At 39.9% G+C, this 63546-nt stretch overlaps 1 protein-coding gene across 1 annotated transcript; it reads right to left on the bottom strand.

The window, feature by feature from the left end:
- Positions 1 to 9037: 9037 nt before the first annotated feature.
- Positions 9038 to 47894, bottom strand: LOC132826620 (troponin I, slow skeletal muscle-like). Its single transcript, XM_060842576.1, has 9 exons — positions 47886 to 47894; positions 47673 to 47691; positions 45531 to 45550; positions 27620 to 27664; positions 22181 to 22312; positions 15730 to 15819; positions 15458 to 15631; positions 14351 to 14458; positions 9038 to 9784 (listed from the first exon to the last, which is right to left on the bottom strand). The coding sequence occupies exons 1-8, from the start codon at positions 47892 to 47894 to the stop codon at positions 14354 to 14356; spliced, it is 594 nt and encodes a 197-aa protein (XP_060698559.1). The 3' UTR covers positions 9038 to 9784; positions 14351 to 14353.
- Positions 47895 to 63546: the final 15652 nt, after the last annotated feature.

Genomic DNA, 63546 nt, shown 5'->3' with positions numbered 1-63546 from the left:
GGGGACGAAACGTTTGCAACAAAAACTCCCAGCTCGGCGAACAGAACCACAACAATGAGCACCCGAGCTACAAATCTTACCCCAAACTTTGAACTGATTTGTTAGTTGTGATTTCACTTAGCTCTGGGTATCACTTGCTGCTTCTACTGTTTGGCATGTAGCTGGTCTTGTTTTGTAACGTCATTGGGTTGACACCTCATTTTTAGATATTCCTGGTGCTCCTTTTGTCATATCCTTCTGCATTCTTCGTTGAAACTGGGTTGATCCCTGACTTGATGGTAATAATAGAGTGGGAATTATGTCTGGCCATAAGTAGATTATATCAAACTACAATGTGGCTGATGCTGATGGTACACAATCTCACATGGTGTCAAGTCTTGAGTTGCTATATTTACGCAAACTCTATCCCCTTGAGCACAGCGTTAATGCCACACAAAATGATGCAGGGTATTCTCAATGTGAAGATGGGACTTTGGGGTGATCACTTTTACTGATACTGTCATTCATAGATGCAGTAAGCAGATTGGTGAGAATGGTGTGAAGTATATTTTTCCATTTTGGCTCCCTCGCCACCTGCTGTGGACCCATCTACAGAGCCACTTTTGGTTGTGAGCATTGTAGTCCCCACTACCATTCAGAAGCACAAGAGCAGCAGAATCATGGAAACATCACCACATGAAAGTTCTCCAAGTCAAACACCATCCACACTTAGAAATATATTGTCATTCTTCCAGTGCTACTGTATCAAAATCCTGAACCTGCCTCCTTAATGGCATTGAGGAGAAAGTGAGGACTGCCTTAATGGCATTGTTAGTCTACCTACACCAAAATGGACTACAGCTGTTCAAGAAAGGAAATCACCACTAGCTTCACAATGGCCATTGGAGATGGGCAATAAATGCCAGTCCAACCAGTGATGCCTGTGTCCCATGCATGAATTAAAAAAAAGACTCAACAGCTCTGGCAGCATCTGAGGAGAGAAAGAGAGTCTGCAGCAGATTGGTTTTTGATTGCAGTGGCCATTTTTCCATTAGAATTCCCTCTCTTAAACACCTTCTTTCAGAAGCCTGTTTAAACCTATACTTCTGAACAAATGATTGAGTCATTTATAGTTTCTCGTGCTTTAATCTCAGATTTTATTTTGTAATATTCCAGTGCCTTGGGATACCTAACTATGATAAAGGCATTGCAGAAGTCCAAGTTACTGTTATTATTGATAAGTGAACAGTTCAAAGTTCACTGCTGTACTTGAGTACTAATCAATGCTGCTAACCGGTTATGATACTGAGATAATGTGCTGTCGAAGTTGAATTTTTCAGATGAGATTTTAATCAGAGGTGCTGTATGCTTTCTCAGGTTGATGTAACAGATACTATTGCATTATTTTGAAGACATTATCCCTGATGTCTTGGCCATTACTTTTTAGTCAATATCACAAAAAAAGATTGTCTGCTGAGTATTGAATTGCTGTATGTGGTATTTTGCTTGGCATAGATTGTTTCAGGAATTCCTGAAGAAGGGCTCATGCCCGAAACGTCGACTCTCCTGCTCCTTGGATGCTGCCTGACCTGCTGCATTTTTCCATCAACACATTTTCATCTCTGATCTCAGGCATCTGCGGTCCTCACTTTCTCCCATCGATTGTTTACTGAACCTACTACACTACAAAACAGACACTATTTCAAGAAGTTGATGTCACAGGAGAGCTGTGATTTGATTAGCTATAAGGGGTCTGCTAAATTTGAACCTGTGGTAAATTGAATCTTGTTAATTTATTAGTTACAACTTACTTTTTGTTACAACTTCCATAAGCTGAGAAACAGAAACAGTTAAAAATAAAAAAAATCAAAACTAATAAAATAAGGACAGAGGTTCAGATGATGTGTTCTTTTTGCATGATGCAGGAGCTGGTGGACTCCATTGTGGGTCCCAGTCACCATGTCTGTAGTAAATATTGGTTGCTGGAAGAACTCTGACTCTGAGTCAATGACCTGAAAACATTGCGACACATCAGGGAGGGGGAGGGTTACCTAGGTGCTGTATTTTAGGAGACAGTCATACCCCTTAGACTAACTAACTTGAATTCAGCCAGTGGTCAGGGACAGGAGGATGTGGCTGCAGTTACAGGGATCCAGGAGGTAGAGTTGCAGAAGCCTCAGCCCTGTCCAGGTTCAAGAGTTCTGCTCCCTGTGTGGATGGGACTGGGGACTGCAGAGCGGATGAGTCAACTGACTGCAGCACTGTGTGGCAGGGAGCCATTCAAGTTGTGGGAGACAAGGGAAATGTTGTAATTGGGGATAGTATAGTTAGAGGCAGAGACACGTTCTCTGTGACCAAGATCGAGAGTCCCGAAGGTTGTGTTACCTGGTGCTTAGGTTCTGAATATGTCATCTGGGCTGCAGAGGAACTTGCAGTGGGAGGGTAAAGATCCAGTGTTTGTGTAGGTAGCAACAACATAGATAAAACTAGGGCAGAGGTTCTGCTAAGGGAGGGTGAACAACTAGGAGCTAAATTGAAAAGCAGAACCAAAAAAGGTAATAATCTCTGGATTACTACCTGAGCCACAAGCTATTTGGCACAGGGTCAATAAGATTAAGCAGGTAAATGTGTGGCTCAAAGATTGGTGTGAGAGAAATGGATTTGAATACATAATGTATTGGCAGCAGCACTGGACAGAACGGATCTTTTCCGATGGGACAGTCTTCATCTGAACCGTACTGGGATCAGAGTCCTAGCAAATCACATAACTAAGGCTGTAGACAGGGCTTTAAACTAAATTAGCTGGTTTGACATAGTGGGAATCACAGAGACATGGCCGCAAGGGGATCAGGATTGGGAGCTGAATATTCATGGAGAGACACCCTATCAAAAAGATAGGCAGGGGAGTGGGGTTGCCTGAGTAGTAAGAAATGAAATTAAATCAATAGTAAGAAACTAAGTAGGGTCAGATGGTATAAAATCTGTGTGGATAGAATTGAGGAACCTCAAAGGTGAAAAAACATAGTTAGAATTATGTACAGGCTTCCAAATAGTCGTGAGGAGCTGGGGTGCAAGGTACACCAGGAGATCGAAAAGATGTGTAGGAAAGGCAAAGTTACAGTGGTCATGGGTGATTTCAATATGCAGATGAATAGAGAAAATCAGTTTGGTCGTGGATTGCAAGAGAAGAAATTTGTGGAATGTCTACGAAATGGCTTTTTGGAGCAGCTTGTGTTCGGGCTTACTAGGGAACAGGCAATACTGGATTTCCTGTTGTGCAATGAGGCAGACTTACTATGGGGGCTGAAGGTGAAGGAGGCAGTGATTATAATATGATCGAATTTACTCCGTAATTTGAGAGGGAAAAGAGAATCAGAGGTAATGGTATTCCTCTGAGTGCTCTGGTTTCCTCTACAATGCAAAAGATGTGCAGGTGAGGTAAATTGGCCAAGCTAAATTGCCCATAGTGATAGGTACATTAATCATAGATAAAAGTGGGGGAATGGGTCTGGCTGGGTTACTCTTTGGAGGATCATTGTGGACTTGTTGGGCCTAAGGGCCTGTTTCCGTTCTGTAGGGAATCTGATCTAATGGAATCTAATCTATTACAGCTGAATAAAGGCAACTACAGAGGTATGTAGGAGGAGCTGGGTATAATTGACTGGGAGAGGAGCCTTGCAGGAAAGACAGTGGAACAGCAATGGCAGGTATTTCTGGGAGTAATACAGGAGACACAGCAGAGATTCATCCGGAGGGGAAAAAAAATGTGGTACATGGAGGATGAAGCAATCATGGCTGATTAGGGAAGTTAGGGATAGCATAAAAGCAAAAGAGAAAGCATGCGATGTGGTGAAGAGCAGTGGGAAACTAGAGGATTGGAAAACTTATAAAGACCAACAGAGGGCAACAAAAAAAATAAGGAGGGAGAAGATTAAATATGAGGGTAAGCTAGTGAGTAATGTAAAGGAAGCCTGTAAGAGTTTATTTAGATATATAAAGAGCAAAAGAGAAGCAAAAGTGAACATTGGGCCTCTGGAAAATGATGCTGGAGAGATAGTGGTGGGGAACACAGAAATTGCTGAGGAACTGAATAATTACTTCATGTCAGTCTTCACAGTGGAAGACACAAGTAATATCCAAACATTTAAGAGAGTGTGTGGTCAAAGCTGAATATGGTGACCAACACCAACGATAAGATGCTAGAGAAGCTGAATGGCCTGAAGGCAGATAAAAAAATGGACCAGATGGACTACACCCCAGAGTTCTAAAGGAGATAGCTGAAGAGATGGTGATCTTTCAGGAATTGCTAGAATCAGGGAGGGTCCCAGAGGACTGGAAAATCACTAATGTGACTCCCGAGTTTAAAAAGGCAAAAGACAGAAAATTACAGATCGATTAGGCTAACCTCAGCCATGGGTAAGATCCTGGAAACCATTGTGAAGGATGAGATTTCTGAACGCTTGGAAGTGTATGGTAAAATAGGGCAAAATCACTGTGGTTTGATCAAGGGTAGATCATGCCTGACAAATCTTCTAGAATTCTTTGAGGAAGTAATGAGCAGGTTAGACCAAGGAGAGTCAATGGTTGTGATCTACCTGTATCTCAAGAAGGCCTTTGAGAAGGTACCACACAGAAGGCTACTGAGTAAGATAGGGGCCCATGGTGTTAGAGGCAAGATGCTAGCATGTATAGAAGCTTAGCTGTCTGGCAGAAAGCAGAGAGTGTGGATAAAAGTGTTGTTCTCAGAATGGCAGCTGGAGACAAGTGGTGTTCTGCAAGGCTCTGTGGTGCGACCAAAATTTTTCACTTTATGCATTAATAATATCAATGAAGGAACTGAGGGCACTCTGGCTAAGTTTGCAGACGATACAAAGATAGGTAGAGGGACAGGTAGCATGGAGAAGCCGGGTAGGCTACAGAAGGATTTTAACAAGTTAGGAGAGTAGGCAAAGAAATGTCAGATGGAGTGCAATGTGGGAAAGTGTGAAGTTTGGTAGGAAGAGTAGAAGCCTGAACTATTTTCTAAATGGGGAGAAAATTCAGAAGTCTGAAATGCAGAGAGACTTGAAAGTTCTCGTCCAGGATTCTCTTAAAGTAAACTTGCAGGTTGAGTCAGTAGTTAGGACGGCAAATGCAATGATGGCATTTATTTTGAGAGGATTTGAGTGTATTTAAGATTGAAATGGATAAGAACTTGAGGAGCAAGGGTTATGGAGAAAATGGGGTTGAAAAACTTATCAGTCACGATTGAATGACGGAGCAGATTCGATGGGTTGAATGGCCTAATTTCTGTTCCTATATCTTATGGTCTAAGTGGTTGGAAGGTGCTTTGAGACATCTCAGATTCATGGGAAGTGCAATATGAATATAACTTGCTTTGTTTCTCTTTTGTTCCCCCCCCCCCCTTCTCTGCCACTATTCTTTCTTAAAAGCTGTTGCATCTCTATTTCCAGTTGCAACAAAAGGCTATATCACGAAGAGCTACCTTTTTTATTATTCTAGCTAGTCTAAAATTGTTGTGCTCCCTAAGTTTGCCTTTGCAAGGTGGTGAAATGCCTTTTCGAATTGTATCCATCTATCTGATGTAGGTACATCCGCAGAGCAGTTTAGAAAGGAACAGCATGAAAGATACAGTGAAGGAGAGATGATGGTGGTGAGGCTATACTTCATCAGCATCCTTGTGTCATGTGATTTTTTTTTGGATGATGTTAGTAAACTGGAAAATAAGATAGACAAAAATAGATCCCTGGAGTACTTCAGAAGTGATATTGCAGGAGAGATAAGAACAGCTAATGCAGGGATTCTCTGGCTAAGTATGGATAGGTAGGAAGGGAACCAATTAACCACAGTCCCGCTGAAGTGGATGAGAGATGACAGGCATTGGAAGGAGAACGGTATAGCTAAACATGACAAAGACTGCTGACAGATCAAGAAAGAAGGGGAATAATTCTGCATATTTGCAGTCACTTTCCATGACATCTGTGAATTTGATGAAGTCTGTTTCGGTACTATGGCCAGGTTGGAACCCTGGTTGGAATTCAAAGAGTTACAGGAGATATGGCGCAGTTTAGGGAAGTGACAAAATTTTCAAGTATTTTTGAAGGGGAAAAGGAAGTTGTAGATGGAGCTTATGTGTGATTTGACATCATCATGACTAAACTCCTAACTCACATGCTCAATAGCTATGATTAGGATATGATTACATCTTCCCTCAAGTGCTATATTGTTAACATTTTTAACTATTTACAATTTCTGTTCAACTCAGTCCCGACTCATTGGGTTTCTATTGCCGGGGTGTCAATCTCCAACCATTTCCTTGGTTTTCTTGAAGGATGTGTAGGATATAGGAGATTTCTTATTATTTCCTTAGAGAACACATTGGTGAGTGAGATGGCAACTTTTCATGTGACACTTGTGATGACATGAATGTAATGGCAGTGAAAACCAACCAAGAAAAAATTATTCAAAAGGCAAACCTCCAACTCCTTGAAGGCAAAGACGATGACTTGAAATCTATATTCTTTGCTGTCTCTATACTGGACATGGGAAAATATTAACAGTTGGAAAAATGAAACACCTTCAGCTCCTAGAGAGAACCACAGTTGCATTGTCCACAGAGGCTGTGACAATGAAACAATTGTTTTAACACTATTTCCAGTGACAATTCTAGTAGACAAAATAAAAGAACGAAGACAAATCTGGAGATGAGGAAATAAGAATTTTCCTAATAAATGTAGAATTGAAATTTCTGTTTCTCTACATATTGGTATCATTTCAGGTTGATGTTGCTTCTCTGCAAACAATAACAGTTCAGGATTTCCGTCTGAAAGCTGGACTGTACCCCCATCAATGACAGAATTCATTTCAAGATTAAAGGGAATGAGACCCTTCTGGACATGTGAATCCTGATTAGAATCTCTAGGAAGCTAATGAGTAGGACTCTGATCTACCAACTTGTCTGAAAGTTCAACATCAGCATTGCATATCATAGAATAATAGAATCCTTACAATGTGGAAGTAGGCCATTTGGTCCACTAAGTCCACACTGACTGTCCAAAGAGCATCCCGCCCAGACCCACACCTGTGTCTGTAACTCTGCATTTCCCATGGCTAATCCACCTAGCCTGAACATCCTGGTCACTATGGGCAATTTAACATGACCAACCCTCCTAACCTGCACATCTTTGAACTGTGGGAGGAGACTGAAGAACCTGAAGGAAACCCATCAGACATCTCCACACAGTCACCTGATACTGAAATCGAACCTGGTCCCTGGTGCTAAACCACTGTGCCACCATTCTGCCTAAATATAGAATCATAGAGCTGTACAGGATTAAAACAGACCCTTTTGTCCAGTTCATCCATGCTGATCAGATATCCTAAATTAATCTCCACAAGAACCTCACTGACAATAGGAAGAGTAGTCAGCCTTGGTACTTCTCCAGATTGTTGCTGTTTAGTCACCACTTCTATCTGATAATGTTGTTACCCCTTTAAATGCAGCATTTTTATACCTCTATCCTGAAATATGTTCACTTGCTTGTGTTGATCAATTTATAATGTGTGAATCACTTCCTGTGATATGAGGGTAGTGTGTGACTGCTAATAACTAGAATTTAGATTTTGTAGTCTCTTTTAGATAGGTAGACTTCTCCGATTCTTACTTACTATTAATAAGTTCATGAGCCATTTGATGGTTGGCTTAAAACTTTTCAAAAATGGCTTTTAGCTCAGGAAGCTCTATAAGTTGCACCTCTCCTGTTTTACTGGAAGAAAACTTGAGTTGCCATTTGTTGAGGTGAACAATTTCTGATCCTTCATTATATGCTTGATATAATTTGGCCTCAAGCCCATCCTTTTCCTTAGCTAACTTTTCACTAGTTTCCACAATTAGCAGTGAGGATACTATCTACCCAGTCTGAAGCTTCAGTGCTCGTTAACCTATGTCAAAGCTCTGAGCTTTTCATGGTCAAAAATTCCATTCTAACTCTATAATTTGAGACTTCTTAAACATTGTGGCCATCTTATTGCCTGTGGAAAATTTTGAATCTTCACTCATGTTCATTTGTGACAGAACTCCTTTCCAGCTACTATCTCTTTAAGTGTTAAAATGTCTACACTTTGTGACTGTTCATTGCAGCAGTGGCAACCCCTTTACCTTCAGCAGAATTTCTTGCAACATTGCCATGGCTCCATCCATCTCTAAAGGGCATTGAGGTGTGACTGACAGCAGCTGAGATTTCAGGATATTGAGGTTTTCTCTTTCCCTCTTATTTTCTGGTTTTCATCACAGGAAAATATATCTACGTCTAATGATGCTGCTGTTACTGTTGTATGTGTTTTCATGAGCGCAGAGGAATAAGCAAACAAATTCACCTCTTTGTTACCTTCTTTATCTTCAATGCAAAACCGGGAGAGCCAAAAGGCCAAACTAGGTTTGTTATATTCCCCAAGAAGAATTCTTCCAGCTTTTCAGCATGCTCAAATCCTTGGACATTTCCTATCCACCTTCCAGTCATCTTTCTCCTAAAGTTGTGACCCTTATCTACTTGCAAGACCTACCTGTATCTCCAGTAGTTAACAGAAATAAACATGTCTTTCATTGGCAAGTTGTAGCTGTTTGCTTACTATTCTCAATTAGCTGCTCTCATATAAATTAGGATTGTGTCCCAGTATCAGGGGAACCTTGGGTCTACCTATTCCATGTGGGTATATCCCTAAACCACTACAGCAATGTCTAGTCCTGCAGAGTTTGGTCATGAGTTCATTTGACACTTTGTTTTAGCTAGATTGGAGTTAAGGTGAGTTAGTAGCTTTCCTGACCTTCCCTCCTTTTATACACCTTATAACCACTAGTTGCTGTGACAAAAAAAAGTTCTTGCCTACTTGATAATCTCTATCTGCTCACCTTTTGTCCTCATAAATATCTAATAACTTCTTAGCATTCAAACTTACATCTAATATACAGTTTCACACATAATTACATGGACTTGCAAACCACAAAATGTGCTGAGTCAATTCAATGTATCCCTATGACATTCTTTTAATAAAGATTTTTTTTTAATTACAATGATCATATCTATTATATTTACATTTTTATTAGAACTGATCAATTTTATATTTTTAAAATAAATATTTACCAGTTGCCATTATTGAGATCATGACAAACTAACAATAACATTTGTCTCATAAAGCTGATTTCTAAATCATTATACTAAAATATCACCAATATATAAATTGTAAATTAAATTCAAACTCGGGGCCTTTGGAATATTTTACAAATGTTTGAACTTCTTCTAAAAGACCAAAGCAGTTGTTTACTCCATAGTAGTTATGTCATTTGCAGTTTGCAAAGCACAAATTTCAAAATATTACCAGGCTGTTTTCTTTTAAAACTAAGTTGATTCTGTATACTTTGCTAACTTTTCTTTAGTGCAATCCTCAATGAAAAGCTACAGATCATTTCTATGAGAGGAAAATACATTCTTGTTTTGAGATTTGGAAAGTAATTTGCATTGAGAGAGTTCAGGTCATCTGTTTTCCATCTTCATTACTGCTTCATAAATTCACACACGCAAGACTCATCCAGTGGCTTATTATTCTTATTGAACATACAGTTCAGTCTTGTAAATGAGGCTCCACATCTCAGTTGGAATACTGTCTTTCAGATGCATTTTCCTTTTATAGAGCATGTAACACACACTTTCTAAAATGATCTTTAATTTTGAAAAAATTGCCTTTCTGAGATTTATTATGATAAATTGTGAATGACAACTGAATGCTTTCCAAGTCCTCATCAGTAGATCTGGTGGAATAAATATGAAGAAACTATTAATGTTTGCCAGCAAGGACTGGCGCCATTGCAGGTTTAAGAACCAACCAGTTGCTCTTTTCACAGCTGCAATCCATATTTAGAAACAGCCACCGTGAATACATAAAGGTATTTTTAGGTTCATTTAGGACCCTGCTAAAAAGACAGTGATAGCATTTGCAAAATGTTTGCTGGTATGCTGCAGTTTATTTCACTCCAGTTTTTCTGCAAGTGACAATTTTTGATAGCATTTAGCTTTTTGTAGTATATTACATTTTAGCTAATGCTTTTGAATAGGTGTGTGAGCACTTTGCATGAGCTGAATTAAGATCAATAAACTTGATCTTTGTAAACTTACTGCAATGAAATTCCCTTAGATTGCTCCCATGTGGTGAAACCTGAAATGTACCCATTATTTGTTTTTTTAAAGAAATTGAGGATATTTAGTAATTCCATTATGAACTCTCAGTTTCCAGCTCCCAATTGAGAAAATATACACTTATGGAAGATAGTGATAGCAAACTGAATAAATTCCATTGGACATTAAAACATTTTTTCTCAAATTATCTAAAAATAGACATATACTGATGTACAAACATAGTATGACTATTGGAACAAACTAATGATTCTGTATCTGAATCAGAATAAAATAAACTACACACTATCAGACAGATTAAATGTGGTCTTTTAGATCAGATTCTCTACAGTGTGGAAACAGGCCCTTCAGCCCAACAAGTCCACACAGACCCTCTGAAGAGTAACCCACCCAGACCCATTTCCCTATGACTGATACACCTACCACTATGGGCAATTTAGCATGGCCAATTCACCAGACCTGCACATTTTTGGACTGTGGGAGGAAACCGGAGCACCCGGAGGAAACCCATGCAGACACGGGGAGATTGTGCAAACTCCACACAGGCAGTCGCCCGAGGTTGGAATCGAATCTGGGACCCTGGTGCTGTGAGGCAGCAGTGCTAGCCACTGTGCCACCTCTATAAATTTGGTATTACCATCTCTTATAAATTAAGAGATGGTAATACCAAAACAAAAAGTGTGAAAAGAACCATCTGTTACTAGTAGGGATGTGATATTAAGGTGACTTCTAGAAAATAGGGGTGGCACATTGGCTCAGTGGTTAGCACTGCTGCCTCACAGCACCAGGGTCCCAGGTTTGATTCCAGCCTCAGGCGACTGTGTCTGCATGGGTTTCCTCTGGGTATTCTGGTTTCCTCCAACAGTCACAAAGATATGCAGGCTAGGTGAATTGGCCATGGTTAGGTGTGTTAGTCAGAGGAAAATGGGTCTGGGTGGGTTACTCCTCAGACGGCCTGTGTGGACTTGTTGGGCTGAAGGGAATCTAATCTAATCAAAATGAACAGAATTGTGCCTCACCACCACACTGTCTTGCATCTTGTGCATTTCAATTTGTTAAGTGGGGAGGGAACATTGTTACACAATGAGATGTATATTAATGTGCAATTCAAACTTAAAATAGTTATGAGACAAGCCCAATACAGAACTTATAGGCTTTAACATTGATTGTCTTGGCCAAAACACAAGCAGGCTCTTTGATCCCTCGCTAAGTGCAATCCAATTGGTCCATCCCAAGGAGACTATGGCAGAATGTATCTTTCCAACCAAGCTGCACTAAGTTATTGTCAGCATAAATTGCACAATAAATAGCTCAGCCCAAGAAAAATAGTGTGTACTCATCAAGATTGAATCATGAGATCCACTCCACAATGCTTGTGACCTGTTGTTACTATTAGCCTAACACACCAGCAAAGATACTACATGTGAAAGCACCCAACCAAAGAAAATTATGAGTTGCATTACTGTAATGTGTGTATTTTAGTCAGTGGCACTGCAGGAAAGCAGCAAAAACGTGTTACAATTACCATTCAACACAGACAACCACCAAGAGTCATATCTACCCACTTTTCAATGTAACCATCATTTCATATATACCAGGTGTTATGGTATGCCATGAAAGCTATTCAACATTCTGTATCTATGGAAGAAATGCAAAATATTTTAAAAATGCTTTGTCGTTTTACATTGTTACTTCACAAATACACACCTAGTTCATTAATCTCCTTACCTGTCTGGTTCACTAATGACATTTAAGGAAGGTAACTGCGATCATTACCTGGTCTGGCCTTCACGTGACTCCAGATCCACAGCAGTGTGGTTGACGTTTAACTGCCCTCTGGGCAATTAGGGATGGACCTAAATGCTAGCCTAACCAGTGACACCCTCATACAATAATTTCAGATGTTAGGTCTGAGGAAGATATTTGGATTAAAAACTTATCCTTTATTTAAAAACATTTGCAGTGTTGTGGGAAAAAGCTACTTATTGAGTAGTTCTTTCAAAACTAAATAGCATCCTCCTGTTTTGTGTGATCCTGCATATAAAGTATTCAAAGTAAACTTTGCACTATGTTTCATGGGGATGTAGTTACAGTGACTAATAATCTGGAGACCCAAGTTCAACTCTAATTCTTGTAGAGGGTTTCCTCAAAGGGAGATCCAGTTTGTTTCCCAAGACATAGTAGTCTCCCAAATCATAGTGAACTGTGCTGATTCTGGCAGCTAAATAATTTTCAACTGAGGTAAGTAAGTGATCGTGACCTTGGATATGTTGGAATGTCATAAAAGGCAAACCATTTTGGTTCACTAATGTACTTTAGGGAAAGAAATCTGCTGTCCTTACCAAGTCAGGTCTCTTTGTAACCCACAGCAATGCCATTTGCTCTTAATTGCATTCAATTGTTTGGGTACTGGTAGTAAATGCCAGCCTGATCAGTGGTCTCCACATTAAGTTTTAAATCAGATCTGATGTAAGGTCATAATACATGATGAGTTTCTAAGTTGTTGTAACTAATGTGAAACTGGGTAACAGGTCTAGGAGACCTGCTTTCTCTACACATTGTGCTTTCCTATCATATTCAGACATATGCCTTTTTTTCTCTTGCTCCTTCATTGTGCAACCAGCTGACCAGGTAGTAAACTACACCTATTCTAGAGATTAAGATGCCCCATCTCTTTTGATTGTTTGCTCTTGAGAAGAAGTGACCATTGTCAGCTATAAATAATAAAAACAGAAAGTACCGGAGAAACTCAGCAGGTGTGGCAGCATTTGTGGAAAGAGAATCAGAGTTAATGTTTCGGATTATTTGGAGCTCAGCTTTTGTATAAATCCCTGAAATGTCTGTCCGGACAGCCAAGTGTTATTTTGTCTTGCTGTTTGTACAGAGCACTGAGAGGTGGATTGGTGTCTGTGTTCCTGCCACGGGTAACAGCAGCTTTTATGCCTCAAAATCATTCCACTAAATATCTGTGTGTTCATTGACCAGCAGCTAACCTGGTGTAAGTGCATCTATCAGATCCTGATAGTCCTTTGAGGCAGGAGCCTACAAGCTGGATAGCAGTGTTTTAAAGCCAGTGTGAAAATGCTTTTTTCATCTTTCTCTCACTGTATCATTCTCTGATTCCAAGGTCATCTGATCACTGGCTGCTTCTGAAATTGCTGACTTGCAGATTCCAATTCATAATGACTACAACTACAATTCGAGAATGCTTCATTCATTGTACAATTCATGGCTACATTCTGAGATATGTGAAAGTCACTCAACAAATGCAAAGTTGTCATCCCTTTCTTCACACAGCTCATTCTCGACCTTGCTTGCAAACTACCATCGCATCTCCAAACTCCTGTCCCTCTCAACTTCTTGAATATGGTGTGAGCTCCTGTATTCATGCCAATCTTTCCCATTACTCCATGATTGATTTCCTCAATCAGGTTTCTGCTCCCCAATCCCCCTCAGAACCCTTATTAAAGTCACAAATTACATTCAACGTGAAAGAGGCTGCAATAAACTAGCCTTCCTCATGTCAAATTATCTGCAGCCTTCAACTCAATTCATTATGTCATCCCTCCAATAGGGATTGTCCTAGTTTTCATTATCATTTCTCCAGTTTCTGTGACTGTACTGCATGAAAGGCTGCTCCAACCTAAGAATACAGGTTGTTCTGCAAAAACGCATGTTTTATTAATGTGAACTCGCTAAAACACGATTGACGAATTGGGGTCACTGTTTCAATTGGTTATAACACAGTTCTGGCCCCATTAGTTTAAATTGTGCTGCTATAATGCGATTTTTTAATAACGCGGGATCACATGAGAATGGAACTATTGCATTACAGCAGAACCGACTATAAGTGAACATGAATACTTACGGATTAGGGAGATGGGATAGAATGTGCAAGCTTCAGGCTGTTTGGTCATGTCATTTATGTGCCTTATGACTACGTGCTAGGGGTTTCAGTCTGTCCTTGCAATCTCACCTAAGTGACTATAATCCTAGATCTGTTTCTTGCAGGACTGCAGCACCCCAAGGTCAGGATTTGATAACTGTAAATATTAACTTGCTTTTTCCCTTGAAATAACTGCTATGCATTTCCAATAGTTTTGCTTTTGATGCATCCTGGAGGAATGTGTTTTTATCGTGTGGACGTTGAGAAAACTTTTCTTAGCTACTTCTTGCACGTTTACCTGTTACTGAGGAGGAGCAGCGCTATCAAATATCTTCTTTCGTCCTTCCATCCCAGACATTGCTTCCACATTCTTACGCCAGTCATGGACTTCAACTGGTTTGTGTTCCTTTGAAGAGAATGGAATATATCTTAAATACATCCTTTGACAGCATCTCCCTTCCTTAGACAGCACCTTCTGAACCTGTGATCTCTACCACCGAGAAGTGAAGGAGTAGCAGATACCTGAGAACACCACTGCCTGCAAGTTTCTCTCCAAATGTTACAACATCCTGACATGAAACTATATTGCCATTCTTTCATTGTCATTGGATCAAGATTGTGGAACTCCATACTCAGTAGCACTGTGGATAAACTTACACCGCATAGAATACACTGGTCCATGAAGATGGCTCACCTTCATCTACCTATTGCATTTCTAGCCACCTTACCCCCTACTCCAACCCCCCCCCATTAAACTGCCAGCCTCCTTGCCCCCCCACCCCCATATTCCTGATGAAGAGCTTATGCTCGAAATAGTGAATCTCCTGCTCATCAGACGCTACCTGACCGGCTGTGCGTTATCAGATATTTGTTGACTGCACAGCTATGATGGGTCGAAAGCCCTCCTGTGCTGCAAATGGCTATGAGTCAATGAGAATTGAAAGACTGAATATGATAGGGAAATTGGATGATGATAATGATTGAGATCTGTGGTGCTAAACAAGACATTTGGAGAAAGAGAAAAGTAGATGTAGAGAGGATGCAAAGGAAGGAAAAAGGAAATATTGAAGGTAGGACACAGATCTATTGCTCTAGATGTTTGTATACTCCCTTCCTGCCTTTCAGTGCAGATAGTTTCTGTGCAATACTTTTCTCCATGATGATGACCTGTGGAACATGCAAAACAGAAGATATAATTCACTTTTTTTTTTCAAAAACTATGTAGTGTAAACTGAGTGATTTTTTTTCTTAAATTGCAGCTAAAATCACAGATAACAAATAACTGTAAGTATGAAGTGAAACTGAATGCTGAAAACAATCAGAAGTGAAATATTTGTACTTCAATATGATACCAAAGCTATTCATCATTAACAGCAGCACAAAAATTTCTTTGACTGCTCCATACCTTTTCTTCTTCCTTTCTCACTGATTTTAGATTCGACCTCAAATCCAATGAGGTTTTGCAAGTATTTTCTGCTAGAGCACCCAACATTTCATCAGCAGATACTCTGACCCGACGTAGGGTGGGGCGTTTGAATTTGCCTTTGAGATCTAAGATCTTCTGGTTTAAGCTTTCAATCTAATGTAAGAAAATATATTGTTATCCATACTCTTCAATTTGATTAACAGGTTTACAACTCCAGTTTTCTTTAATGGAAAAAGATCTAAATGATTCACCTCTTTGGCATTCTTGGACACTTTAACTTCAGCATCATAACGCTCTGCATCGACACGATCAATTTTCTGGTGGAATTGTTTACAGATATTCTGGAAAATTCAAAAATAATGTGATCAGTATGACCAAAGGATTCAAAATCATTTATTTTTTGCTCCCTTCTATCCATTTCCTTTGTGGGAACTATTTTTAACTTCATTGTGAAATAGGTAGAAAAACAAATGGCTTATATATTAAGAGGTGTTCTGCTCTGTCATATAACCAATCAAATATTGAGGGTAAAAATTATCCCCACTCTATGGTTTCTCAGCAAACTTATCCTTAAGATTCCAAAAGGCTAGCACCATAAGGATACTCTAGGTTGGCTATTCTATTCGTTTTACTTGTCCTCTTTACTGATGGTAAAGGATTCCATTCTCATTCTTTTCGGCTCTCCCTCACCACTCCAACCTGACATCAACCAGGTGGAGATCAAGAATGCACAGTGCAAAGAACTATAGGTACAACCTGAATTAAATTACTTTACAATGCAGAGTAAAGTATTATTTTTGGAGTGTATCATTAAAGTACTTCAGTACAACTTGAAATACTCCACTCTTCAATCTTCTGTTGATAATTCTCAATCTATGTCATAGAGTCATATCGAACAGAAACAGATCCTTTGGTCCAAATCATCCACACTGACCAGACATCCCAATCTGACCTAGTCCCTCTTGCCAGCATTTAGCCCATATCCCTGTAAGCCCTTCCTATTCATTTACCCATCCAGATGCCTTTTAAATGCTGCAGGTGTGCCCACCTCCACCACTTCCACTGGCAGCTCATTCCATACATGCAACACCTTCTGTGTGAAAAAGTTACCCCTCAGATCCTTATTAAATCTTTCCCCTCTCACCTTAAATGTGTGCCCTCTACTTTTGGACTCCACCACCGTAGGGAAAAGACTTTTGCTCTTCACCCTATCCATGCCCCTTATGATTTTATAAACCTCTAGATGGTCACCTCTCAGCCTCTAATGCTTCAGAGAACCAAGCCCAGCTATTCAGCCTTTCCCTATAGCTCAAACCCCTAGTACTGGCAACACCCTTGTAAATCTTTTCTGTACCCTCCTAAGTTAAACCTGTAGAGGCATAACCAGAATTATAGGCAGCATTTTAAATGTACCCTCACCAATGTCCTGTATATCCGCAACATAATGTTCCAACTCCTATACTAACCAATGAAGGCAAGCTTGCCAAATACCTTCTTAACCAACCTGTCTACCTCTGACTCCACTTTCAAGGAAATATACACTTGCACGCCAAGGCACTACTCCCCAAGTACTTACTGTATGAGTCCCTCCCTGAAATGTTACACCACACATTTATCTAAATTAAACTCCATCTGCCACTCTTTGGTCCATAATTTCCCATTTCTGTTCTTATTCCAGTGAAGTTTTGTACCCTTCCATTGTTTTAATATGCTTTTTGAAATAATGGGATCTCAAAAACCTTAATCCAGTACTCCAGTTGTATAATCATTTGTGACTTGTGCAAGTTCAAATTCAATGGACTCTACATAAAACTCAATATACCATTTGCTTCTTTAGGCCTTTTTTTGTGTGCATTCTCACCGTTAAATATTTGTGTTTCTAAAACCTAAGTCTTTTCCACCATTTTTAAAACTTAACATTTAGACAACTATTTCTTTATTGTTCTTTTTCCCAGCAGTGTGCCGTCAGCATTTTTGTATTGAACTGTGTATGTCTCCTTTATTAATTTGTTAATGTTCTCCCAATTTCTTGTATATGTCTTCATAGTTTTCTATAAGTCTTAATTTGGTATTATTATCACATTTCAATTTAGTTTCTCTTGGGACCATGTCCAAGTTATTCTTGTAAATGGAAAACAAAGAATTCCTACCGCATAATCTTCTTGTACATCATGACCCAAATTCTCCACAAGCATTGATGATCTGTAGCATTGTTGTTACAGTTGCTATTTGTTTTAATGTTTTACAAAAATGGAATTTCTTGCACAGAATGTCTTGCTAGAAATTCTGAGATCATTCTGATAGTTTGCTAAGAGAACCTCACCCCAAGGCAATCCAGTAATCACTAGAAGGGACCACTTAAAATGCTGAATATAAAGAGTTTTCTTTCATGCAAATAAGTTGTCAAATAGACATTGTCTCTCAAGTTATCAATAAAAATTAAAAGCAAAACTCTGGATGCTTGAAATCAGAAATAAGCAGAAAATGCTGAAGAAACTCAACAGGTCTGGCAGCATCTGTGGAGAGGGAAATAGAATTAACATTTCAAGTTCAGTTTGACTCATCTGCAGAAAAATAAAAGTTGTTTGATATTTTGGATTTTCAATAGGTCCTGTGTTGGTTTAGTCTGCAGGAAGCATGACTTTAAATAGAAGTGTTTCTCCTTAAGTCAGCCAGCAGGAGGAGGGAGAAATTCTGCAAAACCATCCTACAAGGAAAACAGAACAGCAGCAATGGCAGGAAATAGCCAGGACATCCCCTGCCATCTTGATGACTGCATGTAATGCTGTTCAAAGTTAATGACATAGTTTGTTCTGGCAAAGTAAGAGGGGACGTTTTCACCTTCCAAGAACTCATGTTAACGTGTTTGCAACTTACATTTACTTTTGGTTCCCTCAATGCTACGTCCTCTCAACATCCATGCCAGTAAAGTAGCAAGGAGCACTATATAGCCCCTGTTTTTACTTGAAAGGTCTTCTTCGTTCACTCATTTCTGTGTCCTTCCCCTCCACCAAAAATATGGCACCTATCACATCCATTCTAATCTTCATACTGATACCAGGGATTAATTACATCTCAGTCACCCTCAAATTCTTTTTCAGAGAGAATTAAGATGAAAGCTATGTAGTGCACAAAAATATAATTATTTCAGATTTGGATTTTAAAATAAAATCACATCAAAGTTTCTGTGAAGTTCGTTTTTAGAAGTTCAGTAAGTAATTTTGAACAGTGACCTAAATACATCATTTCCAAGAAGTCACATGTTTGATGGGACACTTATGATGTTAATGGATAGAATTACTAATGTGCTGAGTTTTACAAACAGACGAGTAGGCTGTTAAGTTAGCTTTTGACTTTAGATCAGAAAAATCGTGACTTCATTTCAGGAGAGAGAGCAGTTTTCTCCTAGCAGGAGAATCAGGTCTTGGATCAAGGGAGTCAGTCACACTAACCAAAGTGCAGTGTCAACACTGGGAGAGCTTGGACAAAGTTTTCAAATTGCTTGAGGTCATAGCATTTAGACCATCAGAGTTGTAGAAGGCTCATATCAGCCGACTCTGAAAAACACTGCAGAATTGTCTCAGCATTCTTTGGGAACAGTCAGTTTAATAATTAAAGAGTTGAGATTGGAGTGATAGTTCTCTGGACTTGAATATCTATAGAACTATAGTGTTGGGGTACAGTGTATGGCTTGGGCTATGGCGACTTCATCTTTCAAATGTTAGGAAATAGGTTAAAATTTTATTTTTCTGTTTGTGTTAGTAAGTTTCCAACTGTCTTATGTCTAGATATCACTTTCATTTTGGTCTTTCATATGTTCTGTTGTTAAGCAACATCAGCAACCGTGTGTGAATATATTTCGGTGACTACCCACCACAATAACAAACTGAAAGATTAATCATATGATCCATCAAACTAGGTTGGGGTGCTGTGATCTGACTTGTCCAGTACTACCACCATCTGGGATCAGAACAAAAGTCATTCCTTAAAAGCCAGGACAAGTAGATGGTAACTGCCCTGAGCTTTATCCTTTAACCCTATATAAAGTCATAGAGATGTACAGCATGGAAACAGAACCTTCGGTCCAACCCATCTGTGCCGACCAGATATCCCAACCCAATCTAGTCCCAACTGCCAGCAACCGGCCCATATCCCTCCAAACACTTCTTATTCATATACCCATACAAATGCCTCTTAAATATTGCAATTGTACCAGCCTCTACCACTTCCTCTGGCAGATCATTCCATACACGTACCACTCTCTGCTTGAAGAAGTTGCCTCTTAGGTCTTTTTTATATCTTTCTCCTCTCACCCTAAACCTATGCCCTCTAGTTCTGGATTCCCCAATCCAAGGAAAAAGACTTTGTCTATTTATCCTATCCATGCCCCTCATAATTTTGTAAACCTCTATAAGGTCACCCCTCAGCCTCCGATGCTCCAGGGAAAACAGCCCAAGCCTGTTCAGTCTCTCCCTATAGCTCAAATCCTCCAACCCTGGCAACATCTTTGTAAATCTTTTCTGAACTCTTTCAAGTTTCACAACATCTTTCCGATAGGAAGGAGACCAGAATTGCATGCAATATTCAACAGTGGCCTAACCGATGTCCTGTACAGCTGCAACATGACCTCCCAACTCCTGTACTCAGTACTCTGACCAATAAAGGAAAGTGTACCAAACACCTTCTTCACTACCCTATCTACTTGCAATTCCACTTTCAATGAGCTATGAACCTGCTCTCTAAGGTCTCCTTGGTGATCCTGGGATGGGAATTGAGGAAGGGAAAATAAAAGTGTAGATACCAATTGCAAATTCCTCATGCAGTTTTGTTTGCTTTCTGCTTTGATCATACAAGGTAGAATATAGATATCTGCAATTTAGATCTTAATATCTTCGTAGTATTTCTATTGAAAATAACATATGAGTCCTTCTCCTTCATAACCATTGTAAACTATCCCATTTGCTTCTTCTCGATGCACCTGAGGAAGCAAAAGCTGAGGAAGCTGCCAGCACTTCATCACTATCTCCCTCTAAAGTTACAACGCAAAAACAATTGCCAGGAGACATAGGGGTACATTAGACAAATAAGACAGAGGTAAGTATATCAGAGTAAATGGCAAATGTGAGTGGAACATGAAGAGGAAAACAGTGCTGCTCAGAAGTTAGAAGATATCATTCTTCAGCTGAGGAAACTGAAGATCTTATGGATCAATCCATTAAAAAATCAATCAGGTATGTAGATGCTAGAAGTTAATTTTCAACCTGTGCAGCAAGTTCTGTGTGAACAGAGAACCTGACATCCTCTGATGGAAAAGATCTTAATACCAAATTCTAGGTAGCTGTGGCGGTCAGAAAGGCAGCTTATGTTTCCTCTTTGAATACTAATGCTGATACTGTACAAATTGGTGACAGATTGGAGAGGGCTATCTCCTTCCACGACCCAATAAATGCAATGGGGATACAGACAAATATTTCACAGGGTTTTACTAATCCTGTTGTTATCATTAAATCAATTTTCCTGCACATCAATGGCTGTACACAGTCTGGGGGGAATAGTAGCAATTGAGTTGATGATACTATCTCTCAGGATATATATTTTTGAATTTTAAACTAGAGACATATGGGCTTTCTGTGTGTCTGAGTGGTTTAATTATTAGCTTATAAAGAGTTCTGCAGCCATGGTGACTTCTTTTAAAGTAGTTTGAGTGATATAGCCCCAAGAACTAATGAATTTTTATTTATATTAGAAGAGTTTATGTGTGAATAAAGTACACGATGTGGTACAGTGTGTTTTCTGGTGGAAGATTCTAGACTTTGTTAGAATTAGCAACACCAAACAGCTTGGAGAGAAAGCATTTGATTTTAGTTTCACATTGGGCAGTTCTGCAGGGTTCGTAAAGCAGTTGCTCTGAAGAAAGGCAAAAGATAATTAGACTTGTTTTATTTTTTAAAAATTACTTTAGAATAAGGATTCAATAAAAGTTTCAGATCAGAAGTGTTTGGATAAATCCTGATGGGGTTCTCTGAAACCAAAGAAAATTAAGCTCAAGTGCATGCAGATTCTCTAAACTGGGAGTTGGAAGTCACAGTTAAATTAAGCTGATAGAGTGATAGAGAAAGAAATTCTCCCTGGTGTGAGTACTGTGCAGATGTTTTGGGAATTTTTGAAGGAGCATTTTTGAACCCGTAAAGGAGTGCTTTTGGGATCTACACAAGTGTTTCAGCCTTAATTGGATTATATTCTTGCCAAATGTTTTGAAAGATTTAACTGCGCATTTTACATAATATTTTTGCTTATTTTGTTTTTATCATCATTTATTTTGTGAGATAAACTGCTGAAAACTAAATCTATAATATCTGTGTTCATGGAAATCAATTTTTAAAAATTATCTATCAGGCCAGATTTCAGACCAGGATCAAACTTGTTCAATAATAATAGCTGTGATCATGACAATACATTGATCTAGTTTAAAGTTGATACTTCTAATATCCAATGGTAATAGGTGCAGAAATTGGGCTGGTGTTAAATTAACTGTACTGGTGAAAAAAAATTAAAGTTTCTGTATTCACTAATTTCTGAGACGCACACTACGTTCAAGCTGTTTAATCTTAAATCATTGCAGAGGAACTGACCGACTACTGAAGATTTCAATTTTATTCAACATTTTTTACATTGTTATTAATTCCAACCAATGTAGTTTACCTGAAGTTCCTGAATTGAAAGACTTGACGTGTTAAATTGTGGCACACACTCGTTAAGCATACGACTTTTCTCAGTATCTCGCTCGCTCTTTTCTTTTTCCAGTTGCTTGCATGCATTTGCAAGCATCAATTTCTACACATAAAATACAATGGAATATGTTGAGAAAGATTCAGAGGTCCCAAAGATTTGCAAATACATTTTAAATACCAATTTTAAAAGGGTTTTCTCTTTAGGTAACTTGATTTCTTAAAATTATTGGTTTGATTTACCACTGGACAGTAATTTGCATGTTAGCCATTAAAACTACTTTGAGAAGCATTAATATTTGTATGCAAGATCTATCATAAATTGAACAGGGTCATAAATACAATGCTGATAAATGAAAGTCACCAACTCAGCCAATGTTGCAGCAGATCCAATTACTTTCAAATGATGAATTTTAACATATTTACCATGAAGAGTGAAAATCATTGCATCCTAATCCTAAATGGGAGGTAATGCGTATACCCTACATGTGTATAAATGGGAGATTCTGTCTCCAATTTCCAGAGATAGCATCTTAGTCATTATCAATGGAGCTATGTTACCATTACCATTAGTATTTTGCAGGAGTGGATGCAGAGGCATGAATACCAGAATGAAGAGGAGTGACAAGAAGAGGGGTAAGAGTGAAGGATGATAAGGGAGGCATTAGGAAGTATAGCATGGAGGAAAAGAGAGTGAAAAATCTATGGCAAGAGGAGCAAAGCAGATATCATCCTAATGGAAGAAGGGACGAGACTGCACAACAAAGGACAAATTGATGAGCTTTGAAAGAGAAAATAGAGACAAAAGAATGGGGATGGGTGGTAGTTAAAAAGGAGTTTGATTAAAATAATGGAGCAGTAGATAATAATGGAGGACAGATTGGATAGCAGTGAAAGGAAGTTTTCTGGGGAAAATGAAGGGGAAGGCAGGAGCATTAAAATACAAGAAATGGGAGCTAAAGAGCTGGCAATGGATGCAAAGCAGAAATGGTTAATATTGAAGGGAAGAAAAAATGAAATCGAAATTATGATCTTTTAGGAGAGAGAAGGAAGAAGCTTGAAAGAAGATTTTAACTTTCAGTGGAAATCAGGGAAAAGGCAGGCGTCAACCTCAGAAGTGAGATCTATTGTAACAGGTATCAATTCCAATTCTGGCCAACTGCTTACACTTTCAGTAAAGGGTATATAAAGAGGTAGCTGCAAGGCTGCCATCAGAAATATGGAAATATGAGCAGAATTCAGGATGAGTGATGCACAATGTTTCCTTATCGGGCCTTCAAATATCATTCCTGCTTGTTTTGGCCCCACAAAGGGATGTTTTGTACTATTCTCTTGAAGTCTCCACTTGTAGTCTGACAAATTTTGCTGGTCAGTCTGTCCATGGCAGATTCCTCAGTTAGTGCGGACTATTAAAACTGTCCTGACCTCATAGTCAATCAGTGAGCCTTCTAATACGCATATCTTCATAAGGTGTCCATGAGTTGGGTGAACAAGTCAAGCTTCTTGATAGTGAACATCAATAGCCAGGCAGTATCAGAATGGCAAGAGATCCCACAGGGTTTAACTTTAAATCCACTTGGACAGTGAATGTAAATTGAGAGCGGAAGAAGAGTTGCATCATTAATTCAGTGGGAGTTGGAAGGAAGATTGCCTTTCTACAGTAACTGAAACAGGACAATGATAGCCAGCTTAACACTTGTGCCAAGGACTGTATCAAATTAACACAGGTATTGAAGAAGAAAATTGTATTTAAACAAATTGGATAGGAAGAAGAACTGGGAACATTTAAGATTAGTTTTTCTGGTGAGATTTGGATGGGGGTGCAGTGTATTTTCAAATTAACTCTGAAGAGTATGGTGTTCCTCTGTGAATTGTAACATGTTGGAATAACTTGATGAGGTGGGTTTAGGATATGTGACAGTGGTCTTTTGAACAATCTGAATATCTCTTTGTTCATTACTTTAAATTCAATGAACTACTTTCTCTAATATTATATTCATTCATGGGATATGGGTGCCACTGACTAAATGCACAAGCATTTATTGCCCATCCCTAGTTACCCTTGAGAAGATTGTGGTGAGCTGCCTCATTGAACAACTACAGTCAGTGTGCTGTAAGAAGAAGCACAATGACATTAGAAAAGGAGTTTAAGATTTTGACCCATTGACAGTGAAGGAACAGCGATATATTTCCAACTCAGGATAAGGAGTGGCTCAGGTAATTTGAAATTGGTGGTCTTCTCATGTATCTGCTGCTCTTGCTATTCTAATTGGTAGCCATTGTGGGTCTGGACGCTGCTACAAAGCTTTGGTGAATTTCTACATGCATCTTGTGGATATTACACATTGCTGTACTGAGCATTGAGGAAGGAGGGAGCGAATGTTTGTGAATGTGGTGCCAGTCAAAACTACTTTGGCTTGAATCATGTCAAGCTTCTTGAGTGTTGTTGGAGGCTGAATCATCCAGGCAAGTGGGAATATTTCATCACACTGTTGATTTGTACTTTGTAGGTAGTAGACAAGCTTTGGGGAGTCAGGGGGTGAGTTACTTGGTGCAGGATTCCTCGCCTCTGACTTGCTCTTTTGGCCAGTATTTATATGGGCAGTCCTATATGAATTGAGGATGGTCATTTTTTTCAATTGACTTGGTCACTGCATCCCCATAAAACATTTCACCAAGTTTGTTCCTTCTAACTGTAGATACTTTCTTTGGCTTTTCATATACCCATGGTTCTTTTTCTCCAGTACTAATGAATGAATATTGAGAAATCTACAGCTTGAATTATAAAAGCATAAACTTTAGTTTTTTTAGAGTTTGTTTCTTCAACTCTATGAGTGCTGTTTTGGTTTCAAATCTATGGCAGTCACTTCTCAAGTAACTTGTGCCAAACAGCATTTTGGTGATCACATTTGTGCATATGCAGAGACTATCTGCCAGATGTAAGTAGAGTAGGCAGATAGTGACGTCAATATCTAATGCTGATTTTATGCCAGCATTGCTATTTTGAAGCTCAAAACTCCAGCTAATGTCCTACGTAACCTCGCAAAGTTGAACATACTTACAACAGCTATTGAAGAGGATCATCAACTAGCTCCAGGCTGTTTGCTGATTGATTTCTACTGGTGGTTTCTGCAATTCTAAAAGTTTTACAAAATGCCTTTAAAGTTCATAAAGTCCATAAGGAGCAGTGTGCCAGGTGTGGAAGAACTTCTTAACTTTAAAGATTTCACACATGAGGAAACAGAAGAACTGAAAGATTCTAAGCAGGAAGTCATACTCAGCAAAGGGAAAAAAAAACCTCAAACTGCACCTGAGCACAGTCATGATTGGTTAGATACCTGCCCTCAATAAGAAAACATTTACTGAAATCTGGCACCTCAAAACAGGGCAAGGATAGCATTTCCAGTCTTTGTGAAGGTGTTTGGTGATGAATTATTGTATGTGTTGGCTTCCATACTGGAATTAACAAGATATGCAACACCCCATAGTTAGCCATCACCTGTTTGTGTAGGTGACTAAGACTCTTTATTCCAAGAAAGCTCAATGCACTTAATTCTTTCTTGTCCTGCCTCAGAAGCCAGAACCCAGCTTTGTGAGAATTTTATGATTCCTGTGGTGCAGGGTGCTGAGCTTCACAGGAACCTCATGGCAATCCTGAGAAATACAGTGGATCAAAATGATTCTACTCCCTCACAATCCAAATGGTGTGTGATTCAAGTCTAGCTTCACTTCAATATTTTCAGTTTTATCTCTATAGAAATGAATCAACTTTTGGTTTGCTTTATTCTCTCACATTGCTGACTTGTGGTGGAATGTTTAGTGACTGGTGTATTAGTATTTTGAGATCTCTTAGAATTAGAATCCCTACAGTGTGGAAACAGGCCCTTCGGCCCAACAAGTCCACACTGACCCTTTGAAGAGTAACCCACCCAGACCTATTCCCTGACCCTATTGTTTTTACCCCTGACTAATGCACCTAACCTACACATCCCTGAACACTATGGGCAATTTAGCATGGTCAATCCACCTAACCTGCATACCTTTGGATTGTGGGAGGAAACCAGAGCACCCGGAGGAAACCCAGACATGGGGAGAATGTGCAAACTCCACACAGACAGTCGCCTGAGGCTAGAATCAAACCCAGGTCCCCGGCACTGTGAGGCAGTAGTGCTAACCACTGAGTCACCGTACCGCCCATTTCTTTCTTTCCTCATCCCTGTCTAGAATTGTACCTTCCAAGTAGTATGGGATAAACTACGCGATTTGCAAACATCTCCAACACCAATCTGAAAAGAGTCTGTAAGCGAAAGTTAATCACTATGGTCATCTTCATAGCCATTGAAAATGATGTCCCCGATCATGCTTTGAGGTTGCATTTGTGGCAGCATCAAGTGGCAGAGTTCAATTAGGATACTTTTATTGAGGTGTAGACATCTGACACATTATTCTTTGCCAAGGTTCAGACAAGACAATCAGTCTCTGAACTCTCTAGGGAAATATGGCCTCCTACTGAGTGGTCTGTTCCCTTTCCTTTATCTCCCTCTTCCAATAGTTGTTCCTGTTCTGTATGACTACTGTTCTCTCTCTGCTCCAAGTTTCATGTATTCCAGGCATTGGCTACTACTGCACCCAGGTTTGGGAGCAGTTTTTTTTTCTGGAAGCCATAATGTCTGCAAAACATTCGGCACACTACCCCTATAGACATTTTCAACTTTAAACAGCTACAGTAAGCATTGTTAAAAAATGACACAACACCAGGTGATAGCCCAACAGCTTTATTTGGAAGCACTAGCTTTCGGAGCATTGCTCCTTCATCAGGTGGTTGTGGAGTATAAGATTGTAAGACTCATAACATTTTGGTCCCTCAATGGCAGCCAGAGTATCAAATAACTGATGTTTTCATGCCGATGGTGCAGCATCTGTTGTCACATTACATCAACATCATTGAAACTGTTGGTGTGCTTTCACTAATTTTCAAAATTGTTATATTTGGATATATAACCACCAAGAGTATAGCAAGATATTCATAAGGATGTGTTCATTATGTGTAAATAAACTGTGTGAGTTCTATAACTGTGGCTTCTATCTATTATTGGAATAGTAATCTAACCTGACTTTCAGTCATTGTCCGCAAGGTGACTGTTTTAGTGTTAGATCAAATGATATAGTGACAATTCATGTATACCAACATTGAAGTTACCTCGTAGTAAACGGGAGATCAAATCTTCTGGAATTTTTATTGTCAACGTTAAGTATTGCTACAATTTAAATACTAGCTGAGTGGTGCAAAGCCCATCATGACAGGAATTCAGATGCATGGTAAGATGTATTATTCTTAGTAGAGGTATCTATTTCTTTGTTAAACAGAATATCTTTCGATTGTGGAATTGCAGCAAACATGTCAAATTCTTACCTTAAGTAGGATTCTGCGAGCGATCGGAACTTTGGCTTTTCTTGGCTTTAACGATACAAAATGAATAATTATTTAATCACACTAAAAGAAGTGAGCTTCAATAAATAAATCAAAAGTAAAACTGATGGCAAGCTACCAGGCCTGTAAACAGCAGATCCGCCGGCTCCAAATGGACCCCACCACCAGGGATATATTTCCTCCCCACCCCTTTCCACTTTCCCTCCGTGACTATCTGGTCAGGTCCACGCCCTCCAACAACCCACCCTCCCGTCCTGGCACCTTCCCCTGCCGCCGTAGGAATTGCAAAACCTGCACCCACACCTCCTCCCTCACCTCTATCCAAGGCCCTAAAGGAGCCTTCCACATCCATCAAAGTTTTACCTGCACATCCACCGATATCATTTATTGTATCCGTTGCTCCTGATGCGGTCTCCTCTACATTGGGGAGACTGGACGCCTCCTAGCAGAGCACTTTAGTGAACATCTCCGGGACACCCGCACCAATCGACCCCACCACCCCATGGCCCAACATTTCAACTCCCCCTCCCATTCTGCCAAGGATATGCAGGTCCTGGGTCTCCTCCACCGCCGCTCCCTCGGTGGTGTCTGGAGGAAGAACGCCTCATCTTCCGCCTCAGAACACTTCAACTACAGGGCATCAATGTGGACTTCACCAGCTTCCTCATTTCCCCTTCCCCCACCTCACCCCAGTTCCAACCTTCCAGCTCAGCACCGTCCCCATGACCTGTCCTACCTGCCTATTTTCCTTTCCACCTATCCACTCCACCTTCCTCTTTGACCTATCACCTTCATCCCCACCCCCATTCACCCATTGTACTCTTTGCCACTTTCCCCCACCCTTGTCTCTGACCTATCACCTCCATCCCCATCTCCATTCACTTATTGTACTCTATGCTACTTTCTCCCCATCCCCATCCCCCTCTCATTTATCTCTCCACTCTGCAGACACCCTGCCTGTATTCCTGATGAAGGGCTTTTGCCCGAAACGTTGATTTTCCTGCTCCTTGGATGCTGCCTGACCTACTGTGCTTTTCCAGCACCACTCTAATCTAGTATAAATTATTGGGCCACAATGCAATTATATTCAGAATGCACATATTTTTAGAGAGAAAAATGCTGTCGTACTCATTGAAAGAAAAGCCATTGATGTTTGATTATCCCGTCTTCAAATATATTTAAAGGCACAAAATCGAAATTGCAATATTTTAATTTCTTTGTGAGAATTTTTATAGTAGAACTTTGTGGCTACTTGCATAAAGAAATTTTGCATCAACAACCAATAATTTTCCATAATATAATTCAGTAAACTCTGACTGAGTATATATGATTTTCTAATATGCACTACTCATACCCATTGTGGCAGTCAATTTCTCCATAAACATGCAACGGGATTGGATGACACTTTTGTATTCAATAAATGAAGTCCAGAAAATGAAGGGACAGAAGTGTTCTTCTCTATATTTAATCTTATTTATATGGCTTTGAGTGGATGAGCAGGAAATTAATTGGAATCCTGATTCAAATGCAAGGATAAGGTCTGACAATATCATCCAATCCATAATATTAATATTAAATCAAGATATTAAATCCAAATATTATCCACATTTATTGGCTCAACCTTTTGTGAAATAACTGCACAGTAAAAACTCAAATCCTAAAGATACAAAACCACAGAGAAAATAGAGAGTGAAACCTTTTCAAAGGCATGGGTTCTCCAATTAGTATCATCTAGGGTTCAGTGGTAACAATCTTGCCTTTGAATCAGGATGTTGTATGTTCAAACTCTACTCTAAAACTTGAGCCTGCAATTCAGGCTGGTGCTGCAGTGCATTAATGAGGGCATGCTGAATTGTCAGAGGTACCATCTTTGCAAAGGACACAAAATATCTTTTTGTCTGGATAGAAGAAATTTCACACTTTTTAAATTGAAAATAGAAGTAGATTTCTCCCTGGTGTACTAGCCAATATTTATCCTTCAACTAACTGCACATACAGCTGCAGGATGTATTCATTATCATATTTACATTGGTAGGACCTTGCTATATTGAAATTGGCCACTGTATTGTTTACACCACAGTGATGATGATATTTTAAACAAAGTGTTTCAGGACATTCTGATGTTCATAGAATCCCTACAGTGTGGAAACAGGTCATTTGGCCACACCAACCCTCTTGAAGAGTATCTCATCCAGACCCATCCCCCTACCCTATTACTCTACATTTCCCCTAACTAATACACTTAACCTACATATTCCTGAACACTACGGGCAATTTAGCTTGGCCAGTTCACCTAACCTACACACCTTTGGACTGTTGTGAAATGTCTTGCCAAAATGAATTAGGAATATGTTGATAATCTCAAACAGAGTAACCAACAAAATGGCTGCTCTTGGAGTATATAAATTTGACCCTGTTCCTAATTGAGGAACATATGAAATAGAGATCAATTGATGTCTAAACCTATTTATTTCACAGACAATGCACTCTTTCATCAATTGCAAAGGTTACAAAAAACACATTTGAAATTCATTAGCTTAACACTCAAGATAAATCTCTAAACTATCACCTAAATAATTCCATATCCAGTAGTTAATTCTGACCAGTGTGATGTGCCCTGAGTTTAACAACCCTCATTTGGTGGAAGAACAATGAAATATCGGTGTCAGTGACCCCACTGTTGCTGCTTTGTTCCTATCACTTCCCTATGTTTGACCCATTGTTTTGAGTGGGTGGACAGGAAATTAATTGGAGTCCTCATTTCAATACAAGGATAAGGTCTGATAATATCATCCAATCAATAATATTAAGTAGGGGCTCAAGCAGGTGACTGGGAGAAGAAACAGAATCAAATTCCCCACTTGAGCACACCTGAGAAAAAAGCTCAGAAGACAAGTTAAAACTATTTTGCAAGCTTTCATGTTGGCCAGTGAGTGGGTTGGACAGCATGAAGCTCTTTGTGTTCTTTGAGCTGGGAGATGCTCTCTCCCTGATCACTAGATAATCACTTTTATTGTGACTCTGTTCACATCCCTCCCCTACACCCCCAGCCCCTATTGTGGCTCTATTCAGTTATTCCGAAGGTGTCAAATATATCAATGTTCTTGGGACAAATCAGGACAAACAATATTGCAAACTCTAGTGATGATGCTGTTCCTTTAACAAGGTAATGTTGTGCTTGTTTGTTTTTAGGAGCTTGTAAAAAATACATATTCTGAAACATCTGAGTTTGGATGGGTTTTAGGGCCAAATTGATTATAGCTAATAGATATGACCTTGGGCAAAAGGCTTTTAAATGTTTAAAAACACTTGTATAATGAAAGGTGAGTGGCTAGTTCTCCCAGCTCAGCTTTTCTCTGGTTTGATTTGGTTTTGGCAGTCTGGCTATTTGCTGAAAGCAGTCACACAGTTTAAAAAGCTACTGGACTCAAAGAAGCAGGGCCAGGCTGCTCCTTCTCTCTCTGTTTCTCCTCTCTTTCTCTCTCTCTCCTGTAAGACACTGTGCCAAGAGGTGTATATGGGGATTGTTGCAAGTATTTGGAACAGCATTAATTTGGGATGATTTGGGTTTTTGGATATTAAGTGATTCAGTATTCTGTTCTCTCTTGTGTTTCTTTGGGTAACATTTTAAATAAATCTTGTTTTGTTTTAAACAAATGTTGTTTGACCAACTGTATCCCTCATGGAATTTGTGTTACCCACCTGCTTAAAATGACTGGCTCAGTTAGGGTCTGGGCTACTTTCTTGAAATGTTTTGAGGCGGTCTGGCCTGATCCATAACAGATTGAGGTCTCTTTTGTGGGATTTGTTCTTTAGTTTCAAAATGGGATTAGGGTTGTTGGACTTGAAGGCAACAAATGGTAGGTGTTACTGTATTTTATTCTTGGTGTTGAAATTGGTTGGTTTAAGTGATGCTTGTGACAGCAATGCTCTTTTAGTCACCAAGAGTTTTCTGGGTGTGGAAGAAGTGACTTTGGGGGTTTTGCAAAGGATGAATAAAGCCAAGTTGCTGGAATTAGTAGACACGCTGGGGTTGGAGCTGCCTCCTTCCATAAAGAAAGGAGAGATAATTACAGCAATAACTCAGTATTTAAAGTTGCTGGAAACACCACCACAAATCTTTAGAGATGGCTAAAATTCAATTGGAAATGAAGCAGTTTGAGTCAGAGAGGCAAAAGACAAGGGTAGGGCAACAGAAATTTAACAACTTGAATTAAGGTTAAAAACAGAAAAGTGTTTGAACTTCAGAAAGTTGCACCTAGACAGGAAAGTCAGCTGAAAAGGATGGAGTTGAAGGCTGAAGATAAGCTTAGTGAGGATGAACCAACCCATGATAGCCAAAGGCCTCATGAGAAACAGTTTAAATATATTCAAGTATTGCCTAAATTTGATGAGAAGGATGTGGAAGCTTTTTTCATCTAATTTGAAGAGGTGGCTAGTGACCATGTTGGTTTTGTTGATAGAGCTAGTGAGGTAGTCACATCACTATCAGAGGAGGCATCTTGGATGAAAAGCCTGCAGACAATCTTTCAGGAATCTAAGAAGGGACCCTAGTCAAATCTACATTGAGTCTGAAAAGATCAGATGAAGTAATTTTGATAGGTGGATAAAGGTATTAAAAATAGAGCAAACCTATGATACTCTTAGACAATTTTGGGGTTCAAAAATTCACTCCCTGAAGTATTGAGAACCAATATGGAAGAGCAGAGTTAAAACAGCAAGGTTAGTAGCTGAAATGGCTGCTGATTGAGTTGGGCCATAAATCAAAGATTGGCTTCCAAAATCAATTTCAATCCATGAAGGATAGAAATTGAGGAAAAACGTAATTCACAAGTGGGAACAGAAAGGTAGATCTTGGTGAAGATCATAAGGATAACTTATCAGAGTGAAAAGGAAACCCTTGAAGGAGAAAGAGAAGTTGAAAAGCTCCAGTGAGTTTTCACTGCAATAAAGTAGGTCAATGAAATCACGACGTTGGTGGGTTAGGAAAAGTACTGGAAAGTCAGATGTAGAAAAACAGAATAAGCTAATGAATGTCATTGGAGTGGTAATGGAAAGCATAGTGGAGGCTAAAAAGCTGCACCAGAGTGTATAAGCTGGTCGGAGATTGGTTAAGGAGGAAGTGCCTGATCATCTTAAGCCATATATCCGTGAAGGTAAAGTTTATTCACTTTGGTCAGGAGCAGCAGATAGAGGTTACAATATTAAAAGATGCAGGATCCCCTCAATCTGTGGTGTTGAAAGATGAGAGATGTACTTTTGAATGACCTATCGTCAGAAATAGTACAAGTAATGGAAATTCACGATGAGCCAAGAAGTGCTGTATTATGTAAAGTGAGGTTAAAGTGTCCAGTGAAGAGTGGAGAAGTCGTGTTAGGAGTACTGGACAACACTCCGCTCCAGGAATATAATTTTTCCTTGCTAATGAAATAGCTGGTTCACAGTAGGAGTGCTACCTACTATGGTTGAAAAGCCCGTGGAAGCTCAGACAACTGAACTATTGCAGGACACGTCCTGGGATTTTTCCTAACTGTGGAAACGTGATCACAAAGTCACTAGTTTGAAGCAGGAGAGATCAAAGAGTATGTTAAGGTTGAAGTGGAATTAGCAGAGATACTGTTTCATCAGATGGTTGGCATAAACCAGGAGCAGATAGATGACAAAGCATACATCTTCCGCTCAGATAAATTAACTGAGTTATAGCAGAAAGATTAAAATTTTAAAGGAATTGTATCACAAGGCACACGCAGAAAAAGAACCTGAATATATCCTTGAATGTTATCTTAAAAATTGTCTTAATGAGGAAATGGAGACTGCCATGTATCCAGACAGATGAGAAATGGGCAGAAGTTCATCAAATTGTATTGCCAGTGGGTTATCAAAGGAATTGTTGCAGGTGGCACATGAGTTATCCCTAGGGGATCATTGAGGAGTGAAAAAAACTCCAGCTAAAATACAAATATTTTTTACATTCCTGGACTGCACAAGGATGTGCTTGTATTTTACCAGATGTCATACATGTCAGATAATCAGAAAACCACAGGCAGTAATAAAACCTAGACCTTTAGTAGCAATTCCTGCATTTGAGGAACCTTTTACAAGTGTCTTAATTGATTATGTAGAGCTCCTACCTAAAACAGGAAGTAAGAATCAGTATTTGTTAACAATAATAATGTGTTCACTCGATTTCCAGAGGCCTTTCATTATGTAATATCACAGCTAAAAGGATTGTCGAGGAATTACTCCATTTTCTCTAGATACGGACTACCCACCGAGATACAATCAGTTCAAGGGTCAAACTTTGAAGTTATTCAAGCTTGTTATGGACAGCTTAGGAATAAAACATTTCAAACCTACTGGATACCATCCAGAGTCACAACGAGCACTAGAAAGGTGGCATCAGACATCAGGGCTTATAGTCAAGACTATCCAGGTAATTGGGGTAAGGGAATTCCGTTTGTGCTTTTCGTGATCAGAGATGCACCAAATGAATCAACCAAATTCAGTCCATTTGAATTACATTTTGGGCATGAAGTGAGAGGACTGCTTAAAAGTTGATTGAGAAATTGGTAAGTCAGAATTAGACTGTCAAATTTTCAGGAACAGTTAAATAGAGCAGGGGAGTTGGCAAGACAGCATGTAAAAGTATCACCGCATACAATGAAACAGGAAGCAGATAAGAAATCAAAAACTTGTAATTTTGCTATTAGGGATAAGGTGTTCATGTTACTTTTGGTTATAGATGCACCTTTTAAAAGCAAGATTTAGTGGACCTTAACAAATTGAAAGGGAATGGAGTAAGGTGAACTATTTGATAAGACCTACAGACAGAAAGAAATCTCACAGGGTATGTCATGAGAATATGCTTAAAAGGTATTTTGATGGGAAGGAAAGTCAAAAGAGACTGTTATTGGTTACAACAGAAGGAAGAACCACTTTCAGAGGATTCTGAATTGGACATGCCTCAAATTAAATTGGGATAAATTATTGGGTTACCTTCCAGTGGAAAATCAAAAGATTTTAATTTTTTATAAGAGTTATTTACTATCACATGGGGAGATATGTGGAAATAAGCTTGGAAGTACAAAGTTAATTATGCATGATGTAGATATAGGAGATGCTGCTCCAATTAAGCAACATCCTTACAGGCATAACCTTCTAAAGTTGGCACAAGTTCAAAAGGAGATTGAATGCAAGCTCCAAGGTGACACAACCAAAGTGAGTTGCAGTGACGGGAGCTCTCCCATCGTAATTGTGCCAAAATCAGATGGTACCCAGTGGTTGTATGTGAACTATCACAAAGTCAATGCAGTTACAAAGACTGTTGCATATCCAATTTTGTTTGGAAAACTGTTGAGAATGTGGACAAAGGTAAAAATCACACATCATCAGGTCATAGTCCAACAGGTACATTTGAAAGCACTAGCTTTTGAAGCGCTGCCTCTTCCAGTTCCACAATCACCTAATGAAGAGGTGGCTTTTGTACCGCCGAATGGACTGTCATTTTAAAGTCATACCACTTGGTATGAAAAATGTGCCAGCCACATTTGAGATCTACCAATAAGATCAATGCCAAATTACCCATCTCTGTCGTAAATGTAGATTACATGGTGATTTTTAATCACGTGCACAGAGGGAACACTTATAACATTTATCAGACTTGTTTGAACGACTTCGGAAACTAAGATTGGTGATAAACCAACAAGCCGGGCAGCATCAGGAGGTGGAGAAGTTGACATTTCAGATGTTACCCAGGGTTACAACTGAAACGTTGATACTTTTTTTTCCCCACCACCTGATGCTTCCTGGCTTGCTGTGTTCTTCCAGTCTCCTGCCTATCTATTTTGGATTCCAGCATCTGCAGTTTTCTTTGTCTCTAACTTGGTGATAAACCTCACTAAAAGTGAATTTACTGAAGTCCAAGTCACCTTCATAAGGCATGTTATTGGACATGGACAAAAGGCCCCATGGGCTGCAAAGACAAAGTTATAATACCATCGACAAAAAGAGCAGTACTACAGTTCCTACAGTATCAAAAATTCACTCCAAATTTTAGCAGTGTGGCTGCTCCACTCACTGAATTGCTAAAGAAAAGCAAGAAGTTTCAGTGGACTGTCAGAAGGCATTTTACAGCCTGAAAGCTGTTAACCACTGATCCAGTATTAGCCACATCTAATTACGCAAAGCCATTCAAGGTGGCTATTGATGCAAGTGATGTGGGTGTCAGTGCTGTGCTCTTGCAGGAAAATGACGAGAAGTTAAAAAGACCCATAAGGTATTTCTCCAGCAAAATTGAACGTTCATTAGAAATATTTGACAGTTGAGAAGGAGACTTTGGGCTTGGTGTTGGTGTTACAACATTTCAATGTTTATATTACCAGTAACATATCTAAGACCATCATATGCACTGATCATAACCCATTGAAGTTTGTAAGAAATTTAAGGACAAAACGCCAGACTGTTTAGATGGAGCTTGTTGTTACACCCATTCAATTTGAAAATTGTGGCAAGTCAAGAAAATGTGATTGCCGAAGCATTGTCGAGACGTGAATGAGAAACTGAGGCAATCAGTGGCCGGAGTAAAGCAGACTGAAAATAAAAGTAGCGCATGTTTGCATGATTATTGTCAATGTATTGTATATGTGTGCTGTAGAGTACTAACTATTTCAGATTAAAGGGTTTTAAAATGTAACCATTTTTGGATGTTGGTTTTTTTAAGGGTGGAGGTGTGATGATGCTGCACCTTTTAACAAGGTTATGTTGTCCTTCTTTTCCTTTTCAGGAGGTGATAAGACTACAGGTTCCAAAAAGTCTGGGCTTGGATGGTTTTAGGACCAATTTTATTATAGCTAATAGATACTACCTCAAGCATAAGGCTTTTAAGTGAAACAAAAAAACTTGTACAATGAAAGGGGAGTTTAGATGAGAGAGGTGCTGGAAAAGCACAGCAGGTCAGGCAGCATCCAAGGAGCAGGAAAATGGACATTTCGGGGAAAAGCCCTTCATCAGGAATGAAAGGGAAGCGGCCAGTTCTCCCAGCTCAGCTTTCCTCTGGTTTGGTTTGGTTTTTGCAGTCTGGCTATTCACTAAAAGCAGTCAGGCTGTTGAAAAAGCTGCTGGACCCAAAGAAGCAGGTCAAGACTGATCCTCCTCTCTCTCTTTGACATCTCTCCTACAAGATCCTGTGTTTGATTTTACATTTTATGCCAAGGGATTGTTGCAAGTATTTGGAACAGCATCATTAATTTGGGATGATCTGTTCACTTTTCAGATAGGTTAAGGTGTTCAGAATTCTGTTCTCTTTTGTATATGTTTCATTCAGTTGCCTTGTTAGTATATTCTGTATTGTTTAAACTTACGTGGTTTGACCAACTTCATCCCTCCTGGAATATCTGGTTTACCTGCCTACTTAAAGCACCTGGCAAAATTAGAGTCTGGGCTACTTTCTTGAAATGTTTTGAGGGGGTCTGCTCTGGCCTATAACACACTATTAACCTCTCTCCCACAGTAACCAATGATCGATATAAAGTTTGAATATTTGTTCTGACTTTTAGTTACATATCTTGTGAGACAAGTTCTTGGTGGTCTGCTAATATTAGTTTCATGTTGGCTGGATAACTTCATTTCCTGTCTATCATTAATCCCCAAATCTATTTGCTCTTCTGCTTTTTATAATCACAGCCAATCAATGCTTTTGTTATCTGGCTGCTAACCAGAGAGAAAATGTTGGTGCAGTGTTCTGATTTTCCCTAATGTTTTTAGTTTTCTTGACACCAGTCATTGGATCAATAGAGCTATTTGTTTTGTGTTTTAACTGTAAATCAGAAGAAATCTAGGCCTAGCTTGTTGTAGTGAGGAGATTTTATTATTTCCCTGCCATTCTCCATATTGTCTATATTTAAAATGGAGTGAAGATCCAGAACAAACTCTTTGGAATTCTATGCTCTCTTGCCAGAGCTTTTCTAAATTATCATCACTATTTCTGAGCCTGTTTTCAATCCAGTTGCATAATTTGGCTCAATGAAGGTATCTACAGTGACCTGGCCATCATTTATCCTTTACCCAACATCTAAAACTATTTATTTTGTTGTACATTGCATGACTGTAAGTGGAACTTTGTTGCTGGCAAAATTGTCGCTGCAATTTTTGTTACAATAAAGTTAGTTTTTGCTGGTGTATATTTTAACACTAGATACTGTCATCTATATATTTTGTTCTTACTCAAACGATGATATTAGTCATTTTGTAAGTTCTGGCTATTCTCTTCTACATCACGTGATAATCTTTGATTATCTGATTAAGACAGTATACTATGTACAATTTCTCTAAGCATTTCCTCACCATCCACGTTAGACAAAGTGGCTTCTAACTTGAACATAATTTTATCCACTACTATGCAAATAAACTTGTATTAACATTTAATCAGGTAGCAGACTAGTCAACGAGAAAAGCAATTTCTTTAAAATCTTTGTGGAATTTGTAATTGTTCAAAGTTTGTGAGAAGATTTGTAGCTCGGGTGCTCGTTGTTGTGGTTCTGTTCGCCGAGCTGGGAGTTTTTCTTGCAAACGTTTCGTCCCCTTTCTAGGTGACATCTTCAGTGCTTGGGAGCCTCCTGTGAAGCGCTTCTGTGCTGATTCCTCTGGCATTTATACTGGTTTGAATCTGCCGCTTCCGGTTGTCAGTTGCTGTCCGCTGCAGTGGCCGGTATATAGGGTCTAGGTCGATGTGTCTGTTGATCGAATTCGTGGATGAGTGCCATGCTTCTAGGAATTCCCTGGCTGTTCTCTGTTTGGCCTGTCCTATAATAGTGGTGTTGTCCCAATCGAATTCATGTTGTTTGTCATCCGAGTGTATGGCTACTAGGGATAGCTGGTCGTGTCGTTTCGTGGCCAGTTGGTGTTCGTGGATGCGGGTTGTTAGATATCTTCCTGTTTGTCCTATGTAGTGTTTTGTGCAGTCCTTGCATGGGATTTTGTAAACTACATTGGTTTTGCTGCTGCCGGGTATCGGGTCCTTTGTCCTGGTGAGCTGTTGTCTGAGAGTGGCTGTTGGTTTGTGTGCTGTTATGAGTCCTATTGGTCACAGCAGTCTGGCTGTCAGTTCAGAAATGCTCCTGATGTATGGGAGTGTGGCCAGTCCTTTGGGTTGTGGCATGTCCTAATTTCGTTGTCTTTCCCTGAGGCATCTGTTAATGAAATTGCGCGGGTATCCGTTTTTGCTGAATACCTTGTATAGGTTTTCTTCTTCCTCTTTTTGTAGTTCAGGTGTGCTGCAGTGTCAGGTGGCCCTTTTGAATAACGTCCTGATGCAACTTCGTTTGTGTGTGTTGGGGTTGTTGCTTTCATAGTTCAGGACTTGGTCTCTGTGTGTGGCTTTTCTGTATACCTTTGTGGTGAATCCTCCGTTCGGTGTTCTTTGTACCATCACGTCCAGGAATGGGAGCTGGTTGTCCTTTTCTTCCTCTCTCGTGAATCGGATTCCTGTGAGTGTGGCGTTGATGATCCGGTGTGTGTTCTATATTTCTGTGTTTTTAATGATTACAAAGGTGTCGTCCACGTATCTGACCCATAGTTTGGGTTGTAATTGCATTAAAACTGTTTTTTCTAACCTTTGCATTACTGCTTCTGCTATGAGTCCGGAGATCGGTGAGCCCATGGGTGTGCCGTTGATTTGTTCATATATCTGGTTGTTGAATGTGAAGTGTGTTGTGAGGCACAGGTCCAGTAGTTTAAGTATGCCGTCTTTGTTAATAGGTTCAGCGTCCTGTTGTCTGTTATGTATGTCCAGCAGACTGCTGCGACCATTAGGACTCATAACAGCACACAAACCAACAGCCACTCTCAGACAACAACTTACCAGGACAAAGGACCCGATACCCAGCAGCAGCAAAACCAATGTAGTTTACAAAATCCCATGCAAGGACTGCACAAAACACTACATCGGACAAACAGGAAGATAGCTAACAACCCGCATCCACGAACACCAACTAACCACGAAACGACACGACCAGCTATCCCTAGTAGCCATACACTCAGATGACAAACAACATGAATTCGATTGGGACAACACCACTATTATAGGACAGGCCAAACAGAGAACAGCCAGGGAATTCCTAGAAGCATGGCACTCATCCACGAATTCGATCAACAGACACATCGACCTAGACCCTATATACCGGCCACTGCAGCGGACAGCAACTGACAACCGGAAGCGGCAGATTCAAACCATTATAAATGCCAGAGGAATCAGCACAGAAGCGCTTCACAGGAGGCTCCCAAGCACTGAAGATGTCACCTAGAAAGGGGACAAAACATTTGCAAGAAAAACTCCCAGCTCGGCGAACAGAACCACAACATTTGTAACTGTTTTTAAGAATGTTTGTTTAGAAAGGACTTTTAAGAACTTGCATTAATTGTAAAGTGCTCAATTGTCTTATTATTCAAAAAAAAAATTTGTCCATGAGACATCAGAACGTTTGAGCTGGAAACAATGCCACCAGCAAAAGCAGTTAACATATCACAAGTTGTAATCAGCATACGTATGCAGAAGCTCTTGGAACCTCTGTGTGAGTGTGCTAAAAAGGTCTCAAACCTGGGAGGCTGAGTAACTTGGAGACACTAAAGAATCAAGTATTTTTGCCAGAAGTGGCAAAGCCATAAATCAAATATCATTGGGAAGGTGATGGCCTAGTTGTATTATTAATCCAGAAATTAAACTGATATTATCGGGTGGCACGATGGCTCAGTGGTTAGCACTGTTGTTTCACAGTGCCAGGGACCTTGGTTTGATTACCACCTCAGGCAACTGTCTGTGTGGCGTTTGCACATCCTCCCCATGCCTGTGTGGGTTTTCTCCCACAATCCAAAGATGTACAGGTTAGGTTAATTGGTCATGTTAAAATTGCCCATAGTGTTCAGGGATCTGTAGGTTAGGCATATTAGTCTGGGGTAAATGTAGAGCAGTAGGGGAATGAGTCTGGGTGGTTTATTCTTCGGAGGGTCGGTGTGGACTTGTTGAACCAAAGGGCCAGTTTGCATACTGTAGGGATTCTATATCATTCTACATTCCACCATAAAAATCTGGAATTAAGAGCCTCATGATGGTTGTAGATCCATTGTTGATGATCAGAAAAATCCAGCTGGTTCACTAATGTCCTTTAGGGAAGAAAACACCCATCCTTAACTGGTCTGGCTTACATGTGACTCCAGACATACAGAACTGTAGTTGACTCTTAACTGCCTTCTGGATTATTAGTGATGGGCAATAAATGCTGGCTTGGCCAGAAATGTCCTTTTATCCCATGAATTAAGTTTTAAAAATCTGGCTCACTAATATCCTTCAGGAATGGAAATCAACCATCCTCACCTAGTCCGGCTTGGATATGACTCCAGACCCACAGCACTGTGATTGACTCTCACATGCCCTTTGAAATGGCACAACAAGCCATTCGGTTGTATCAATCACTACAAATCATCAAACAACTGAAATCCGAAGGTCAATGCTGAACGGCCTAAGTATGGGAAAGGCAACGGCAGGAACAGCCCTGTACACCTTGCAAAACCGTCCTTACTAACGTGGGGGCTAGTACCAAAACTGGGAGAGTTGTCTCTCAGACTAGTCAAGCAACAGCCTGACTGTCATACTTATGGATTCATACCTCACATAATATTCCACATATCATCATCGTCACCATCCTAGATATGTGCTGTCCAACCAGCAGGATAGATCGAACAGAGGTGGTAGCATAGTGGTGTACAGTTGGGAGGGAGTTCACTCTGGACACTATGAAGTTTCATGGCTTCAAGTTAATCAGCAGGAAGTTTCCTTGTCCATGTTTATCACATCCTCTCAATCGATGAATCCGTACTCCTCCATGTGGAACAGCACTTGGAATAAACACTGAGAGTGACAAAATGCAAAATGTACTCTGGGTGACGGATTTCAGTGTCCACCAGCAAGAGTGGTTCAGCAGCAGTACTACTGATCAAGCTAGTCGGGTCCTAAAGGATATAGCTGCTAGACAGGTGGTACAACTGGTGCCAGCAAGAAAGAAAAACATACTTGACCTCATCCTTACCTAATCTGCCAGCTGCAAATGCATCTGTCCATGATAATATCAGTAAGAGTGACTACCACACCATCCTTTTAGAGACTAAGTCCCACCTTCACAATGAGAATACCTTCCATCGTGTTGTGTGGCACTATTACTGTGCAAGATGGGACAGACTTTGAATAGGTCTAACAACTCAAGATTGGCCATCAATGACATGCAGTGGGCCATCAATTGTAGCAGAATTGCACTCCAGCAAAATCTGTAATCTCATGGTCAGGCATATCCCCCACTCAACATTACCATCAGGCCAGGGAATAAACCTGGTTCAGTCTAGGAGGAGTACCAGGAGGACCACCATGTAAACATAAAAATGAGGTCTTTACCTGGTGAAGCTGCCAAATAGGAATACTTGCATGCCAAATATCATAGGCAACAAGTGGTAGACAAAGCTAAGCGATCTCACAACCAACTGATCAAATCTAAGCTCTGCAGTCCTGCCTCATCCAGTTGTGAATGCTGATGGACAATTAAACCTCTTACTGGAGGAGAAAGCTCTAAAAATATTCCTATCACCAATGATGGGAGTGCAAATCATAAGGCTGAAGCATTTGTAACAATCTTCAGCCAGAAATATTGAGTGAATGATCCATTTGGCTTCCTCCAGTAGTCCCTGCCATCACAGTTCCCGGTCTTCTGCCAAATTGATTCATTTCACATGATATTAAGAAACAGTTGAAAGTTCTGGATATTGGAAAGTCTATGGCCCTGACAAAATTTTGGCAACAGTACTGAAGATTTGTGCTCCAGAATTTGCCAATTTCCTTGCCAATGTCTTCCAGCACATTTAAAGCATGACATCTATCTGATAAGGTGGAAAATTGCCCAAGTGCATCCTATAAACAAAACGCAGGACAAATCCAACCCAGCCAATTCCTGCTCCATCTACTCTCAACCATCAGTAAAATGTTGGAAGGTATCATTAATGATGCTATCAAACAACAAGAGCCCAATCTGCTCAAATACGTTCGGTTTGGGTTCTGCCAGGGTCCTGACAGACTCCGCTCCTAACCTCATTACAGCCTTCATTCAAACATAAACAACATTCCAAATGAGATGATAGCGGGAAAACTCTCCATATTGGTTACATATCTGGTACATAGGAAGACAGCTGTGGTTGTTGTGGTCAGTCATCTCAGCTCCAGGATATCTCTGTTCGGCATTCCTCAAAGCACTGTCGTGGCCCAACTATCTTCAGCTGCTTCATCAATGACCTTCCCTCTATTATGAGGTCAGAAGTGTGGATGTTTGCTGATTATTTCACAACGTTCAACGCTATTTGTGGCTCCTAAAATACTGAAGCAGTCCATTGTCCAGATCCTGTGTCGTTTGACGATATCCAGGCTTGGACTGACAAGTGGCAAGTAACATTCATGCCACACAAATGCCAGGCAATAAGCATTTCCAATAAGAGACAATCTAACCACTGTCCCTTGACATTCAATGGTGTTACCATCATTAAATCCCCCACTATTGACACCCTGGGAGTTACCATTGACCAGAAACTCAACCAGACTCACCACATGAACACAGTGGCTACAAGAACTCAGAGGCTAGGAATACAGCGGTGAGTAACTCACCTGGCTCCAAAAAAGCCTGTCCACCATCTTCAAGGCATAATCAATAAGTGTCATAGAATTCTCCTCACTTGTCTGGTTGGATGCAGCTCCAAGAACACTCAAGCTTACACTATCCAGGACAAAACAGCCCAATTGACTGGCACCACATCCACAAGCATCTATTCCCTCCACCATCAATATTCGATAGCAGCAGTATGTACTGCCTACAAGGTGTACTGCAGAAATTCACTAAACATTCTTAAACAACACTTTCCAAACACACAACTTCTTCCATCTAGAAGGGCAAGGGCAGCAGATTCATGGAAACATCACCACATGCTTATTCCCTCCAAGTCAATCATCATCTTGACTTGGAAATATATCACTTGTCCTTCACTGTCACTGGGTCATAATTCTGCAATTCCCTCCCTAATGGCTTTGTGAGTCGACCCACAGCAGGTGAACTGCAGTGGTTTAGGAAGGCAGCTCATCACCACCTTCTCAAGGGCAACTCGAGATGGGCAATAAATGCTGGCCAGCCAGCAACGTTCATGTCCCTTGAATGAATGTATATGTAAAAAAAAATGATTGGTTGGTTAGTTGAAAAGGAATTCTGTGGAGTTATGCCATCAGAACTGAAATAACCCAAGGAAGAGAAAGTTTGGAGTTGTGAGCCTTGTTGATACTCATGAAGTGCAGAGGTCAAAGCTGTTATCAGATAGCACACTTGAAGTCCTTTGCATGCTTAAAGAGCAGTATTTATGTGATCTACGTAGCTATGTAAGATCATGAACACTGAAGGAAATTTCTTGTGGCTTTAAAACTTTTTTTGCATTAACTGTTAAATGTGAAATTCACCTTTTTTATTTGAAGTGTCATTTCCCTGCCAATACATGCTTAATTTGTATTGATTCCAATTAATTTTAAAGTAAAAGTTTCAAGAAGTGAAATTTTGTTATTAATTTTTTCAGTGACATCTGATAAATGTTGATATTTCAGTTTATGGTTTCTCTCAGATTTCATAGCCATGTGTGGAACTACTAGATTAAGTATCCTTTGCTATAACTTTTTTCTCATTTACTGAATGGTTATCTGGTCTATATCATTCGACCGAGGTGCATGGGAGAAAGTTATTTACCCTTTTAATGATACGAATGACATTTGACATTTATCTGACTGATTTGCCCAAATAATTTTGAATTTTGATCATACCAAATATTTCACTGACATACGCCCTATATTAGGAAGAACTTTACTTTCCACCTAATTATTACAGTATCTGACCTAATAGTGATTGCTGCCAACACTGAGTGTAAACAATGGTTAAGTATCCAAGACCTAGAATCCTAGTGAGACTCAAAAATAAAGAATGAGTGAATCACTCACCTATGCTCAGAATTTAGAGAGTGATCTGAGATTTTGCAAATTTTCATTTTCCATTATGAATTGAGAAGATGATTCCTCCATCTTACTAGCCCCTGACACTAAAAATGGATTAGTCTTTAGTCCAGGAATTTAATTAATATTCCTTTATAATGCTGTACCAGAAATCTTGCCATTAGACAACTCATTTGATTCTGATTTGGTTTTTAGAATGGACCTTCATCCTTCACTAGTAGGTGACAACAGGGTGCTTATTGTCTACTGGCAAAAGACAGTATTGCTTCTGTTCCTATTTGTAAGTGTCCTTTTTCTTCAGCCAGGCATTGCCTTGGGATATCTAAAGCAGAGCAAATGTGGTTTGGTACTCCTCAGAAATGATCAGACATTGCTGAACCAACTACTGCATTTTAAGATAGGGTTAGGAGCCTCGTTCTTGGATGAAAGTGAGACCCATTCTCACCCCCCCATATATGCCCCCCAGAATTTCAAACTCATTCTTTCATTCATTGCTTACATTTCAACAAATACAAAAGTCTGTAAATGTTATTATAGAATACATTTAGAATTGTTTCTTAGGCACAACCACAAATCCAATTATTTGTAAAGTTTATTTGCAATTTGTAGACATGTGACTTATTAAGGCTATTGTGTGCCTACCTTATTTGTTAGGCAATATTCACAGAAAGGAATTAGAAGAAAACCAAAACTAACCTGTACATTGCTACATCACAGGGAAAAAGAAACCAGAAAATACAATGTTAATTCAATTTCTGAAATGCATGTATTTCAAACTGTAATCTGCTGACAGAACTTAGAAAACTAAATGTTTTCAGTACTTACTTTTCTTCTGACATTTTGACCTGTAAAATAGAGGTTTTAAAAATATTTCAAGATTTTTAAAATTGTCTTCAAATATTCACAAGTATGTTGATTTAGTGTACTGTATTCACATTCTATTTTGTAAGCACAATTGTAATATTGTACTGCATAGAATTGCTAGTTCTTGCTTTATTGAGCATGTCTGAACAAACTCTTAATACATTCACCAATCAAACCATCAGATCACATTTTACCTGAAAACAAAACAAAAATAAATTGGTAGTCTGAAAAAAGCAATGAACTGGGGATGCTGGAAGCCAAGACAAAAAGTGCTGGAAAACTTGGCAGGTCTGACAGCATTTGTGGAGAGAAAGCAGAGTTAATGCTTTGGGCCCAAAACTGTTTTTGGTCACCTGCCTCATTTTATAGAAGACATAGCTCTGAAATGGAATCAAGACTAACCTCAGAAGTTGACCATACAGTTTTAAAGAGACACTAAACTGAAGCCCTTCCTGCTCCTTTGAGTTCAGTGGCATAATTTGAAGAAAATTGGTTGAGTTCTCCCAATATTCTGGATTCTATTTCCAATGGCAGAAAAGGAACGTTTGTGGCATCATGCTATATACAATTGGCTGCTATGTTTAACCCATCTTACAATAATGATTGCACTTCAAGAGTCATTGGCTTTGCATTGGCCTAAAGATGTGACCTTATTCCATAGAAATGCAAGGTTGCCCATATATCAAATGTTAGTCATTAATTTGCTCTGTCTTATTCATTGGCTCAGTTGCTTCATTATGCCAACACAGGAAAATGTGGGAATACTGCACCAGTAGTTTAGGCCATATTAAACTTCCGCGGATCGACAAGGCATGATTATCTCACACATCATTTTTAACCCTGCTTTAACTCAGAGTAGGAATTGTAGATATGGAATCCAAAATAGACCTCTAGCCCAAGCATGTCTCCCAAGCAATTTGACTTGTGGGCCTCATTTACACAACTTAACACTGATTCTCAACTGGAATGACCTCACCATTGGTGGGCAGGAAATCAAATCTCATTAGGAAGTAGATGTCAAGACTGCCTCAAACCTAAGGAATTTGGGCACATCAGAAAGTTCCTGAGTAGGGACAGGAAGCTAGGGTTACTAGGAAGAATCAAAGCATTTACCAGCAGCCATACACATGTTTTTCTTAAACCATAGTTATCTGGCATTTTCTGGCATACTGAGGACTTGTGGATGTAGGTTTGCTCACTGAGCTGGAAGGTTCACTGAGGACTAAGTTAGACAATAGCTAACATACCATGCACTTTCCTAAGGGCCTTATTGAGAATAAGTCCCAAATCCTCCTGAGCTGACATTCTGTTTGTGGCTGAATTCAGGAAAGTATCCCATGGGTGTGGAGCAAAGCACACCATTTTAACATTTCCACCTGCACCATTATGCTGAGGACTCAATGGGAAAAGAACAGCAAAAACATGAAATAACATATTTAATGATATTAGGACATTAATTAATAGCAAACATAGCTGCTCCAGGAGGTAACCTTCACTTTGAGGCTGTTAAGTTTTCCATTTATACAAGCTTTCAGCCTCTAGGAGTCAGAAAGAACTAGATATTTACTTTCAAACACACATTTTATTTGTGTTGAGATAGTTTTAGCTTAATGTATCATGTTCCTCAAGTGTGTTTCATGCTTATCATTCTATTTCAAGTCAAACACAGCAGATAAAGTCACTATAATCCTCAGATTATTAACCTAAAACTAATGCATGAAATGAAAACCAATTTTTTTGTTTAGTTTGTGACTGCCTAATAATTAGACCCACATATTATTATGTGGGTCTTGAATAGTTTAGGAGGAGTAACTTTAATGGGAGCAGGAGATCATTTATTCTGTTTGCATGCTATTCTATATAACAGCATTTAATCAATGCTACACCCTAGATAAATCTATAATAAAGATCTAAGTATTATAGCAGAACTGTTGAGGATGATAGCATATTTTACAAATATGTCAAACGTTAAAAATAAAAATAAAATTACATGTAACATTGTAATTATATTTTCTATTCACAACAGGTTAAAAATAAGTCATCATTTACAGGGTTAAAACTTGCTTCACCTTACTAGTTACAGTAAGTTCCTTACAATCTTACCTTGTAAGTTCCTTACAATCTACCGTTGTGAAGACTAATGAAGAATTGTAATGTAGTGAGAAATAAAGGCAGGTTGTGCATTTATTATTGCTGCTTTTATTCTTGACTTTCCATGAGTGGTTGGTTAAAATAGCACCACATGATTCACATTGCTTTGTCCTGACATTGCAGAGCGTGATTTTCTCTTGTAGTGGTCCAGTAATTTACAAATACTTGCCTCATGTCGGAGGCACATTCCTTTTATAGACAGAATCAATTACTCCATAGACATTGTTATTCACCATGAAGCATATCTGAAGTGACTTTAAATCGTCACAGGAAATGGAACTTACTGAGTGGGGAAGATGCAAGTGAGACATTTTTTAAATTTGATGAACCAATAAATGAGCCGTGCCTATTTGTTTGCCTATAGAAACCAATCATATCAACACATGTTTTGATTTCAAATAAATCCACTTACTGTACCCAGTTGACCCCACTTGTCAATAGGTGTGCCAGTGTAGAATAAACCCTATTCACTCTGCAGTAGTGATAAAGTGACAAAGCACAGAACCCAACCAAATAAACATTGCCATCTTTTCAAGTACAGGGAAAAATTGTGTTCACAAATATTTTTAATAAACCTGTTGTGACAATGAAATTAAAATTAAAACCCTGTGGTCTTTGGAAATATTTCCACAATTTTACTTTGGAAAAGACAATCAATGTTCCAAGAATAAAAATGTCAGCATAATAATCAATAAGTATTGCTTCCATATGTTAATGAGTAAACTACAATTGGAAGACCTGCACCCACTGACAAATCTTTCAGTTCAAATAAGCACAAACGCAGGTATGCAGTTTCATGAACAAATATATTTCAACTTTATGATGTTTTCATTACTGGTCCTTATGTTTCCTATTATTTGAGCAAAACAACTGACATTCAATTAAAATACTTGGAATATTCAGATAATGAACAGGGTATCAATGTTTTGGCTTAAGAAATCAAACTTCTTTGAAACCATGTCCAGGAAACATAAAGTTCATAACACATCTCTTGTTTATTAATAAAATCAGATATCCAAAATGGCTGCAGCTACACAGAATCCATATGATACCTAGAGTTGTGACATTGCAATTTAGGTGTTGAAATTATTATCAGTCATGGGTTGTAATCTTAAATGACAGAATGATAAGATCTTTGGAAATAAGATTAATTAATATGTGGATGAGCCTCTAAGGTTCAGTGTTGTCACTGTGACTCAGCAGTCATGTGTTAGTCTTCAGCTAAGAGGTTGGACCGTGTACAACACAGATCATGCTGCTTTGTAACCTTACCATTACACTAGAACTCTAGCCTGACCGTGATGAAGACCTGGAGCATTTATATTCAAATATGCTACAAATGCTAGAACAGATGGCAGTGAATGTCTCACCAGTCTAAGGTAGATGGTGTTTTTCTCAGATGAATCTCAAGAGTTATGGGATGAGATTGAACAACCAATAAGCAAAGTTGAAACACAAGATACAAGTGAGACACTTTTTTAAATTTGATGAAGCAATAAATGAGCCGTGCCTATTTGTTTGCCTATGGAAACCAATCATATCAACACAAGACAAGAGGATCCTCAAAAGGTTTCCCAAATGTAGTGACTTGATGGCTGAGTGAAGTAAAGTGAAGTAGTTGAAGATTTACCTGAAGACAGATCAGGTGCAGAAACTCCAAAGTTGAAACAAGATCAATAGCCCCTACCCTTTCTGAGGCCCTTCAATGCAGTTGGAGGACTGATAAATAGATCAGTTCAGATCTGTGTTTTGGAGGATGTAGTTGCACAAGTACAAAACCATCTCATGTTTCCATTTAAAGCAATAGCAGCTCCAATTCAATGCTTTCTTATACCTACGATGGACTCTATTGTCATACAGATCCTACGCAGCAAGATGCTGATGACACCACAGCAGAATTTCAGTTAGTCTTAGCAGCCTCTAATACTTATTTCAGTCCTGAGAACCTTGTTGTTGAATGCTCTTGGCCAATCAGTGTTCCCAGCAACCAGTGATCTTAATATAATCTATTGAAAATTTACATATTGTAACCAACTCAGGTGAAGATGCAGTGTTGAAGGGAGAGCTTATTTGAATTCCTGATGACATACTCCCTGATTTATTGCAGTCAGAGCAAGTACTGACATTCAAACAGGTGGACCAGCATACAAAACAAGGCCAGTGCAAAACTGAGGTGGGAATGTGCTCGGATGACAACTTTTTAAAAAATTTTAATTAGCCAATAGATGAACTCGTGCCTATTTGTTTATCTGTAGAAACTAGTCATATCAACAGCTGTGTTTGTGACAAATACATTTACCTTACTTTATCCTGGTGACCAGGTTTGACAGGAAATATGCCAGTGTAGAATAAACTCTACTCACTCTACAGTGTTGATCAGATGAGTCAGCACAGAAAACTTATACTCCAAATGAAGATTGAGGTTTTCTGAGGTTGATGGGAAAGTTAATGCCAGACCAAAGCTCAATCCAACAGGTAAAAAGAATGACTGCACTTGCTGGAAACCAGATTCTCCATTAGTGGTGCTGGAAGAGCACAACAGTTCAGGCAGCATCCGAGGAGCAGTAAAATCAACGTTTCGGGCAAAAGCCCTTCATGATGAAGGGCTTATGCCTAAAATGTCGATTTTACTGCTCCTCAGATGCTGCCTGAACTGCTGTGCTCTTCCAGCACCACTAATCCAGAATCCCAAAGCTCAATCCAAGCCTATCAGTGATCTAAGCCAAAATTTGGCTGCCTCCCAAACAAGAAACATGACAAAAATGAGGAAAAGGTAGAAAATGCTACTTTGCAATGCTATCATTTGGATGCAAGGAAGCTTCACAGAGGCAAGATTTTCCAGCAGGGGCCATTAATTGCCTTCAATGTTGCATATTTGGACACAAAATTCGGCAATTTTGGTAAAGTGGGATTATCTCTTAAAAGTAAAACACACAAAATTACCAGAAAAAAAAGACATAGAAGTGATGTAATTTCTTGGTAGGTGGATTTTTTTTCACCCTAAATAAGATGATGGAACAGGATCATTAATCAATTAATTTGATGGTCAGAAATTCTAATGCTGATTTGTTTGTTGGTTTGGAATCATTCATTCCTTTTCTGCTTGATACTGTAGAATGGCTTTACACCATTTGGATTCTACTGCCATAAGTCAAGCACAATAGACGGGTGGGTTACGCCATTTCAGTCAAAGATTTTTAGAGGAAATGCGTGCGTTTAATGGCAAGGTTATCAAGGGTTTCATTTATGTCGTGCCAAATAGAAAATTCCATGCTGACCTGTTGAGCATATGTCCAACTTCAGGTATTTGGACAATTGGACTGCATTCTGGGGAAGGTGGGACCTGTACAAGCAGGACGGGTTGCACCTGAACCAGAAGGGCACCAATATCCTGGGAGGTAGGTTTGCTAGCACTCTTCGGGGGGTTTAAACTAACTTGGCAGGGGGATGGGATCCAGCTAATAGTAGTCCAGCAAGTAGGTTATCTGTTTTTCAGGATGTCCAAGAATGTAGGGAGGCTGTGGAGAAGGTAGCACTGACAGGGAATACTTGCGGACACAGAGATGGGTTCAAGTGTGTATACTGCAACGCAAGGAGTATCAGGAATAAGGTGGGTGAACTTAAGGCATGAATCGGTACTTGGGACTACGATGTTGTGGCCATCACGGAAACGTGGATAGAAGAGGAACAGGAATGGTTGTTGGAGGTTCCTGGTTACAGATGTTTCAGTAAGATTGGGGAGAGTGGTAAAAAAAGGAGGGGGTGTGGCGTTGCTAATTAGAAATGGTATAATGGCTGCAGAAAGGCAGTTCGAGGGGGATCTACCTTTGGAGGTGGTATGGGCTGAAGTCATAAATAGGATAGGAGCAGTCACCTTGTTGGGTGTTTACTATAGGCCCCCAGTAGCAGCAGAGATGTGGAGAAACAGATTGGGAAACAGATTTTGGAAAGGTGTAGAAGCCCCAGGGTAGTAGTCATGGGTGATTTCAACTTCCCAAATATTGATTGGAAGCTCTTTAGATCAAGTAGATTGGATGGGGCGGTGTTTGTGCAGTGTGTCCAGGAAGCTTTTCTAACTCAGTATGTAGATTGTCCGACAAGAGGGGAGGCCATATTGGATTTGGTACTTGGTAACGAACCGGCACAAATGATGGGCTTGTTAGTGGGTGAGCTTTTTGGTGATGGTGACCACAATTCTGTGACGTTCACCTTGGTTATGGAGAGAGATAGGTGCCTGCAACAGGGTAGGTTTTTGCAATTGGGGGAAGGGTAAATACAATGCTGCAAGACAGGATCTGAGGAGCATAAGTTGGGAGCATAGGCTATCAGGGAAGGATGTCATTGAAATGTGGAACTTTTTCAAGGAACAGATACGACGTGTCCTTGATATGTATGTACCTGTCAGGCAGGAAAGAGATGGTCGTGTGAGAGAACCTTGGTTGACGAGGGAGGTTGAATGTCTAGTAAAGAGGAAGAAGGAGGCTTACATAAGATTGAGGAAACAAGGTTCAGACAGAGCGTTGGAGGGATACAGGATAGCCAGGAGGGAGCTGAAGAAAGGGATTAGGAGAACTAAGAGAGGGCATGAAAAATCTTTGGCGGGTAGGATCAAGGATAACCCCAAGGCCTTTTATGCATATGTGAGAAACATGACAATGACGAGAACGAGGGTAGGTCCGATCAAGGACAGTAGTGGGAGACTGTGTATTGAGTCGAAAGAGATAGGAGAGGTCTTGAATGAGTACTTTTCTTCAGTATTTACAAATGAGAGGGACCGTATTGTTGAAGAGGAGAGTATGAAACAGACTGGTAAGCTAGAGGAGATACTTGTTAGGAAGGAAGATGTGTTGGGCATTTTGAAAAACTCGAGGATAGACAATTCCCCGGGCCTGACGGGATATATCCTAGGGTTATGTGGGAAGAAAGAGACGAAATTGCAGAACCGTTGGCAATGATCTTTTCGTCTTCACTGTCAACGGGGGGGTGGTACCAGGAGACTGGAGAGTGGCGAATGTTGTGCCCCTGTTCAAAAAAGGGAATAGAGATAACCCCGGGAATTACAGGCCAGTTAGTCTTACTTCAGTGGTAGGCAAAGTTATGGAAAGGGTACTGAGGGATAGGATTTATGAGTACCTGGAAAGACACTGCTTGATTAGGGACAGCCAGCATGGATTTGTGAGGGGTAGGTCTTGCCTTACAAGTCTTATTGAATTCTTTGAGGAGGTGACCAAGCATGTGGATGAGGGTAGAGCAGTGGATGTAGTGTACATGGATTTTAGTAAGGCATTTGATAAGGTTCCCCATGCGGGAATTCAAGAGTCGTGAGGTGATGTTGCAACTGTACAGGACCTTGGTAAGGCTTATGCGGAAAGTCAGGAGGCATAGGATAGTGGGAAATTTGGCCAGTTGCATAGAGTACTGGCTAACCGGTCGAAGTCAGAGAGTGGTGGTAGATGGTAAATATTCAGCCTGGAGCCCACTTACAAGTGGAGTTCCACAGGGATCAGTTCTGGCTACTTTGCTGTTTGTAATTTTTATTAATGACTTGGAAGAGGGAGTCGAAGGGTGGGTCAGTAAATTTGCAGACAATACGAAGATTAATGGAGTTGTTGATAGTGAGGAGGGCTGTTGTCGGCTGCAAAGGGACTTAGATATGATGCAGAGCTGGGCTGAGGAGTGGCAGATGGAGTTCAGCCCTGTCAAGTTTGAGGTTGTCCATTTTGGAAGAACAAATAAGAATGCGGAATATAGGGTTAATGGTAGGTTTCTTAGTCAGGTGGAGGAACAGAGGGATCTTGGGGTCTATGTTCATAGCTCTTTGAAAGTTGCCACTCAGGTGGATAGAGCTTGTAAGAAGGCCTATAGTGTATTAGCATTCATTAGCAGAGGGATTGAATTCAAGAGTCGTGAGGTGATGTTGCAGCTGTACAGGACCTTGGTAAGGCCACATTTGGAGTACTGTGTGCAGTTCTGGTCGCCTCACTTTAGGAAAGATGTGGAAGCTTTGGAGATGGTGCAGAGGAGATTCACCAGGATGGTGCCTGGAATGGGGAATAGGTCATATGAGGATAGGTTGAGAGTGCTAGGCCTTTTCTCATTGGAACGGCGAAGGATGAGGGGTGACTTGATAGAGATTTATAAGATGATCGGGGAATAGATAGAGTAGACAGTCAGAGACTTTTTCCCTGGGTACAACAGAGTGTTACAAGGGGACATAAATTTAAGGTGAAGGGTGGAAGGTATAGGGGGGATTTCAGGGGTAGGTTCTTTACCCAGAGAGTGGTGGGGGCATGGATTGCACTGCCTCTGGGAGTTGCAGAGTCAGAATCATTGGTGGCCTTTAAGTGGCAATTGGATAGGTACATGGATAGGTGCTTAAGCTAGGACAAATGTTCGGCACAACATCGTGGGCCGAAGGGCCTGTTCTGTGCTGTATTGTTCTATGTTCTATATTCTGTAACTGGGTTTTCTATAGTAATTGCCAGATGCTCCCAACTACGTACATGATGCTCCAAGTCAATGTGATGGCCAATCTATACAGGACTGTTATAGGTATATGATTGTCACATTTAGCTTTCTAAAGTCTGACTTCAATTTCTCTAGAAACACAAGCTTTCATTGGAAGTAGATAGGTTGACACTTTAGGAAGACTTCCCTCAGCTTTCTCTACTAAACGAAATTCCATGCTCAGGAAATTGGATTATATTTCATGAATAATTTCTCAGCTTTCCCAAGAGTTTGATCACCTCTATGGTCCTTCTCCAGGTACACTGGAAGAGGATGAGTGTCTTTCTTCTTCAGACATCCAAGGATTAAAGATCCAAAGATAAACCTAAGGGCAGTCCTCATACCATGTTGCTAACAAGTCCAGTTTCCATGCAGGATGAAAATGGTGTGGTACCTGACTCTTCAATTCTTGACGCACTATATCAAGATTCCTCTGATAATCCTCCAGATCAGTGTGAGCAGAATTCTCCACCTACACCTGTGATGAAGCCAGTTTACATGAACAGCAACATTGATGAAGAAGTGCTCTGTGTTCTTATTGAAGGATGAAGAAAGTTCCATCTCCTGGAAGTTTTTAGAGATCCTCACAAATTGATAGGTTCGTGTTTGGCATAATTTAATTGTAATAGTGAGTGACAGAACATAATTGTACGCAGTTACTCAGATAACAAGTTACCAATTACCAATTACATTTACAATTGTTAGGCTACTCCCAGATTATATTTCTCTTTGTAACTGAATTACTCACTAACTTTAGTTTGCAGTAAAACTGTCCATTTTGTTCACAAACAAGAAACAAAAGTTCAATTTAGTATTGCTTATGAAGCATAGCAATATTTTAATCCTAAAGTTCTCTAATTTCATTTAGACTTAAATCTGCTGTCATTTGAAAATTTAGGGGATTTTGGAATATCATTCAAATTTCCTCACATTGTGAGGACAGAGGAAAGATCATTCTGCTAAATCAGAGAAGATGATCATGACTGTAAGAAAATCAAGTCAGTTTGATATCTATTCTCAGGTTAGTCATGAGATTTTGTGAAGTAGACAACCACAATGATTACAGAATTAGTAGAGCAATTAAATGAAATGCTTGGATTCAGATTTGGGGTGGACACAAAGGAATAGGTCATTGCTAATGAGTGAGACTGAAGGTGAATATTGGCTACATACTCAATATATATGAAGTAGTGAAGTGAAGTAGCCTATTTTTAATGGCTTTGCTTTTCCATTTTTGTGACTAGTACTATCCATCAAGTGAGAAGTGCAGATTGATTTGAATAGAGACATGCAGGCGCCTATAATTCATTCTTTGATGTGTTCTGGGCTTTTACTTTAAAAGCAACAGGTGTTAATCCTACCCTTCCAATGTTCATCCAGAAAACTCTGAGAATGCCAACTGGAAGAATAATGAGCACGCATGCATTTGTCTTTCAGCTCATGCGGCGACTTTCAAGGTTATGTGCCCTTGACCTGTGTGTTTATATTAGGAGCAACAGTTGTAAGCACTACTATTCATGACAGCTGCACACAAGTGGCTTTAAAACAATATTTAGTACCTCCACACTGAGATAGGTGCCATGACAATAAACTATTTCTTTTCCTAACTCAGTATTGATTCAATGTGCGTATACTGAATGACAGGTTTGAAACAGACAGAATGTAAAGTGTGAGGGGTGTAAAGTGTGAGGGCAAACTTTTCTCCTCAGCTAGTACATCTTTATCAGAGTGATCAATGTTTTCTCAACATTGAAGAGAGGTTCCAATATGTTCATACATGTTTTGCTGCTTAACAACTGAGAGTGAATGCAATAAGCTAGGATGAAATGATTAGTCAGGGATCTCACGTAAGTCCTGACAGATTCTCTGAAGAAATCTGTTGGCAGACCACATGTGAATATTTATTCATACTTAGGTCTATTTTATGTTATATTGTATTGTGTTCTGAGTTGTGTGCGAACTGACTTACAAATGTACTCAAGAACAGAACCCGTTCAGAACCTGGAGATTGCCTATACAGTATAGCACTTCACTTCAATGTTTTTCACATGAGCATTTTAGACCAAAATCTGATATTGAGGCACATAAGGGGTTTGATTTTCGATCCAGGGTCCAACACCAATGACCAAATTATTTCTTATCACAAGTCTAAGCCATATCTGCAACACTGACGCATTATTTTATTATGCAAAGTCTGTAACTGGGCCATTGGCACGTTTGTCTCAGATTTAATAGTGTGAGGTGCTGCCAGATAGCAAAATTTAAAGGCCATGACTGTGTTTACCATAGCCTTCCAGATTGGAGCTACAGGACAGCAGAAAGGCTACAGCCTCATTGTGTAGAAACTTGATCAATCACAAGCTTCTGAACTTATGTCAATCAAGTGATGGTAACTTTGTGCCACACATTGCTACTCAGTTTGAATGACCTTTTATTTCAACTTTCTAATTTAGCAGCAGCATCACATTGTAGCTCATTACATTGCTCCTCCTGGTTCTCTCTCACCTGTTAAGATTTTCAACAAACTTAATGGCTAGTTTATCAGAGGTGAGTGGGCTGCCATACCCATCCCTCCCTCTACTGACCTTTTGACAATTGTGTTTCATTCCAGGGGTGTAGGAAGACTGAGTTACTTGCTGGAAATGCTATTTTCAGAACAAGTGCAGAACAACCCAACCTACTCCATAGCCTTTTGAAAATTCTGCCCAAGGAGAGTATTCATATGAAGATCAAAAGCTTGCTCAAAAAGGTAGGTTTTAAGAAGTGTTTTAAAGAAGGAAAGAGAGGTGGAGAGGAGGAGAGGGTATAGTAAGTAAATTTCACATTTCAAGATCTTGGCACTTGAAGGGATGACAATATTGATGATAGCAGATCACGTAAAATCAGTAATGCTCAATAGGTCCGGATTTAGGAAGTGCTGGAGAGATGCTATGGAGTTACAGATTTGGAGTGGGTAACAGAAACCAGCAGGGAGAGGTCGTGAAGTGAATTGAAAATAAAGTGAATTTTTAAATCAAAGTGTCGCTTGACTGGAGGCTAATGTTGATTAGCTAGCAAAGGAAAGAAGGGTGAATGGAATTCGTAAATAAGAACAAGGGAAAAAGTTTTGAATGACCACAAGTTTGCAGAGAGTATAATATAAACAACATAATAATACAATTCTAAATAATAATACTTTGTAACAGCTCATCAGAGTCTGAGACATTTGGGTAGATAGCACAGAAAGAATAGAAACAGTATGATTAGATTACTTACAGTGTGGAAATAGGCCCTTCGGCCCAACAAGTCCACACCGACCCGTCAAAGTGCAACCCATCCAGACCCCTACATCTAACACTATGGGAAATTTAGCATGGCCAATTCACCTGACTTGTACATCTTTGGACTGTGGGAGGAAACTGGAGCACCCGGAGGAAACCCATGCAGACACGGGGAGAATGCGCAAACTCCACACAGTCAGTCGCCTGAGGCGGGAATTGAAACCAGGTCTCTGGCACTGTGAGGCAGCAGTGCTAACCACTGTGCCACTGTGCCGCCCATAGTGCTAACTACTGAGCCACCGTGCCACCCAGTATGCTGGATGAAAAGTCTACTTCTTCTAATTTCAAAGACATTAGCAGCAAAGGGACACTATCTTAGACAAGAGGGATCAAGTTCATGTGAAAGTTGAGAATGAAAGGAAATTGTACCAGAACAATCACATCCATAGGTGAGAAAGATTGTAAAGGAATAGGCATGGAGTGCCACTGCAAATCCTTCACAGGAAACTTCATTTGGTTTAGTTCCTTGGACGAAAGTAATTACTTTGCCCTGTTGGTGAGCTAGACCCAGAGTGGGAATGTGAGGTAGTAACATCTCGCTACCAAAGTGCCTCATTTGATAGGGAGGGGGGGGGTGAAGAGGTGCAGAAAGAAAGTCAGTCACCCAGTAGCCATAACAAACCCCTCACTGCAAGGAGATGCAAATCCAATCTGATTTGACCAGCAACTACAGCAGTCCTGGCTGCACCAGAGCTCAGTAATGAATGCCAGTGGGACTCCAAGAATAAGCGTAAGAAAGTGACTGGCTGCAATAAAAAGCAACATCTTGTGCATTTTGGACAGAGAAGGATCCAAGTGTTGAGGTCAGGGCTGTGGCAGATTTTGAGGGCATGAAAGGAAGGGGGGAGGGTTTGTCATATTGTTCAGGAGGGGGCTACCCCTGAACAATATAGGGCACCCCTCTAATGAGATGCCCCCCTCCTTCTTACCATTTTTCATCTCAGCCACGATAAACCAGACTACCTACTCCCAGACATTTGCCTAAGACAGCCATATGATAACATTAGCAGGGCATTATTCTAGTCAACATTGGAGTGCTGGTTCACCCAGCTGGCTGGACGGCTGGTTTGCAACACAGGGTGATGCCAACAATGTGAGTTCAATTCCTACATTGACTGAGGTTACCATGAAGGACTCTCCATCTCAACCTCTCCCTTTTTGCCTGAGGTATGGTCCCTCTCAGTTTAAACAATCACCAGTTGTCTCTCTGTCTCTCCAAAAGAGAGCAGACCTATGGCCAGGTAAGACCATGGCTACTTCACCTTTATGCTAGTCAACAAACTTGGTAGATATTAAATTACTCATGGCAGGTGAAATAGATGCAACACAGTGGCTCAGTGATTAGCACTGCTGCCCCTGAGAGCCAGGGACCCCGGGTTCAATTCCAGTCTTGTCTGTGTTGAGTTTGTATATTCTCCTCTGTCATTGTGGGATTGCTCTGGTTTCCTCTCACGGTCCAAAGATGTGCAAGTTAGGTAGATTGAGCATGGGATGGGAAGCTCTTTGGAGGGTCAGTACAGATTTGATGGGCTGAATAGCATCTTTCCGCACTGTACAAATTCTATGAACTGCCAATTTGCAATCATCTACTGATTGAACTATGGGGGTTAGCTCAATAATGGGTGGGAGGTGATAGGTTAGCCAACTGATACATTCCATATTCATTATCCCTCTCCCACCGCCATATACATACTCAAAGAGGCATACATAATGCAGACATATTCACCTGTAATGTGTCTTAAAATTAAATACACACAATGTGTATTCAAGCCTGATTTGACAGGCCTTAACACAAATTGTATTTCGATATCTGATGAATCACTTGACTCACAATGTCCAGGACATCTAACACACCACCCACAATTTTAATTCTAGATTTAAATTGCTATAACTTAGAAAACAAAGACATGCACTCTATGGAGAGAAGGCAGAGTTAATCCTTTGAAGCACACATGCCGCCAGACCTGCTGAGCTTCTCCAGCAACTTCTTTTCTTTTAAATTTACAGAATCCACAGTTCTTTTATTAGTGGTCCCTAGACTTTTCCAGAATATTCTATGCTTCACTGCGATAATGAATACTACCCTCAAATGAGTAGTTAAATAACAGAGACAAAATACTATAAATAAGTGCCAAATGATAAACACTTGGGATATATGAAGTGTTGGGACATCTATGTTTTTGGAGCAATTCCTAAATCTCTGAATCAAATGGATGTATTTTCATAATTTGTAACTGCGTCCGTGTGAGTGATTCAATTCACAGTAAATCTTTCTTTGTGGCTATAAATAATGAACAACATGGCAAAATTATCAGTGTTTGACGTAATTGCAGTTATGAAACTGGCAGCAGTGTCTAACATCCACACATGCACAGCTAAATGTAGAAACCCAGAAACTGCTCCCACGATTCCACACATGTCCACTGGAAGCACTGTTGAAGATCTTGTGGACGGTAATTGTTAGAAATCACTGAACGGATGAGTTTTGTAGTGGTTAAGTTCAGAACTCGAGTATTGCTGAAGCAAGAGACATGCTATTGAAACTTTCCATCTTACACTCATGGGGGCAGAATCACAAAATTGTCAACTTACAAAGGGAACGACAATTTACCTGTATATGCTCTGAGAAACAAAATGCTGATTAGTTGACAAGTGGACACTGGTTAGTACTATGGTTGCTATCAAGAAAGCACAAGGGAACAATGTACCCAAATGTCTGCTTAGGTGAAAAGTATCGATGCCTAGACAAATTCACTTTGTCTGCAGAGGATCAAACCCTGTGCAGTGCACAAATTTCAGTGCTAGGTTTGGAGGCCATATATCCTGACATAGAAACATAGAAAATAGGAGCAGGAATAGGCCATTCAGCCCTTTGATCCTGCTCAGCCATTCAATATGATCACGACAACCACTTTATCCTCTTTGGTCCCTTTAGCTCTCAGAACTATGTTTAACTTCTTCTTGAAAACCTTCAATATTTTGACCTCAACCACTTTCTGTGGAAGAAAATTTCACAGACTCACCATCCTCTGGTTGAAGAAAGTTTTTCTCATCTCAGTGAAAAATTGTCTCTCTCATATCCTTGAACTCTGACCTCTGGTTCTGAACTTCACAATCATCGGGAACATCCTTCCTGCGTTTACCCTATCTAGTCGTGTTAGAATTTTATGGGGTTCTATCAGATTGTCCCTCATTCTTTTAAACTCCAGTGAATACAGTTCTTGCTAAAGTCCTCTCTTCGTGCATCAATCCTGCCTTCCCAGGAATTAGGCTGGTAAGCCTTCACTACAGAAATCTTTGCTCAGATAAGGAGATTAAAACTGCATACAATGCTTCAGATGTGGTCTCACCAAGGCTCTGTACAATTGCGACAAGACATCCCTGCTGCCTTACTCAAATTCTCTTGCTGTGAAGACCAATGTGCCATTTGCTTTCTTCACTGCTTGTTGCCCCTGTATGGTTTCTTTCAACAATTGATGTACTAGATCTCCCAGGTCTCAATGCACCTCCCTCTTTTCCAATCCATCACCATGCAGAAAGAAATCTGACTTCCTGTGTTTGCTACCGAAGTGGATAACCTCACATATACTTCATCCATAATAGTGACCATAATACCGTGAGTTTTAAGATATTCTTGGATTGGGATAACAGCAGTCCTCGGGTGATGGTGTTAAATTGGTAGAAGGCATACTATTATAATATTAGGCAGGAACTGGAGCATGTTGATTGGAGGCAACTGAGGGTAAATTTACATCAGACATGGAGTATTTCAAATAGCAGTTGATAAGAGTTCAGGAGTGGTATGTTCTTGCAAGAAAAAAGGATAGGTATGGGAAATTACTTAGACCTTGGATGATTGGGGATGTTGTGATCTTGGTCAAAACAGGAAGCAGATATAAAAGGGAAGATGGAAACTGACAAAGTCCTTGAAGTATATAAGGAAAGTAGGAAAACATTTAAACAAGGAATTAGATGAGCTAAAAGAGTCATGAAAAGTCATTCACATACAGGAGCAATGAGAATCCCAAGGCTTTTTGTACACATAAAAAGCAAAAGGGTAGCCAGGGAAAGGGTTGGCCCACTCAAGGACAAAGGAGGGAATCTATGTGTGGAGCCAGAAGAGGTGGGTAAGGTCCTCAACAAATACTTTGTGTCAGTATTCACCAAAAAATTGGAATTGGTGGAGGATGATGGTGGAGGGAGTGTCAAATTTCTAGGTCAAGTTGCTATTAAAAAGGAAAGGTTTTCTGCCTTTTAAAGTATTAAGATAGATAACTCCCTGGGTCCTGATGGGATCTATCTCACAATACTGAGGTAGGCAAGAAAACAAATTGCTAGAGCATTGACAGGCATCTTTGTATCTTCTTTTGTCACAGATGAGGTCCCACAGGAATGAGAATAGGCAATGTTGTCCCATTATTTAACAAGGATAACAGGGATAATCCTGGAATTACAGGCCTGTGAGCCTTATGTCGTCAGTAGGGAAATTATTGGAAAAAATTCTCAGGGAAAATCATTGCGTTTTGAAGCAAATGGACTTACTAGTGATAGAGAGCATGGTTTTGTGTGGGGGGAGGTCATTCCTCACTAACTTTGTCAAGTCTTTTGAGGAGGTGATGAAGATGATTGAAGGAAAAGCAGTTGATGTTGTCTACATGGACTTCAGTAAAGACTTTGACAAGATCCCTCATGGCAGACTGGTACAAAAGGTAAAGTCACATAGTATCAGAGGTGAGCTGGCAAGATGGATACAGAACTGGATTAGCCATAGGAGACAGAGGGTAGCAGTGGATGGATGCTTTTTGGAGTGGATGGCTGTGAATAGTGGTGCTTCACAGGGATCAGTGCTGGAGCCTCTTTTGATTGTGGTCTACATAAATGATTTGGAAGAAAATACAGCTGGTCTAATTAGTAAATTTGCGAATGATACTAAGATTGGTTGAATTGCAGATAATGAGAAGGATTGTCAGATGATATAGCAGGATATGAATCCATTGGAGGCATGGGCAGAAAAATGGCAGATGGAGGTTTATCCAGACAAATGTGAGATTATGCATTTTTGGAAGGTAATGAAAAAGGACATCATTGAAAGTGGCACTGAGTGTAAGGATAGGCAAACTATGCTGCAGTTTTATAGAAGTTTCGTTAGGCCACACTTGGAATACTGCATACAATTCTGGTCACCAGGAGAAGGTGAGGATTGCTGATGCTGGAGATCAGAGTTGAAAAGGGTGGTGCTGGAAAGGCACAGTAGGTCAGGCAGCATCCGAGGAGCAGACGAATTGATGGCTTGGGCATTAGCCCTTCATCAGGAATGTGTGGTCACCACACTACCAGAAGAAGTATGTAAATACTTTGGAGAGGGTACAGAAAAGGTTTACCAGGATGTTGCCTGATATCGGGATTTTATTGATGAAGAATAGCCTGGAGGTTGAGGAGCAACCTGATAGAAGTTTATAAGTTTGTGAATGGCATGGATAGAGTGAAAAGTATGAGTCTTTTTACCAGGTTGGACGGGTCAATTATTAAGGGACACAAGTTCAAGGTGCAGGGGGAGAAGTTTAAAAGAGATTTGTGATGCAAATTTCTCACACAAAGGGTGGTGAGTACCTGGAATGCATTGCCAGAGGAGGTGGTGGAAACAGCATTCAAGAAAATCCTGGATGCATACATGAATAGGAAGGGAATAGAGAAATACAGATCATGTAAGTGAAGAGTTTTAGTCAGAAAGGGCAAAATTTGTCAATGCAAGCTTGGAGGGCCGAAGGGCCTGTTCCTGTGCTGTATTGTTCTTTGTTTATCCATTATTTCTCGGGCAACTTCCTTAAGAAATCTAGAATATAGATTATAAGGTCCTGGAGATTTATTGGCCTTATCAATTTCCCCAATACCATTTCCATACAAATATGTTTATCCTTGTATTACTCTCACTCACTAGATCATCTATCTCCCTAAATTTTTGGATTATTATTTGTGTCCTCTTTGTGTAGATAGAGCCA

Source organism: Hemiscyllium ocellatum, chromosome 23 (assembly GCF_020745735.1).
Source record: "Hemiscyllium ocellatum isolate sHemOce1 chromosome 23, sHemOce1.pat.X.cur, whole genome shotgun sequence".
Classification (NCBI taxonomy): Eukaryota; Metazoa; Chordata; class Chondrichthyes; order Orectolobiformes; family Hemiscylliidae; genus Hemiscyllium; species Hemiscyllium ocellatum.
This window is presented reverse-complemented; position numbering and strand designations above follow the sequence as displayed.

What these genes read in the sequence shown, in the direction of transcription:
- LOC132826620 (XM_060842576.1), bottom strand. An exon ending in CTCGCAGAATCCTACTTAAG is followed by an intron (nt 22,313 to 27,619) that starts GTAAGAATTTGA and finishes TTTTATGTGTAG; the next exon opens with AAATTGATGCTTGCAAATGC. An exon ending in TTTCAATTCAGGAACTTCAG is followed by an intron (nt 15,820 to 22,180) that starts GTAAACTACATT and finishes TGAATTTTCCAG; the next exon opens with AATATCTGTAAACAATTCCA.